We start from the raw sequence: 72089 nt of genomic DNA on the forward strand, positions 1-72089 counted from the left end.
AAAATGATAAACGATACGATTGCCTGTACCGCGGCTCTACAAAAAAACGGTCTCCTGGCCTGGTCTGACGCATATTACTAAGTCTTTGAAAGCCGTGTACACTTATGAACAAGGAACGACTTATGGAGAATTTTTTTAGCTTTCCAAATTTATATGTTAAATGCGTGGCCACTTTCCGGAACACGGTCGGAAAAATGATAAACCATAAGTTTGCCTGTACCGCGGCTCTACAAAAAAAACGGTCCCCTGGCCTGGTCTGACGCATATTACTATGTCCTCGAAAGCCGAGTACACTTTTAAACTATAAACGACTTATGGAGAATTTTCCTGGCTTCCCGAATATATAGGTTATATGCGTCGCCACCTTCCGGAACTTAATCGGAAAAATGATAAACGATACGATTGCCTGTACCGCGGATCTACGAAAAAACGGTCCCCTGGCCTGGTCTGATGCATATTAATATATCACCGAAAGCCGAGTACACTTTTAAACTATGAACGACTTATGGAAATTTCCCCCGGCTTCCCGAATATATAGGTTATATGCGTCGCCACCTTCCGGAACACGGTCGGAAAAATGATAAACGATACGATTGCCTGTACCGCGGCTCTACAAAAAAACAGTCCGCTGGCCTGGTCTGACGCATATTACTAAGTTTTTGAAAGCCGTGTACACTTATGAACAATGAACAACTTATGGAGAATTTTTTTAGCTTTCCAAATTTATATGTTAAATGCATGGCCACCTTCCGGAACACGGTCGGAAAAATGATAAATGGCACGGTTGCCTGTACAAGAGGATCTACCAAAAGACGGTCCCCTGGCCTGGTTTGAGGCATATTACTATGTCCCCGACAGCCTTGTACACTTCTAAACTATGAACGACTTATGGAGAATTTTCTTAGCTTTCTGAATATTTATGTTTAATGTGTCGCCACCTTCCGGAACACGGGCGGAAAAATGATAAACGATACGTTTGCCTGTACCGCGGCTCTACAAAAAAACGTTGCCCTGCCCTGGTCTGACGCATATTAATATATCACCGAAAGCCGAGTACACTTTTAAACTATAAACGACATATGGAGAATTTTCCTGGCTTTCCGAATATATAGGTTATATAAGTGGCCACCTTCCGGAACACGGTCGGAAAAATGATAAACGATACGTTTTCCTGTACCGCGGATCTACGAAAAAAAGGTCCCCTGGCCTGGTCTGACGCATATTACTAAGTCTTTGAAAGCCGTGTACACTTATGAACAATAAACGACTTATGGAGAATTTTTTTAGCTTTCCGAATATATATGGTTGGTGTGTTGCCACTTTCCGGAACACGGTCGGAAAAATGATAAATGGCACGGTTGCCTGTACAAGAGGATCTACCAAAAGACGGTCCCCTGGCCTGGTTTGAGGCATATTACTATGTCCCCGAAAGCCGTGTACACTTCTAAACTATGAACGACTTATGGAGAATTTTCTTAGCTTTCTGAATATTTATGTTTAATGTGTCGCCACCTTCCGGAACACGGGCGGAAAAATGATAAACGATACGTTTGCCTGTACCGCGGCTCTACAAAAAAACGTTCCCCTGCCCTGGTCTGACGCATATTAATATATCACCGAAAGCCGAGTACACTTTTAAACTATAAACGTCTTATGGAGATTTTTCCTGGCTTTCTGAATATATAGGTTATATGCGTGGCCACCTTCCGGAACACGGTCGGAAAAATGATAAACGATACGTTTTCCTGTACCGCGGATCTACGAAAAAAAGGTCCCCTGGCCTGGTCTGACGCATATTACTAAGTCTTTGAAAGCCGTGTACACTTATGAACAATAAACGACTTATGGAGAATTTTTTTAGCTTTCCGAATATATATGGTTGGTGTGTTGCCACTTTCCGGAACACGGTCGGAAAAATGATAAATGGCACGGTTGCCTGTACAAGAGGATCTACCAAAAGACGGTCCCCTGGCCTGGTTTGAGGCATATTACTATGTCCCCGAAAGCCGTGTACACTTCTAAACTATGAACGACTTATGGAGAATTTTCTTAGCTTTCTGAATATTTATGTTTAATGTGTCGCCACCTTCCGGAACACGGGCGGAAAAATGATAAACGATACGTTTGCCTGTACCGCGGCTCTACAAAAAAACGTTCCCCTGCCCTGGTCTGACGCATATTAATATATCACCGAAAGCCGAGTACACTTTTAAACTATAAACGACTTATGGAGAATTTTCCTGGCTTTCTGAATATATAGGTTATATGCGTGGCCACCTTCCGGAACACGGTCGGAAAAATGATAAACGATACGTTTTCCTGTACCGCGGATCTACGAAAAAACGGTCCCCTGGCCTGGTCTGACGCATATTACTAAGTCTTTGAAAGCCGTGTACACTTATGAACAATGAACGACTTATGGAGAATTTTTTTAGCTTTCCGAATATATATGGTTGGTGTGTTTGCCACCTTCCGGAACACGGTCGGAAAAATGATAAACGATACGATTGCCTGTACCACGGATCTACGAAAAAACGGTCCCCTGGCCTGGTCTGACGCATATTACTATGTCCTCGAAAGCCGAGTACACTTTTAAACTATAAACGACTTATGGAGAATTTTCCTGGCTTTCCGAATATATAGGTTATATGCGTGGCCACTTTCCGGAACACGGTCGGAAAAATGATAAACGAGACGTTTTCCTGTACCGCGGATCTACGAAAAAACGGTCCCCTGGGCTGGTCAGAGGTATAATACTATATACCCGAAAACCGTGTAGACTTCTGAACTATGAATTACTTATGGAGAATTTTCTTAGCTTCCCAAATATATATGGTTGGTGTGTTGCCACCTTCCGGAACACGGGCGGAAAAATGATAAACGATACGTTTGCCTGTACCGCGGCTCTACAAAAAAACGTTCCCCTGCCCTGGTCTGACGCATATTAATATATCACCGAAAGCCGAGTACACTTTTAAACTATAAACGACTTATGGAGATTTCTCCTGGCTTCCCGAATATATAGGTTATATGCGTCGCCACCTTCCGGAACACGGTCGGAAAAATGATAAACGATACGATTGCCTGTACCGTGGCTCTACAAAAAAACGGTCCCCTGGCCTGGTCTGACGCATATTACTAAGTCTTTGAAAGCCATGTACACTTATGAACAATGAACGACTTATGGAGAATTTTTTTAGCTTTCCAAATTTATATGTTAAATGCGTGGCCACTTTCCGGAACACGGTCGGAAAAATGATAAACCATACGTTTGCCTGTACCGCAGCTCTACGAAAAAACGGTCCCCTGGCCTGGTCTGACGCATATTACTAAGTCTTTGAAAGCCATGTACACTTATGAACAATGAACGACTTATGGAGAATTTTCTTAGCTTTCTGAATATTTATGTTTAATGTGTCGCCACCTTCCGGAACACGGGCGGAAAAATGATAAACGATACGTTTGCCTGTACCGCGGCTCTACAAAAAAACGTTCCCCTGCCCTGGTCTGACGCATATTAATATATCACCGAAAGCCGAGTACACTTTTAAACTATAAACGACATATGGAGAATTTTCCTGGCTTTCCGAATATATAGGTTATATGCGTGGCCACCTTCCGGAACACGGTCGGAAAAATGATAAATGGCACGGTTGCCTGTACAAGAGGATCTACCAAAAGACGGTCCCCTGGCCTGGTTTGAGGCATATTACTATGTCCCCGAAAGCCGTGTACACTTCTAAACTATGAACGACTTATGGAGAATTTTCTTAGCTTTCTGAATATTTATGTTTAATGTGTCGCCACCTTCCGGAACACGGGCGGAAAAATGATAAACGATACGTTTGCCTGTACCGCGGCTCTACAAAAAAACGTTCCCCTGCCCTGGTCTGACGCATATTAATATATCACCGAAAGCCGAGTACACTTTTAAACTATAAACGACTTATGGAGAATTTTCCTGGCTTTCTGAATATATAGGTTATATGCGTGGCCACCTTCCGGAACACGATCGGAAAAATGATAAACGATACGTTTTCCTGTACCGCGGATCTACGAAAAAACGGTCCCCTGGCCTGGTCTGACGCATATTACTAAGTCTTTGAAAGCCGTGTACACTTATGAACAATTAACGACTTATGGAGAATTTTTTTAGCTTTCCGAATATATATGGTTGGTGTGTTGCCACCTTCCGGAACACGGTCGGAAAAATGATAAATGGCACGGTTGCCTGTACAAGAGGATCTACCAAAAGACGGTCCCCTGGCCTGGTTTGAGGCATATTAATATATCACCGAAAGCCGAGTACACTTTTAAACTATAAACGACTTATGGAGAATTTTCCTGGCTTTCTGAATATATAGGTTATATGCGTGGCCACCTTCCGGAACACGGTCGGAAAAATGATAAACGATACGTTTTCCTGTACCGCGGATCTACGAAAAAACGGTCCCCTGGCCTGGTCTGACGCATATTACTAAGTCTTTGAAAGCCGTGTATACTTATGAACAATGAACGACTTATGGAGAATTTTTTTAGCTTTCCGAATATATATGGTTGGTGTGTTTGCCACCTTCCGGAACACGGTCGGAAAAATGATAAACGATACGATTGCCTGTACCACGGATCTACGAAAAAACGGTCCCCTGGCCTGGTCTGACGCATATTACTATGTCCTCGAAAGCCGAGTACACTTTTAAACTATAAACGACTTATGGAGAATTTTCCTGGCTTTCCGAATATATAGGTTATATGCGTGGCCACCTTCCGGAACACGGTCGGAAAAATGATAAACGAGACGTTTTCCTGTACCGCGGATCTACGAAAAAACGGTCCCCTGGGCTGGTCAGAGGTATAATACTATATACCCGAAAACCGTGTAGACTTCTGAACTATGAATTACTTATGGAGAATTTTCTTAGCTTCCCAAATATATATGGTTGGTGTGTTGCCACCTTCCGGAACACGGGCGGAAAAATGATAAACGATACGTTTGCCTGTACCGCGGCTCTACAAAAAAACGTTCCCCTGCCCTGGTCTGACGCATATTAATATATCACCGAAAGCCGAGTACACTTTTAAACTATAAACGACTTATGGAGATTTCTCCTGGCTTCCCGAATATATAGGTTATATGCGTCGCCACCTTCCGGAACACGGTCGGAAAAATGATAAACGATACGATTGCCTGTACCGTGGCTCTACAAAAAAACGGTCCCCTGGCCTGGTCTGACGCATATTACTAAGTCTTTGAAAGCCATGTACACTTATGAACAATGAACGACTTATGGAGAATTTTTTTAGCTTTCCAAATTTATATGTTAAATGCGTGGCCACTTTCCGGAACACGGTCGGAAAAATGATAAATGGCACGGTTGCCTGTACAAGAGGATCTACCAAAAGACGGTCCCCTGGCCTGGTTTGAGGCATATTACTATGTCCCCGACAGCCTTGTACACTTCTAAACTATGAACGACTTATGGAGAATTTTCTTAGCTTTCTGAATATTTATGTTTAATGTGTCGCCACCTTCCGGAACACGGGCGGAAAAATGATAAACGATACGTTTGCCTGTACCGCGGCTCTACAAAAAAACGTTCCCCTGCCCTGGTCTGACGCATATTAATATATCACCGAAAGCCGAGTACACTTTTAAACTATAAACGACATATGGAGAATTTTCCTGGCTTTCCGAATATATAGGTTATATGCGTGGCCACCTTCCGGAACACGGTCGGAAAAATGATAAACGATACGTTTTCCTGTACCGCAAATCTACGAAAAAAAGGTCCCCTGGCCTGGTCTGACGCATATTACTAAGTCTTTGAAAGCCGTGTACACTTATGAACAATGAACGACTTATGGAGAATTTTTTTAGCTTTCCGAATATATATGGTTGGTGTGTTGCCACCTTCCGGAACACGGTCGGAAAAATGATAAATGGCACGGTTGCCTGTACAAGAGGATCTACCAAAAGACGGTCCCCTGGCCTGGTTTGAGGCATATTACTATGTCCCCGAAAGCCGTGTACACTTCTAAACTATGAACGACTTATGGAGAATTTTCTTAGCTTTCTGAATATTTATGTTTAATGTGTCGCCACCTTCCGGAACACGGGCGGAAAAATGATAAACGATACGTTTGCCTGTACCGCGGCTCTACAAAAAAAACGTTCCCCTGCCCTGGTCTGACGCATATTAATATATCACCGAAAGCCGAGTACACTTTTAAACTATAAACGACTTATGGAGAATTTTCCTGGCTTTCTGAATATATAGGTTATATGCGTGGCCACCTTCCGGAACACGGTCGGAAAAATGATAAACGATACGTTTTCCTGTACCGCGGATCTACGAAAAAACGGTCCCCTGGCCTGGTCTGACGCATATTACTAAGTCTTTGAAAGCCGTGTACACTTATGAACAATGAACGACTTATGGAGAATTTTTTTAGCTTTCCGAATATATATGGTTGGTGTGTTGCCACCTTCCGGAACACGGTCGGAAAAATGATAAACGATACGATTGCCTGTACCACGGATCTACGAAAAAACGGTCCCCTGGCCTGGTCTGACGCATATTACTATGTCCTCGAAAGCCGAGTACACTTTTAAACTATAAACGACTTATGGAGAATTTTCCTGGCTTTCCGAATATATAGGTTATATGCGTGGCCACCTTCCGGAACACGGTCGGAAAAATGATAAACGAGACGTTTTCCTGTACCGCGGATCTACGAAAAAACGGTCCCCTGGGCTGGTCAGAGGTATAATACTATATACCCGAAAGCCGTGTACACTTCTAAACTATGAACGACTTATGGAGAATTTTCTTAGCTTTCTGAATATTTATGGTTGGTGTGTTGCCACCTTCCGGAACACGGGCGGAAAAATGATAAACGATACGTTTGCCTGTACCGCGGCTCTACAAAAAAAACGTTCCCCTGCCCTGGTCTGACGCATATTAATATATCACCGAAAGCCGAGTACACTTTTAAACTATAAACGACTTATGGAGATTTCTCCTGGCTTCCCGAATATATAGGTTATATGCGTCGCCACCTTCCGGAACACGGTCGGAAAAATGATAAACGATACGATTGCCTGTACCGTGGCTCTACAAAAAAACGGTCCCCTGGCCTGGTCTGACGCATATTACTAAGTCTTTGAAAGCCATGTACACTTATGAACAATGAACGACTTATGGAGAATTTTTTTAGCTTTCCAAATTTATATGTTAAATGCGTGGCCACTTTCCGGAACACGGTCGGAAAAATGATAAACCATACGTTTGCCTGTACCGCAGCTCTACGAAAAAACGGTCCCCTGGCCTGGTCTGACGCATATTACTAAGTCTTTGAAAGCCGTGTACACTTCTGAACTTTGAACGACTTATGGAGAATTTTCTGAGCTTTCCGAATATATATGGTTGGTGTGTTGCCACCTTCCGGAACACGGTCGGAAAAATGATAAATGGCACGGTTGCCTGTACAAGAGGATCTACCAAAAGACGGTCCCCTGGCCTGGTTTGAGGCATATTAATATATCACCGAAAGCCGAGTACACTTTTAAACTATAAACGACATATGGAGAATTTTCCTGGCTTTCCGAATATATAGGTTATATGCGTGGCCACCTTCCGGAACACGGTCGGAAAAATGATAAACGATACGTTTTCCTGTACCGCAAATCTACGAAAAAAAGGTCCCCTGGCCTGGTCTGACGCATATTACTAAGTCTTTGAAAGCCGTGTACACTTATGAACAATGAACGACTTATGGAGAATTTTTTTAGCTTTCCGAATATATATGGTTGGTGTGTTGCCACCTTCCGGAACACGGTCGGAAAAATGATAAATGGCACGGTTGCCTGTACAAGAGGATCTACCAAAAGACGGTCCCCTGGCCTGGTTTGAGGCATATTACTATGTCCCCGAAAGCCGTGTACACTTCTAAACTATGAACGACTTATGGAGAATTTTCTTAGCTTTCTGAATATTTATGTTTAATGTGTCGCCACCTTCCGGAACACGGGCGGAAAAATGATAAACGATACGTTTGCCTGTACCGCGGCTCTACAAAAAAAACGTTCCCCTGCCCTGGTCTGACGCATATTAATATATCACCGAAAGCCGAGTACACTTTTAAACTATAAACGACTTATGGAGATTTTTCCTGGCTTCCCGAATATATAGGTTATATGCGTCGCCACCTTCCGGAACTTAATCGGAAAAATGATAATCGATACGATTGCCTGTACCGCGGATCTACGAAAAAACGGTCCCCTGGCCTGGTCTGACGCATATTACTATGTCCTCGAAAGCCGAGTACACTTTTAAACTATAAACGACTTATGGAGAATTTTCCTGGCTTTCCGAATATATAGGTTATATGCGTGGCCACCTTCCGGAACACGGTCGGAAAAATGATAAATGGCACGGTTGCCTGTACAAGAGGATCTACCAAAAGACGGTCCCCTGGCCTGGTTTGAGGCATATTACTATGTCCCCGACAGCCATGTACACTTCTAAACTATGAACGACTTATGGAGAATTTTCTTAGCTTTCCGAATATATATGGTTGGTGTGTTGCCACCTTCCGAAACACGGTCGGAAAAATGATAAACGATACGATTGCCTGTACCACGGATCTACGAAAAAACGGTCCCCTGGCCTGGTCTGACGCATATTACTATGTCCTCGAAAGCCGAGTACACTTTTGAACTAAGAACGACTTATGGAGAATTTTCCTGGCTTTCCAAATATATAGGTTATATGCGTGGCCACCTTCCGGAACACGGTCGGAAAAATGATAAACGATACGATTGCCTGTACTGCGGCTCTACAAAAAAACAGTCCGCTGGCCTGGTCTGACGCATATTACTAAGTTTTTGAAAGCCGAGTACACTTTTAAACTATAAACGACTTATGGAGAATTTTCCTGGCTTTCTGAATATATAGGTTATATGCGTGGCCACCTGCCGGGACACGGTCGGAAAAATGATAAACCATACGTTTGCCTGTACCGCAGCTCTACGAAAAAACGGTCCCCTGGCCTGGTCTGACGCATATTACTAAGTCTTTGAAAGCCGTGTACACTTCTGAACTTTGAACGACTTATGGAGAATTTTCTGAGCTTTCCGAATATATATGGTTGGTGTGTTGCCACCTTCCGGAACACGGTCGGAAAAATGATAAATGGCACGGTTGCCTGTACAAGAGGATCTACCAAAAGACGGTCCCCTGGCCTGGTTTGAGGCATATTACTATGTCCCCGACAGCCTTGTACACTTCTAAACTATGAACGACTTATGGAGAATTTTCTTAGCTTTCTGAATATTTATGTTTAATGTGTCGCCACCTTCCGGAACACGGGCGGAAAAATGATAAACGATACGTTTGCCTGTACCGCGGCTCTACAAAAAAACGTTGCCCTGCCCTGGTCTGACGCATATTAATATATCACCGAAAGCCGAGTACACTTTTAAACTATAAACGACATATGGAGAATTTTCCTGGCTTTCCGAATATATAGGTTATATGCGTGGCCACCTTCCGGAACACGGTCGGAAAAATGATAAACGATACGTTTTCCTGTACCGCGGATCTACGAAAAAAAGGTCCCCTGGCCTGGTCTGACGCATATTACTAAGTCTTTGAAAGCCGTGTACACTTATGAACAATGAACGACTTATGGAGAATTTTTTTAGCTTTCCGAATATATATGGTTGGTGTGTTGCCACCTTCCGGAACACGGTCGGAAAAATGATAAATGGCACGGTTGCCTGTACAAGAGGATCTACCAAAAGACGGTCCCCTGGCCTGGTTTGAGGCATATTAATATATCACCGAAAGCCGAGTACACTTTTAAACTATAAACGACATATGGAGAATTTTCCTGGCTTTCCGAATATATAGGTTATATGCGTGGCCACCTTCCGGAACACGGTCGGAAAAATGATAAACGATACGTTTTCCTGTACCGCGGCTCTACAAAAAAACGTACCCCTGCCCTGGTCTGACGCATATTAATATATCACCGAAAGCCGAGTACACTTTTAAACTATAAACGACTTATGGAGAATTTTCCTGGCTTTCTGAATATATAGGTTATATGCGTGGCCACCTTCCGGAACACGGTCGGAAAAATGATAAACGATACGTTTTCCTGTACCGCGAATCTACGAAAAAACGGTCCCCTGGCCTGGTCTGACGCATATTACTAAGTCTTTGAAAGCCGTGTACACTTATGAACAATGAACGACTTATGGAGAATTTTTTTAGCTTTCCGAATATATATGGTTGGTGTGTTGCCACCTTCCGGAACACGGTCGGAAAAATGATAAACGATACGATTGCCTGAACCACGGATCTACGAAAAAACGGTCCCCTGGCCTGGTCTGACGCATATTACTATGTCCTCGAAAGCCGAGTACACTTTTAAACTATAAACGACTTATGGAGAATTTTCCTGGCTTTCCGAATATATAGGTTATATGCGTGGCCACCTACCGGAACACGGTACGAAAAATGATAAACGAGACGTTTTCCTGTACCGCGGATCTACGAAAAAACGGTCCCCTGGGCTGGTCAGAGGTATAATACTATATACCCGAAAACCGTGTAGACTTCTGAACTATGAATTACTTATGGAGAATTTTCTTAGCTTCCCAAATATATATGGTTGGTGTGTTGCCACCTTCCGGAACACGGGCGGAAAAATGATAAACGATACGTTTGCCTGTACCGCGGCTCTACAAAAAAACGTTCCCCTGCCCTGGTCTGACGCATATTAATATATCACCGAAAGCCGAGTACACTTTTAAACTATAAACGACTTATGGAGATTTCTCCTGGCTTCCCGAATATATAGGTTATATGCGTCGCCACCTTCCGGAACACTGTCGGAAAAATGATAAACGATACGATTGCCTGTACCGTGGCTCTACAAAAAAACGGTCCCCTGGCCTGGTCTGACGCATATTACTAAGTCTTTGAAAGCCATGTACACTTATGAACAATGAACGACTTATGGAGAATTTTTTTAGCTTTCCAAATTTATATGTTAAATGCGTGGCCACTTTCCGGAACACGGTCGGAAAAATGATAAACCATACGTTTGCCTGTACCGCAGCTCTACGAAAAAACGGTCCCCTGGCCTGGGCTGACGCATATTACTAAGTCTTTGAAAGCCGTGTACACTTCTGAACTTTGAACGACTTATGGAGAATTTTCTGAGCTTTCCGAATATATATGGTTGGTGTGTTGCCACCTTCCGGAACACGGTCGGAAAAATGATAAATGGCACGGTTGCCTGTACAAGAGGATCTACCAAAAGACGGTCCCCTGGCCTGGTTTGAGGCATATTACTATGTCCCCGACAGCCTTGTACACTTCTAAACTATGAACGACTTATGGAGAATTTTCTTAGCTTTCTGAATATTTATGTTTAATGTGTCGCCACCTTCCGGAACACGGGCGGAAAAATGATAAACGATACGTTTGCCTGTACCGCGGCTCTACAAAAAAACGTTGCCCTGCCCTGGTCTGACGCATATTAATATATCACCGAAAGCCGAGTACACTTTTAAACTATAAACGACATATGGAGAATTTTCCTGGCTTTCCGAATATATAGGTTATATGCGTGGCCACCTTCCGGAACACGGTCGGAAAAATGATAAACGATACGTTTTCCTGTACCGCGGATCTACGAAAAAAAGGTCCCCTGGCCTGGTCTGACGCATATTACTAAGTCTTTGAAAGCCGTGTACACTTATGAACAATGAACGACTTATGGAGAATTTTTTTAGCTTTCCGAATATATATGGTTGGTGTGTTGCCACTTTCCGGAACACGGTCGGAAAAATGATAAATGGCACGGTTGCCTGTACAAGAGGATCTACCAAAAGACGGTCCCCTGGCCTGGTTTGAGGCATATTACTATGTCCCCGAAAGCCGTGTACACTTCTAAACTATGAACGACTTATGGAGAATTTTCTTAGCTTTCTGAATATTTATGTTTAATGTGTCGCCACCTTCCGGAACACGGGCGGAAAAATGATAAACGATACGTTTGCCTGTACCGCGGCTCTACAAAAAAACGTTCCCCTGCCCTGGTCTGACGCATATTAATATATCACCGAAAGCCGAGTACACTTTTAAACTATAAACGTCTTATGGAGAATTTTCCTGGCTTTCTGAATATATAGGTTATATGCGTGGCCACCTTCCGGAACACGGTCGGAAAAATGATAAACGATACGTTTTCCTGTACCGCGGATCTACGAAAAAACGGTCCCCTGGCCTGGTCTGACGCATATTACTAAGTCTTTGAAAGCCGTGTACACTTATGAACAATGAACGACTTATGGAGAATTTTTTTAGCTTTCCGAATATATATGGTTGGTGTGTTGCCACCTTCCGGAACACGGTCGGATAAATGATAAATGGCACGGTTGCCTGTACAAGAGGATCTACCAAAAGACGGTCCCCTGGCCTGGTTTGAGGCATATTACTATGTCCCCGAAAGCCGTGTACACTTCTAAACTATGAACGACTTATGGAGAATTTTCTTAGCTTTCTGAATATTTATGTTTAATGTGTCGCCACCTTCCGGAACACGGGCGGAAAAATGATAAACGATACGTTTGCCTGTACCGCGGCTCTACAAAAAAACGTTCCCCTGCCCTGGTCTGACGCATATTAATATATCACCGAAAGCCGAGTACACTTTTAAACTATAAACGACTTATGGAGAATTTTCCTGGCTTTCTGAATATATAGGTTATATGCGTGGCCACCTTCCGGAACACGGTCGGAAAAATGATAAACGATACGTTTTCCTGTACCGCGGATCTACGAAAAAACGGTCCCCTGGCCTGGTCTGACGCATATTACTAAGTCTTTGAAAGCCGTGTACACTTATGAACAATGAACGACTTATGGAGAATTTTTTTAGCTTTCCGAATATATATGGTTGGTGTGTTTGCCACCTTCCGGAACACGGTCGGAAAAATGATAAACGATACGATTGCCTGTACCACGGATCTACGAAAAAACGGTCCCCTGGCCTGGTCTGACGCATATTTCTATGTCCTCGAAAGCCGAGTACACTCTTAAACTATAAACGACTTATGGAGAATTTTCCTGGCTTTCCGAATATATAGGTTATATGCGTGGCCACCTTCCGGAACACGGTCGGAAAAATGATAAACGAGACGTTTTCCTGTACCGCGGATCTACGAAAAAACGGTCCCCTGGGCTGGTCAGAGGTATAATACTATACACCCGAAAACCGTGTAGACTTCTGAACTATGAATTACTTATGGAGAATTTTCTTAGCTTCCCAAATATATATGGTTGGTGTGTTGCCACCTTCCGGAACACGGGCGGAAAAATGATAAACGATACGTTTGCCTGTACCGCGGCTCTACAAAAAAACGTTCCCCTGGCCTGGTCTGACGCATATTAATATATCACCGAAAGCCGAGTACACTTTTAAACTATAAACGACTTATGGAGATTTCTCCTGGCTTCCCGAATATATAGGTTATATGCGTCGCCACCTTCCGGAACACGGTCGGAAAAATGATAAACGATACGATTGCCTGTACCGTGGCTCTACAAAAAAACGGTCCCCTGGCCTGGTCTGACGCATATTACTAAGTCTTTGTAAGCCATGTACACTTATGAACAATGAACGACTTATGGAGAATTTTTTTAGCTTTCCAAATTTATATGTTAAATGCGTGGCCACTTTCCGGAACACGGTCGGAAAAATGATAAACCATACGTTTGCCTGTACCGCAGCTCTACGAAAAAACGGTCCCCTGGCCTGGTCTGACGCATATTACTAAGTCTTTGAAAGCCGTGTACACTTCTGAACTTTGAACGACTTATGGAGAATTTTCTGAGCTTTCCGAATATATATGGTTGGTGTGTTGCCACCTTCCGGAACACGGTCGGAAAAATGATAAATGTCACGGTTGCCTGTACAAGAGGATCTACCAAAAGACGGTCCCCTGGCCTGGTTTGAGGCATATTACTATGTCCCCGACAGCCTTGTACACTTCTAAACTATGAACGACTTATGGAGAATTTTCTTAGCTTTCTGAATATTTATGTTTAATGTGTCGCCACCTTCCGGAACACGGGCGGAAAAATGATAAACGATACGTTTGCCTGTACCGCGGCTCTACAAAAAAACGTTGCCCTGCCCTGGTCTGACGCATATTAATATATCACCGAAAGCCGAGTACACTTTTAAACTATAAACGACATATGGAGAATTTTCCTGGCTTTCCGAATATATAGGTTATATGCGTGGCCACCTTCCGGAACACGGTCGGAAAAATGATAAACGATACGTTTTCCTGTACCGCAAATCTACGAAAAAAAGGTCCCCTGGCCTGGTCTGACGCATATTACTAAGTCTTTGAAAGCCGTGTACACTTATGAACAATGAACGACTTATGGAGAATTTTTTTAGCTTTCCGAATATATATGGTTGGTTTGTTGCCACCTTCCGGAACACGGTCGGAAAAATGATAAATGGCACGGTTGCCTGTACAAGAGGATCTACCAAAAGACGGTCCCCTGGCCTGGTTTGAGGCATATTACTATGTCCCCGAAAGCCGTGTACACTTCTAAACTATGAACGACTTATGGAGAATTTTCTTAGCTTTCTGAATATTTATGTTTAATGTGTCGCCACCTTCCGGAACACGGGCGGAAAAATGATAAACGATACGTTTGCCTGTACCGCGGCTCTACAAAAAAACGTTCCCCTGCCCTGGTCTGACGCATATTAATATATCACCGAAAGCCGAGTACACTTTTAAACTATAAACGACTTATGGAGAATTTTCCTGGCTTTCCGAATATATAGGTTATATGCGTGGCCACCTTCCGGAACACGGTCGGAAAAATGATAAATGGCACGGTTGCCTGTACAAGAGGATCTACCAAAAGACGGTCCCCTGGCCTGGTTTGAGGCATATTACTATGTCCCCGACAGCCATGTACACTTCTAAACTATGAACGACTTATGGAGAATTTTCTTAGCTTTCCGAATATATATGGTTGGTGTGTTGCCACCTTCTGGAACACGGTCGGAAAAATGATAAACGATACGATTGCCTGTACCACGGATCTACGAAAAAACGGTCCCCTGGCCTGGTCTGACGCATATTACTATGTCCTCGAAAGCCGAGTACACTTTTAAACTATAAACGACTTATGGAGAATTTTCCTGGCTTTCCGAATATATAGGTTATATGCGTGGCCACCTTCCGGAACACGGTCGGAAAAATGATAAACGAGACGTTTTCCTGTACCGCGGATCTACGAAAAAACGGTCCCCTGGGCTGGTCAGAGGTATAATACTATACACCCGAAAACCGTGTAGACTTCTGAACTATGAATTACTTATGGAGAATTTTCTAAGCTTCCCAAATATATATGGTTGGTGTGTTGCCACATTCCGGAACACGGTCGGAAAAATGATAAACGATACGATTGCCTGTACCGCGGATCTACGAAAAAACGGTCCCCTAGCCTGGTCTGACGCATATTACTATGTCCTCGAAAGCCGTGTACACTTCTGAACTAAGAACGACTTATGGAGAATTTTCCTGGCTTCCCAAATATATAGGTTATATGCGTGGCCACCTTCCGGAACACGGTCGGAAAAATGATGAACCATACGTTTACCTGTACCGCGGATCTACGAAAAAACGTTTCCCTGGCCTGGTCTGACGCATATTAATATATCACCGAAAGCCGAGTACACTTTTAAACTATGAACGACTTATGGAGATTTCTTCTGGCTTCCCGAATATATAGGTTATATGCGTCGCCACCTTCCGGAACACGGTCGGAAAAATGATAAACGATACGTTTGCCAGTACCGCGGCTCTACAAAAAAACGTTCCCCTGCCCTGGTCTGACGCATATTAATATATCACCGAAAGCCGAGTACACTTTTAAACTATAAACGACTTATGGAGATTTCCCCTGGCTTCCCGAATATATAGGTTATATACGTCGCCACCTTCCGGAACACGGTCAGAAAAATGATAAACGATACGATTGCCTGTACCGTGGCTCTACAAAAAAACGCTCCCCTGGCCTGGTCTGACGCATATTACTAAGTCTTTGAAAGCCATGTACACTTATGAACAATGAACGACTTATGGAGAATTTTTTTAGCTTTCCAAATTTATATGTTAAATGCGTGGCCACTTTCCGGAACACGGTCGGAAAAATGATAAACCATACGTTTGCCTGTACCGCAGCTCTACGAAAAAACAGTCCCCTGGCCTGGTCTGACGCATATTACTAAGTCTTTGAAAGCCGTGTACACTTCTGAACTTTGAACGACTTATGGAGAATTTTCTGAGCTTTCCGAATATATATGGTTGGTGTGTTGCCACCTTCCGGAACACGGTCGGAAAAATGATAAACGAGACGTTTTCCTGTACCGCGGATCTACGAAAAAACGGTCCCCTGGGCTGGTCAGAGGTATAATACTATACACCCGAAAACCGTCTAGACTTCTGAACTAAAAACGACTTATGGAGAATTTTCCTGGCTTTCCAAATATATAGGTTATATGCGTGGCCACCTTCCGGAACACGGTCGGAAAAATGATGAACCATACGTTTGCCTGTACCGCGGATCTACGAAAAAACGTTTCCCTGGCCTGGTCTGACGCATATTAATATATCACCGAAAGCCGAGTACACTTTTAAACTATGAACGACTTATGGAGATTTCTTCTGGCTTCCCGAATATATAGGTTATATGCGTCGCCACCTTCCGGAACACGGTCGGAAAAACGATAAACGATACGATTGCCTGTACCGCGGCTCTACAAAAAAACAGTCCGCTGGCCTGGTCTGACGCATATTACTAAGTTTTTGAAAGCCGTGTACACTTATGAACAATGAACAACTTATGGAGAATTTTTTTAGCTTTCCAAATTTATATGTTAAATGCATGGCCACCTTCCGGAACACGGTCGGAAAAATGATAAACCATACGTTTGCCTGTACCGCGGATCTACGAAAAAACGGTCCCCTGGCCTGGTCTGACGCATATTACTAAGTCCCCGAAAGCCGTGTACACTTCTAAACTATGAACGACTTATGGAGAATTTTTTTAGCTTTCTGAATATTTATGTTTAATGTGTCGCCACCTTCCGGAACACGGGCGGAAAAATGATAAACGATACGTTTGCCTGTACCGCGGCTCTACAATAAAACGTTCCCCTGCCCTGGTCTGACGCATATTAATATATCACCGAAAGCCGAGTACACTTTTAAACTATAAACGACTTATGGAGATTTCTCCTGGCTTCCCGAATATATAGGTTATATGCGTCGCCACCTTCCGGAACACGGTCAGAAAAATGATAAACGATACGATTGCCTGTACCGTGGCTCTACAAAAAAACGGTCCCCTGGCCTGGTCTGACGCATATTACTAAGTCTTTGAAAGCCATGTACACTTATGAACAATGAACGACTTATGGAGAATTTTTTTAGCTTTCCAAAATTATATGTTAAATGCGTGGCCACTTTCCGGAACACGGTCGGAAAAATGATAAACCATACGTTTGCCTGTACCGCAGCTCTACGAAAAAACGGTCCCCTGGCCTGGTCTGACGCATATTACTAAGTCTTTGAAAGCCGTGTACACTTCTGAACTTTGAACGACTTATGGAGAATTTTCTGAGCTTTCCGAATATATATGGTTGGTGTGTTGCCACCTTCCGGAACACGGTCGGAAAAATGATAAATTGCACGGTTGCCTGTACAAGAGGATCTACCAAAAGACGGTCCCCTGGCCTGGTTTGAGGCATATTACTATGTCTCCGACAGCCATGTACACTTCTAAACTATGAACGACTTATGGAGAATTTTCTTAGCTTTCTGAATATTTATGTTTAATGTGTCGCCACTTTCCGGAACACGGGCGGAAAAATGATAAACGATACGTTTGCCTGTACCGCGGCTCTACAAAAAAACGTTCCCCTGCCCTGGTCTGACGCATATTAATATATCACCGAAAGCCGAGTACACTTTTAAACTATAAACGACATATGGAGAATTTTCCTGGCTTTCCGAATATATAGGTTATAGGCGTGGCCACCTTCCGGAACACGGTCGGAAAAATGATAAACGATACGTTTTCCTGTACCGCGGATCTACGAAAAAACGGTCCCCTGGCCTGGTCTGACGCATATTACTAAGTCTTTGAAAGCCGTGTACACTTATGAACAATGAACGACTTATGGAGAATTTTTTTAGCTTTCCGAATATATATGGTTGGTGTGTTGCCACCTTCCGGAACACGGTCGGAAAAATGATAAACGGCACGGTTGCCTGTACAAGAGGATCTACCAAAAGACGGTCCCCTGGCCTGGTTTGAGGCATATTACTATGTCCCCGAAAGCCGTGTACACTTCTAAACTATGAACGACTTATGGAGAATTTTCTTAGCTTTCTGAATATTTATGTTTAATGTGTCGCCACCTTCCGGAACACGGGCGGAAAAATGATAAAAGATACGTTTGCCTGTACCGCGGCTCTACAAAAAAACGGTCCCCTGGGCTGGTCAGAGGTATAATACTATATACCCGAAAACCGTGAAGACTTCTGAACTATGAATTACTTATGGAGAATTTTCTTAGCTTCCCAAATATATATGGTTGGTGTGTTGCCACCTTCCGGAACATGGTCGGAAAAATGATAAACGATACGTTTGCCTGTACCGCGGCTCTACAAAAAAACGGTCCCCTGGGCTGGTCAGAGGTATAATACTATATACCCGAAAACCGTGAAGACTTCTGAACTATGAACGACTTATGGAGAATTTTTTTAGCTTCCCAAATTTATATGTTAAATGCGTGGCCACCTTCCGGAACACGGTCGGAAAAATGATAAACCATACGTTTGCCTGTACCGCGGATCTACGAAAAAACGTTCCCCTGGCCTGGTCTGACGCATATTAATATATCACCGAAAGCCGAGTACACTTTTAAACTATAAACGACTTATGGAGATTTCTCCTGGCTTCCCGAATATATAGGTTATATGCGTCGCCACCTTCCGGAACACGGTCGGAAAAATGATAAACCATACGATTGCCTGTACCGCGGCTCCACAAAAAAACGGTCCCCTGGCCTGGTCTGACGCATATTACTAAGTCTTTGAAAGCCGTGTACACTTATGAACAATGAACGACTTATGAAGAATTTTTTTAGCTTCCCAAATTTATATGTTAAATGTGTGGCCACCTTCCGGAACACACTCGGAAAAATGATAAACGATACGATTGCCTGTACCGCGGCTCTACAAAAAAACGGTCCCCTGGCCTGGTCTGACGCATATTACTAAGTCTTTGAAAGCCGTGTACACTTATGAACAATGAACGACTTATGGAGAATTTTTTTAGCTTTCCGAATATATATGGTTGGTGTGTTGCCACCTTCCAGAACACGGTCGGAAAAATGATAAATGGCACGGTTGCCTGTGTAACGTCTCCTCTTCACCTGGTGCTCTTCCCCGTTCCGGTGTCGTTCTGTTTTTATTAACGAGGTCTCGGAGACTCGACCTCGGTGTGTGATATTATTACTAGGGATCAGGGTTACCTTATGTGAAGCAAGTTTTCAACGTAATATATATATATATATATCTGTTATTGATGTATTATTATTATTTACTACAAGTTACAATATTGAAATATACTTATAAATTATACTCCGGGCTACCGATCGGGCCATGGTGTGTCGTGGGTGCCGATGTCCAAATGTGGGTTGAGCTGGTCGTCCGCAGGTCCTCTTCAGGTCGTTGTCAGCCCTCGAGTTCCACTATCGACCACCTCACTGTCGACTCTTCATTCTTGACAATCCAACTATCAACCGCCGAGCCTATTCTATCGACTACCTCACTGTCGACTCTATCATAACTGACTCCCGCCAGGCGTCCAGGTCGGTTATTTACACGATGTGAGCTAAACATCGCGTCAGCATAATATATATTTCATATATATATATTCACATTTGTCATTACTAACACTCAGCATATTAGCCGTGCTCAACGTAGGGAGTAATGTACGATGTATATGATCGTTACATGTACCCCTTGTCCATTTAAATCTGGACCCCAGATTTGGGAAGTCAAGCAACGGTAGCTGTGTTAGTGGTAGTGTTGTATTTTCTGATTTCATGTTCATTGTTCATCCAGTAGCAAAGAATAACGGTACTCCAACCTCCTCCGACTGTATTTTCTTGCTTGGACTGTGAAACATGAATTTTTTAGGTATACAAACACCAAGCCACCAAGGCAATGGTCATGCGTATATAATAATATTAATAATATATGCTCATTGTATATTATTGCTTGATAACTTCTGGATAGTGAAGTGGATTGTCGTTGGCTCTTCCGTCCTTGAATATCGACACCCACGGCTGTCTTCACTTACCCCTTTCAGTTGCCTCGAGTTAGTTAAAATTTAAGTATGCAGTATAAAGACATTTTTTTTTTTTTTTTTTATATATATATATATGTATATAAGAAATAGTGTTTAATTTCATACAAATTACATTGAAGATGGTACATGAAATATATTATAAGGTTACAAAAACATTGCAAGTAGGTACTATTAACATTTTTTTTTTTTTTTATCACTATTATAATAAATGTTCATAATACATTATAACATGTTTGAATTCAAAAATAGCATACAAAACAATGTACAAATATTTGTTTTGTTCAACTTAATATATAATTTAAATTACAATAATAAAAAAAATTTTTTTTTTTTTTTTCTGATATAATAATATACATTTAAATATTATACTCAAGTTATGTCTAGTGTTTTAACTAGTACAAAACCTAATTACATAATTTAGTACATAATTTTTATTAATCAAAACTGTACTAGTTAACTATAAATAAACTCAACAGTAGAGCACCAATTTTTGGCTAAACTTGGATTGGTTGCTAATTCAATAACGCAGTATTTTTACATTAAAAATGTATTTTTTTCAAATTTTCTTGGGAAAAAGGTTTAAATTCACATTTTACACCAAGTTAAGAATTATTAATTCGATTAATAGGTATTCTATTGTATTAAAATAATAATAAAAATGATAGTATAAATATCGTAGGTATAGACGATAACTCCATAATCAAGGTGTATCAATACACCTTGCTATAATATAATTTATAAACCTAATCAATTATTACCTGTAATAAATAATAATAATAATAATAAACATACCATAATTGAATAAATTGTTAAAAAAACATTGACACGTTATTTTAATTATTATGGTACACTAGTCATATCATATATTATAAATATTAAATATATTGTTTAAATTTCAAAATCCTTGTTTAGAAATAGTGTTACCTATATAGTTATGACTGAATAATGACGATTAAGCAAATGGTTAACAAAAAAAAATATTGTACATGAATTGTAATGGATGATAAAATAGTATGAACGATTAATATTTAATATGATAAATATTACACAAATTATGCACTAATATAGTATTAGATGTAATATTAAAAATTTACCAAGTAATTTTCAGTCGCTGAGCCATTATTCACCATAGTATTGTCTATTCAATTGGTACATTAATTATATTATATTATCTCCGTGTAGCCCTCTACCTCTGGTTCTGTTAACCATTTCCCTTGGCCCTCTCTCTCCTCTACAATATAATTTTATTTTAGTAATAATTGTATGTATTACCAAATATCCTACGAGAGCCCCTATTAAATACAATCCATAAATGTATAAATCCTGATAGTTATTGGTTACGACGTTTTCTAATTCTTTGTCTATATCATCTACAATTTCGTCTAATTTTTGGGCGGGTTGGTGTAAATTTTTTAATTCTGGCATTTGAAAGTTAATCTTTTTTAAATTTGTTTTTGAATTCTGTATTTTGTCTATTTTCAAACCTAATTCAGAAACATTTAATAAGGATATGTCTGGATTTATATTAACTGATATATTTATATTTTTGATTTCCTCTCCTGATGACTTAAGTATCACTGTTGGTGTATATAACGAGCATGAATATGGTAACCTAATAGTCCCTGTCCCTTTTAAAATATGAAACGTTGTTGACGTAGAACAAACTAAGGTGGTTTGTATTTCCGTAGCTACCCAATATAAAAATGTGTTTTTTGTTTTTAGTTTTTCAAAGTAAGCATTATTATGATAGATATGGTGCACAGTACATTGTTTCGGAAGTACAGTATTATTCGTCAATTTGAGAAGCTGTATTTCGCACAACGGGTATGATCCCAAATAAACCGGCATATCTAAAGCACAATATTTTATAGTAACCCCTAGAGTGCATTTATTGTATTCAATATCAGAATACGATATAAAATGTTGGTTATCAGATGAAATTGCTAGATATGGATTATTGGGCTGGATAAATATAAATTGTAAATTTGTTAGTTCTATTGGCATAGGCCATATCTGAAATAAAGTATAAATCTCTGGAGTACATATAGGAAAATTTATAATAAAAATTAATTGAAAATTTGAAAATTTAGTAGTCACTTTTATAAGTTTCATAAAACCTTCCAGTGATGAATTAGTGTCAATATTTATTGGTAAGACTTGATTTACAGGTAATTCTCGCTGTATATTTTCCAAAATTGTTTTCAACTGAATGCTATTAAGAACTAGTGGGTGTAGTGTATTTTGATGTGCTAGTAGTAAAGCATCTAATAATTCTTCTATTTCAAGGGAAAAACTTGTCAAAATGAAATTAAAATTTGTTAAGTAATTAATTAATTGCTGATTTACTTGAAGTTCTATTAGATCATTTTTCCTAACATTAATTTTATCTACCAAATCGTTATATTCCCGTTGTAGTTTTATGAAATTTTGTGAAATTGTTGATGATACATTCGATATCTGATTTAATGATGATTGAACTAATTTTACTTGCGACTTCATAGTAACTAGAGTATTTTTATTATTTTTTTTATTCGTATTTAATTCTTGTTGTATTTGTTGAAAATCGTTGTCTCCCACTACTCCGAAAGCCCAGTTTTCAAATTCTCCTATTGCATTTATTAAACCCCTCTTTATTCTTACACCATCCTGTAAAGACATAAGTGTTGTATATCGTTTCAATAGTTCCGTCTTAGTTATTTTTAACGTTGAATTAAAGTTACTGCATATATTTGAAACATTATGTTTGTTGACGGAACATAATCTATCATTGTAGTTCATTAAATTATTAATTTCATCAAATTTCTCAACAAAAACGGAAATGTTTACATGTGTTAGTAAGTTAAATTCACTCGAATATACTCTCATTTTATAAATTGGTTCATAATAAATACCCGATCCATGTCCTTGGTAGTTGTCGATAATTGTCTCTTCTGTTTGCAACGTATCTGGTATTATCACGCTTAATGCTAGAACAACTGTAACTATTGCGAACATTTTACAATTTATTAAATTATAAAAATTAAAACGAAATGATTAATTATAATATAGTATAAAGATTGCCGATTAAATATTATTAATATTAAATATTACATTACAATTCTAAAAAACGATAGTTATGACCCATTGTTCATTGACTGTCGTAGTCACGCTCTAGGTGTGTTATAATATCATTCGCTAATGTATACGCTATATATATATCCTTATTTTTAATATTAATAATATTATAATATATGCCCATGAATGAAATTGTGCTGAATTAATATTTATGTTGTTCACTCATTGACCTATATTTATTCAGCTAAAATGCCAAACTGTTAAAAATTACGTTATATACCTACACTATAATATTATATTAAAATCTATCGTTAGGAAATGAAGTGATGAACACACACATTTTTTTTTTTTTTTTTACAAACAACTTAGCTTCGTTAATATTGCTTAACAATATTAAGAAATTAAGTAGTTGTGAAATATATTATGGTGGTCTCTCGACAGTAATATTATTTACAACGTGGTAAATAATATATTGTGAGAGACCATATTGTCTTCTTATATTTTTAAATATACCTAATTAAATTGTCCAGGAATAAAAATACTCCTTAAACATGTTTTGATTTCTATTTACATTTTACATATTATAAATAACTATAATAAAATGTTCAAGTAATTATTATTTCTAATTATAATAGTACACGTTTTCTATTTGCGATCGATCTCTATACTTTTTTATTTGTTGAATATGTTTTTTCTCAGCTTGTTTTTTTCCGTTTTTATCTATTTCGATTAAATAAGTAACTGGGTTGATTTTCTTTAATATTGTGTGGGGACCTTCATATCTATCTGAAAATTTATTTTGTCTTACATTAATCTTAACTAAAACTTTTTCTCCCACATAAAAATCTTGTTCTCTTTTCCCTCGGTCCGCGTAACTTTTTTGTTTATCAAACGCTTTTTGTAAAATATCAGGTAATTTTTCACGGATTGAATTTAATTTTTGTAGCTCTATAATGGTGGAATGATTTAAATTTGATGGAATAATTGCGATATCTAAAATTGAACTAGGCTCGTAGCCGTGTACTAATCAAAATGGAGTGTATCCCGTTGAGTGGTGTATAGCCGTGTTATATGCATGCAATACTATAGGTAAAACATCAGTCCACTTTTCACCTTCTGCAACGTATGGTGCTATCATATCTATTATCACCTGATTTTGTCTTTATATTTTAATATTTTTAATTACATTTAATATTGTGTGGGGACCCTAGCTCATATCTATCCGAAAATGTATTTTTTCTTGTATTAATCTTTACTGTCGTGAGGTAGATTTTGGTCGACTTTTTGAAATGCCGTATAAGGTTTTATATTTCTATCTTGGCAAAGAATACTTGGATTGTTTGAATTTAATAAAATGTGTTTTACTTCGAGAACTTTGGTTAATGGACAATTAGCGCGTTTCAAGTCGTTTTCATTGTTTATTACCTCGGTTTCGGGTAACTTGATTGCTTCTAACATTTTCCTTTCCCTTAGCAAAGCACGAGAAGTATGAAGAGAACGAAAATCATGCGTAAAAGTAACTTGTGTCATTTCTAGGTCGGGATTATCATATTTTTTGTCATAACATCCTGGTGTCCAATGATCATTTTCAAAAAAAACTACTAGAAATTTCCTACCTGGTTTATAAAACCCTAAACCTGCAGTTTTTTTAGAATTTTCGTAATTTGGGCATATGATTATTAAATTGAAATTATAAAAATCAGCTACTGCTGCTACGTCCTCACCGTCTAACCAAATTGGTTTTTCGTGTAAATTTAAATCAAGTAAATGGGAAATGGTTTCTGCAGTTACATAAATATTTTCGTGCGCCAGCATTACTGTCAACGCATATATTGCACAAAATCCGTCTCCCGGGACCTCAATCAACTTACTACTACATCTAACAATTTCACGTAACGTTGGCTGAATTAATATTAAATTTCTCATTTTTTCAATTTTGTTGTCATTATCCGTATCCCTATTTAATGTAGTTTCATCAACTATTTTTTCAATTTTCAATTTAATATTATCTGACGTTCTACGTTTTTGATCGAATTCCAAAACAACTAAACCTTTATCACCTGTTAAAACTATCTGTTTATTAACAAAATTTATTTTGGCTTGATATAATTCTAAAAAGTCTGTACCTATTAAACTAGGTCCAACTAAGTTCCTAACTACCATGCATTTAATAAGGAATTTAATATTTTCGAACACAACAACTGTATTAATAATACCAAGTAGTTCTAAATCGGAACCGTTTGCCGTAATTAGCTTTACGCAATCGATTGCCTTTGGAGTGATTCCTACTGGTAAATTGTCAGCATTAATTATAGACGCAGTGCCCCCTGTGTCTATTACAAAATTATGTTCTATGTTTTCAATTTTGCCTACTACCTCAAGTCTTTGACCTGGTTCGAATGCTGCCGGAAGCGAGGTCGGATTACACGTCGTTATACATTTTCGTATCGTATTGTCATTATTTTTTTGCTTTTCAACAGTTACTGAATTTTTACTTGCGAATTTGTGATGAATATTATGGTCACTCATGACTGCTACTTTTTTTTCATTGAATAAACTATCTATATTATAATCGTCTATGTCAGTGTTTTTATTAATATCAATTTCATTGTGTTTATCGTTAATTTTTAAGTTTTTTAATTGTTTTGGAATTGGAAATAAGGTTTCGTCATTTTTATATTTTTTCGCTATTATTGTTTCCAACAATGTTGTACTAGAAATGGTATCGTTAGAATTTTTTTGCTGGCATAGAGGGAGTCTAACTACTCTCTCTTGCCTTAATAGTTTTTTTGATTATTATGAAAATATGTTTTATTCAAATTACGTGTATCATTATCAGGCACCTGACTGATAGTGTGCTGATTCATCACGTTATTTACGTCTACATTATTTTGATTGATACCAATTGTAGCATGCGATGGATTTTGATAATTTTGGCCTACGTTTTGTTCGTTAAAATTTGCACCTTGATTACTATTATACACATTATTTTTATAATATTGCTGACTTTTTTGGTTAGGCCTATTTTTATACCTATCATCCCACTTTGGTTGTGTATAACCATTATTACTATTAAAATGATTTGGAGGGTTATATGTATTTTTTCGATGGAAGTGTTTATTAGGATCTATATATTGATTCGGTCTAATTTCATTATTTGTGTTGTAATTATTATTTGGATAAAAAGTATTGTTTGGGTGGTAATTTTGATTATTAACATAATTGTTTGGAATAAATGAATTATTTGAACTATAGTTTTGATTACTAAAATTGTTGTTTGGATAAAATGAATTATTTAAATTCTGTTTTTGATTACTATAACTATTACTGTTATTATTGCATGGGTCGTAATTGCACATATTATTATTGAATGCATTGTTTGGATTATTTTGAAGATTGTAATATGGGCTAGGACTATTCACATGCATATTATTATTAAATTTCTTTTTCTGATTAAAATTTCTATTACCATTGTTAATATTATTTAATTTAGATTTTAAAAATTCATTTTCTTTCCTAAGAGTGTCAATATCTACGGAACTTATATTTTGAAAATCTGTGTGCATCAATTTCGAATTTTCTATTTTCTTTAAATTAATTTCCAAGTTGTCTAAAGTGTCATTATTCATAATAGTTACAGTGTTATAATATTCTGGTGTTAGTGCCTCTAATATTATATCAATTTTCTCGGTTTCAGGAATGGTGCAATTTGTTTGACTGATTAAGTATAAAATATCTGCTAAGAACTCCGATATTGTTTCTGTCGATTTTAATTTTTTATTTCGTAATTTGTTTCTTAACATACGATTCCTAGCCGGCGATGCAAATTTTTCCTTAAATATTTGTTCTATTTCATCAAAAGTCGGATATAAGTTATTAATTGTTAATGTCTTGTATAATTTATAAGCGGAATTTTTTAAATATAATGGCAAGTAAGTTAGTTTTATTTGCGGAGACCACTCATTAGCAGTAGCTACCACGTTAAAGTACTCGAAAAATTCTAAAACGCATTCATCGCCCGAACCGTTGAAAATATTAGGTACAAATTGTTGAGGTCTTGCCATTTTATTTTAGGTAAAATAAATAAAGGTATCTTTCCAAATTTCGAATTTTCAAAAAAATCTCCTAAATAATTCTCATCGATTTGTCGTAATATGCCGATCAATTCTGTTGCATTTATTTCTGAATCAAAGTGTTCATTTAAAAATAAAATATTTAATTTTGTTACTTTAGAAATCTGATTATTAGTATTTCGTTTAATATAAAATTTGACATCCATTAAGAATTATTAGGCCAATAACTTCACATAAGATTTACATGACACCCAACAATAATATCACAACACAAGGGGTGTACCTTAGAATCGAAATTTTTCTCGAGAAAAAACAAAATATAATTTCTAAAAAAAAATCGGAACTCCAGGGACGGGCGCCTCCACCAACTGTAACGTCTCCTCTTCACCTGGGCTCTTACCCGTTCCGGTGTCGTTCTGTTTATATTAACGAGGTCTCGGAGACTCGACCTCGGTGTGTGATATTATTACTTGGGATCAGGGTTACCTTATGTGAAGCAAGTACTCAACGTAATATATATATATATATATCTGTTATTGATGTATTATTATTATGTACTACAAGTTACAATATTGAAATATACTTATAAATTATACTCCGGGCTACCGATCGGGCCATGGTGTGTCGTGGGTGCCGATGTCCAAATGTGGATTGAGCTGGTCGTCCGCAGGTCCTCTTCAGGTCGTTGTCAGCCCTCGAGTTCCACTATCGACCACCTCACTGTCGACTCTTTATTCTTGACAATCCAACTATCAACCGCCGAGCCTATTCTATCGACTACCTCACTGTCGACTCTATCATAACTGACTCCCGCCAGGCGTCCAGGTCGGTTATTTACACGATGTGAGCTAAACATCGCGTCAGCATAATATATATTTCATATATATATATTCACATTTGTCATTACTAACACTCAGCATATTAGCCGTGCTCAACGTAGGGAGTAATGTACGATGTCGATGATCGTTACACCTCTACAAGAGGATCTACCAAAAGACGGTCCCCTGGCCTGGTTTGAGGCATATTACTATGTCCCCGAAAGCCGTGTACACTTCTAAACTATGAACGACTTATGGAGAATTTTCTTAGCCTTCTGAATATTTATGTTTAATGTGTCGCCACCTTCCGGAACAAGGGCGGAAAAATGATAAACGATACGTTTGCCTGTACCGCGGCTCTACAAAAAAACGTTCCCCTGCCCTGGTCTGACGCATATTAATATATCACCGAAAGCCGAGTACACTTTTAAACTATGAACGACTTATGGAGATTTTTCCTGGCTTCCCGAATATATAGGTTATATGCGTCGCCACCTTCCGGAACTTAATCGGAAAAATGATAAACGATACGATTGCCTGTACCGCGGCTCTACAAAAAAACGTTCCCCTGGCCTGGTCTGACGCATATTACTAATTCTTTGAAAGCCGTGTACACTTATGAACAATGAACGACTTATGGAGAATTTTTTTAGCTTTCCGAATATATATGGTTGGTGTGTTACACCTTCCGGAACACGGTCGGAAAAATGATAAATGGCACGGTTGCCTGTACAAGAGGATCTACCAAAAGACGGTCCCCTGGCCTGGTTTGAGGCATATTACTATGTCCCCGAAAGCCGTGTACACTTCTAAACTATGAACGACTTATGGAGAATTTTCTTAGCTTTCTGAATATTTATGTTTAATGTGTCGCCACCTTCCGGAACACGGGCGGAAAAATGATAAACGATACGTTTGCCTGTACCGCGGCTCTACAAAAAAACGTTCCCCTGCCCTGGTCTGACGCATATTAATATATCACCGAAGGCCGAGTACACTTTTAAACTATAAACGACTTATGGAGATTTTTCCTAGCTTCCCGAATATATAGGTTATATGCGTCGCCACCTTCCGGAACTTAATCGGAAAAATGATAAACGATACTATTGCCTGTACCGTGGCTCTACAAAAAAACGGTCCCCTGGCCTGGTCTGACGCATATTACTAAGTTTTTGAAAGCCGTGTACACTTATGAACAATGAACGTCTTATGGAGAAGTTTTTTAGCTTCCCAAATTTATATGTTAAATGCGTGGCCACCTTCTGGAACACAGTCGGAAAAATGATAAACGATACGATTGCCTGTACCGCGGATCTACGAAAAAACGGTCCCCTGGCCTGGTCTGACGCATATTACTAAGTCCTCGAAAGCCGTGTACACTTCTGAACTAAGAACGACTTATGGTGAATTTTCCTGGCTTTCCGAATATATAGGTTATATGCGTGGCCACCTTCCGGAACACGGTCGGAAAAATGATAAACGATACGTTTTCCTGTACCACGGATCTACGAAAAAACGGTCCCCTGGCCTGGTCTGACGCATATTAATATATCACCGAAAACCGTGTACACTTCTGAACTTTGAACGACTTATGGAGAATTTTCTTAGCTTTCCGAATATATATGGTTGGTGTTTTGCCACCTTCCGGAACACTGTCGGAAAAATGATAAATGGCACGGTTGCCTGTACAAGAGGATCTACCAAAAGACGGTCCCCTGGCCTGGTTTGAGGCATATTACTATGTCCCCGAAAGCCGTGTACGATTCTAAACTATGAACGACTTATGGGAATTTTCTTAGCTTTCTGAATATTTATGTTTAATGTGTCGCCACCTTCCGGAACACGGGCGGAAAAATGATAAACGATACGTTTGCCTGTACCGCGGCTCTACAAAAAAACGGTCCCCTGGGCTGGTCAGAGGTATAATACTATATACCCGAAAACCGTGAAGACTTCTGAACTATGAATTACTTATGGAGAATTTTCTTAGCTTCCCAAATATATATGGTTGGTGTGTTGCCAACTTCCGGAACACGGTCGGAAAAATGATATACGATACGATTGCCTGTACCGCGGATCTACGAAAAAACGGTCCCCTGGCCTGGTCTGACGCATATTACTAAGTCCTCGAAAGCCGTGTACACTTCTGAACTAAGAACGACTTATGGTGAATTTTCCTGGCTTTCCGAATATATAGGTTATATGCGTGGCCACCTTCCGGAACACGGTCGGAAAAATGATAAACGATACGTTTTCCTGTACCGCGGATCTACGAAAAAACGGTCCCCTGGCCTGGTCTGACGCATATTACTAAGTCTTTGAAAGCCGTGTACACTTATGAACAATGAACGACTTATAAAGAATTTTTTTAGCTTTCCAAATTTATATGTTAAATGCGTGGCCACCTTCCGGAACACGGTCGGAAAAATGATAAACCATACGTTTGCCTGTACCGCGGATCTACGAAAAAACGTTCCCCTGGCCTGGTCTGACGCATATTAATATATCACCGAAAGCCGAGTACACTTTTAAACTATGAACGACTTATGGAGATTTCTCCTGGCTTCCCGAATATATAGGTTATATGCGTCGCCACCTTCCGGAACACGGTCGGAAAAATGATAAACGATACGATTGCCTGTACCGCGGCTCTACAAAAAAACGGTCCCCTGGCCTGGTCTGACGCATATTACTAAGTCTTTGAAAGCCGTGTACACTTATGAACAATGAACGACTTATGGATAATTTTTTTAGCTTTCCAAATTTATATGTTAAATGCGTGGCCACCTTCCGGAACACGGTCGGAAAAATGATAAACCATACGTTTGCCTGTACCGCGGATCTACCAAAAGACGGTCCCCTGGCCTGGTTTGAGGCATATTACTATGTCCCCGAAAGCCGTGTACACTTCTAAACTATGAACGACTTATGGAGAATTTTCTTAGCCTTCTGAATATTTATGTTTAATGTGTCGCCACCTTCCGGAACACGGGCGGAAAAATGATAAACGATACGTTTGCCTGTACCGCGGATCTACAAAAAAACGTTCCCCTGCCCTGGTCTGACGCATATTAATATATCACCGAAAGCCGAGTACACTTTTAAACTATGAACGACTTATGGAGATTTTTCCTGGCTTCCTGAATATATAGGTTATATGCGTCGCCACCTTCCGGAACTTAATCGGAAAAATGATAAACGATACGATTGCCTGTACCGCGGCTCTACAAAAAAACGGTCCCCTGGCCTGGTCTGACGCATATTACTAATTCTTTGAAAGCCGTGTACACTTATGAACAATGAACGACTTATGGAGAATTTTTTTAGCTTTCCGAATATATATGGTTGGTGTGTTACACCTTCCGGAACACGGTCGGAAAAATGATAAATGGCACGGTTGCCTGTACAAGAGGATCTACCAAAAGACGGTCCCCTGGCCTGGTTTGAGGCATATTACTATGTCCCCGAAAGCCGTGTACACTTCTAAACTATGAACGACTTATGGAGAATTTTCTTAGCTTTCTGAATATTTATGTTTATTGTGTCGCCACCTTCCGGAACACGGGCGGAAAAATGATAAACGATACGTTTGCCTGTACCGCGGCTCTACAAAAAAACGTTCCCCTGCCCTGGTCTGACGCATATTAATATATCACCGAAAGCCGAGTACACTTTTAAACTATATACGACTTATGGAGATTTTTCCTAGCTTCCCGAATATATAGGTTATATGCGTCGCCACCTTCCGGAACTTAATCGGAAAAATGATAAACGATACTATTGCCTGTACCGCGGATCTACGAAAAAACGGTCCCCTGGCCTGGTCTGACGCATATTACTAAGTCCTCGAAAGCCGTGTACACTTCTGAACTAAGAACGACTTATGGAGAATTTTCCTGGCTTTCCGAATATATAGGTTATATGCGTGGCCACCTTCCGGAACACGGTCGGAAAAATGATAAACGATACGTTTTCCTGTACCGCGGATCTACGAAAAAACGGTCCCCTGGCCTGGTCTGACGCATATTAATATATCACCGAAAACCGTGTACACTTCTGAACTTTGAACGACTTATGGAGAATTTTCTTAGCTTTCCGAATATATATGGTTGGTGTTTTGCCACCTTCCGGAACACGGTCGGAAAAATGATAAATGGCACGGTTGCCTGTACAAGAGGATCTACCAAAAGACGGTCCCCTGGCCTGGTTTGAGGCATATTACTATGTCACCAAAAGCCGTGTACACTTCTAAACTATGAACGACTTATGGGAATTTTCTTAGCTTTCTGAATATTTATGTTTAATGTGTCGCCACCTTCCGGAACACGGGCGGAAAAATGATAAACGATACGTTTGACTGTACCGCGGCTCTACAAAAAAACGGTCCCCTGGGCTGGTCAGAGGTATAATACTATATACCCGAAAACCGTGAAGACTTCTGAACTATGAATTACTTATGGAGAATTTTCTTAGCTTCCCAAATATATATGGTTGGTGTGTTGCCAACTTCCGGAACACGGTCGGAAAAATGATATACGATACGATTGCCTGTACCGCGGATCTACGAAAAAACGGTCCCCTGGCCTGGTCTGACGCATATTACTAAGTCCTCGAAAGCCGTGTACACTTCTGAACTAAGAACGACTTATGGTGAATTTTCCTGGCTTTCCGAATATATAGGTTATATGCGTGGCCACCTTCCGGAACACGGTCGGAAAAATGATAAACGATACGTTTTCCTGTACCGCGGATCTACGAAAAAACGGTCCCCTGGCCTGGTCTGACGCATATTAATATATCACCGAAAACCGTGTACACTTCTGAACTTTGAACGACTTATGGAGAATTTTCTTAGCTTTCCGAATATATATGGTTGGTGTTTTGCCACCTTCCGGAACACGGTCGGAAAAATGATAAATGGCACGGTTGCCTGTACAAGAGGATCTACCAAAAGACGGTCCCCTGGCCTGGTTTGAGGCATATTACTATGTCACCAAAAGCCGTGTACACTTCTAAACTATGAACGACTTATGGGAATTTTCTTAGCTTTCTGAATATTTATGTTTAATGTGTCGCCACCTTCCGGAACACGGGCGGAAAAATGATAAACGATACGTTTGCCTGTACCGCGGCTCTACAAAAAAACGGTCCCCTGGGCTGGTCAGAGGTATAATACTATATACCCGAAAACCGTGAAGACTTCTGAACTATGAATTACTTATGGAGAATTTTCTTAGCTTCCCAAATATATATGGTTGGTGTGTTGCCAACTTCCGGAACACGGTCGGAAAAATGATATACGATACGATTGCCTGTACCGCGGATCTACGAAAAAACGGTCCCCTGGCCTGGTCTGACGCATATTACTAAGTCCTCGAAAGCCGTGTACACTTCTGAACTAAGAACGACTTATGGTGAATTTTCCTGGCTTTCCGAATATATAGGTTATATGCGTGGCCACCTTCCGGAACACGGTCGGAAAAATGATAAACGATACGTTTTCCTGTACCGCGGATCTACGAAAAAACGGTCCCCTGGCCTGGTCTGACGCATATTACTAAGTCTTTGAAAGCCGTGTACACTTATGAACAATGAACGACTTATAAAGAATTTTTTTAGCTTTCCAAATTTATATGTTAAATGCGTGGCCACCTTCCGGAACACGGTCGGAAAAATGATAAACCATACGTTTGCCTGTACCGCGGATCTACGAAAAAACGTTCCCCTGGCCTGGTCTGACGCATATTAATATATCACCGAAAGCCGAGTACACTTTTAAACTATGAACGACTTATGGAGATTTCTCCTGGCTTCCCGAATATATAGGTTATATGCGTCGCCACCTTCCGGAACACGGTCGGAAAAATGATAAACGATACGATTGCCTGTACCGCGGCTCTACAAAAAAACGGTCCCCTGGCCTGGTCTGACGCATATTACTAAGTCTTTGAAAGCCGTGTACACTTATGAACAATGAACGACTTATGGATAATTTTTTTAGCTTTCCAAATTTATATGTTAAATGCGTGGCCACCTTCCGGAACACGGTCGGAAAAATGATAAACCATACGTTTGCCTGTACCGCGGATCTACCAAAAGACGGTCCCCTGGCCTGGTTTGAGGCATATTACTATGTCCCCGAAAGCCGTGTACACTTCTAAACTATGAACGACTTATGGAGAATTTTCTTAGCCTTCTGAATATTTATGTTTAATGTGTCGCCACCTTCCGGAACACGGGCGGAAAAATGATAAACGATACGTTTGCCTGTACCGCGGATCTACAAAAAAACGTTCCCCTGCCCTGGTCTGACGCATATTAATATATCACCGAAAGCCGAGTACACTTTTAAACTATGAACGACTTATGGAGATTTTTCCTGGCTTCCTGAATATATAGGTTATATGCGTCGCCACCTTCCGGAACTTAATCGGAAAAATGATAAACGATACGATTGCCTGTACCGCGGCTCTACAAAAAAACGGTCCCCTGGCCTGGTCTGACGCATATTACTAATTCTTTGAAAGCCGTGTACACTTATGAACAATGAACGACTTATGGAGAATTTTTTTAGCTTTCCGAATATATATGGTTGGTGTGTTACACCTTCCGGAACACGGTCGGAAAAATGATAAATGGCACGGTTGCCTGTACAAGAGGATCTACCAAAAGACGGTCCCCTGGCCTGGTTTGAGGCATATTACTATGTCCCCGAAAGCCGTGTACACTTCTAAACTATGAACGACTTATGGAGAATTTTCTTAGCTTTCTGAATATTTATGTTTATTGTGTCGCCACCTTCCGGAACACGGGCGGAAAAATGATAAACGATACGTTTGCCTGTACCGCGGCTCTACAAAAAAACGTTCCCCTGCCCTGGTCTGACGCATATTAATATATCACCGAAAGCCGAGTACACTTTTAAACTATAAACGACTTATGGAGATTTTTCCTAGCTTCCCGAATATATAGGTTATATGCGTCGCCACCTTCCGGAACTTAATCGGAAAAATGATAAACGATACTATTGCCTGTACCGCGGATCTACGAAAAAACGGTCCCCTGGCCTGGTCTGACGCATATTACTAAGTCCTCGAAAGCCGTGTACACTTCTAAACTAAGAACGACTTATGGAGAATTTTCCTGGCTTTCCGAATATATAGGTTATATGCGTGGCCACCTTCCGGAACACGGTCGGAAAAATGATAAACGATACGTTTTCCTGTACCGCGGATCTACGAAAAAACGGTCCCCTGGCCTGGTCTGACGCATATTAATATATCACCGAAAACCGTGTACACTTCTGAACTTTGAACGACTTATGGAGAATTTTCTTAGCTTTCCGAATATATATGGTTGGTGTTTTGCCACCTTCCGGAACACGGTCGGAAAAATGATAAATGGCACGGTTGCCTGTACAAGAGGATCTACCAAAAGACGGTCCCCTGGCCTGGTTTGAGGCATATTACTATGTCACCAAAAGCCGTGTACACTTCTAAACTATGAACGACTTATGGGAATTTTCTTAGCTTTCTGAATATTTATGTTTAATGTGTCGCCACCTTCCGGAACACGGGCGGAAAAATGATAAACGATACGTTTGACTGTACCGCGGCTCTACAAAAAAACGGTCCCCTGGGCTGGTCAGAGGTATAATACTATATACCCGAAAACCGTGAAGACTTCTGAACTATGAATTACTTATGGAGAATTTTCTTAGCTTCCCAAATATATATGGTTGGTGTGTTGCCAACTTCCGGAACACGGTCGGAAAAATGATATACGATACGATTGCCTGTACCGCGGATCTACGAAAAAACGGTCCCCTGGCCTGGTCTGACGCATATTACTAAGTCCTCGAAAGCCGTGTACACTTCTGAACTAAGAACGACTTATGGTGAATTTTCCTGGCTTTCCGAATATATAGGTTATATGCGTGGCCACCTTCCGGAACACGGTCGGAAAAATGATAAACGATACGTTTTCCTGTACCGCGGATCTACGAAAAAACGGTCCCCTGGCCTGGTCTGACGCATATTAATATATCACCGAAAACCGTGTACACTTCTGAACTTTGAACGACTTATGGAGAATTTTCTTAGCTTTCCGAATATATATGGTTGGTGTTTTGCCACCTTCCGGAACACGGTCGGAAAAATGATAAATGGCACGGTTGCCTGTACAAGAGGATCTACCAAAAGACGGTCCCCTGGCCTGGTTTGAGGCATATTACTATGTCACCAAAAGCCGTGTACACTTCTAAACTATGAACGACTTATGGGAATTTTCTTAGCTTTCTGAATATTTATGTTTAATGTGTCGCCACCTTCCGGAACACGGGCGGAAAAATGATAAACGATACGTTTGCCTGTACCGCGGCTCTACAAAAAAACGGTCCCCTGGGCTGGTCAGAGGTATAATACTATATACCCGAAAACCGTGAAGACTTCTGAACTATGAATTACTTATGGAGAATTTTCTTAGCTTCCCAAATATATATGGTTGGTGTGTTGCCAACTTCCGGAACACGGTCGGAAAAATGATATACGATACGATTGCCTGTACCGCGGATCTACGAAAAAACGGTCCCCTGGCCTGGTCTGACGCATATTACTAAGTCCTCGAAAGCCGTGTACACTTCTGAACTAAGAACGACTTATGGTGAATTTTCCTGGCTTTCCGAATATATAGGTTATATGCGTGGCCACCTTCCGGAACACGGTCGGAAAAATGATAAACGATACGTTTTCCTGTACCGCGGATCTACGAAAAAACGGTCCCCTGGCCTGGTCTGACGCATATTACTAAGTCTTTGAAAGCCGTGTACACTTATGAACAATGAACGACTTATAAAGAATTTTTTTAGCTTTCCAAATTTATATGTTAAATGCGTGGCCACCTTCCGGAACACGGTCGGAAAAATGATAAACCATACGTTTGCCTGTACCGCGGATCTACGAAAAAACGTTCCCCTGGCCTGGTCTGACGCATATTAATATATCACCGAAAGCCGAGTACACTTTTAAACTATGAACGACTTATGGAGATTTCTCCTGGCTTCCCGAATATATAGGTTATATGCGTCGCCACCTTCCGGAACACGGTCGGAAAAATGATAAACGATACGATTGCCTGTACCGCGGCTCTACAAAAAAACGGTCCCCTGGCCTGGTCTGACGCATATTACTAAGTCTTTGAAAGCCGTGTACACTTATGAACAATGAACGACTTATGGATAATTTTTTTAGCTTTCCAAATTTATATGTTAAATGCGTGGCCACCTTCCGGAACACGGTCGGAAAAATGATAAACCATACGTTTGCCTGTACCGCGGATCTACCAAAAGACGGTCCCCTGGCCTGGTTTGAGGCATATTACTATGTCCCCGAAAGCCGTGTACACTTCTAAACTATGAACGACTTATGGAGAATTTTCTTAGCCTTCTGAATATTTATGTTTAATGTGTCGCCACCTTCCGGAACACGGGCGGAAAAATGATAAACGATACGTTTGCCTGTACCGCGGATCTACAAAAAAACGTTCCCCTGCCCTGGTCTGACGCATATTAATATATCACCGAAAGCCGAGTACACTTTTAAACTATGAACGACTTATGGAGATTTTTCCTGGCTTCCTGAATATATAGGTTATATGCGTCGCCACCTTCCGGAACTTAATCGGAAAAATGATAAACGATACGATTGCCTGTACCGCGGCTCTACAAAAAAACGGTCCCCTGGCCTGGTCTGACGCATATTACTAATTCTTTGAAAGCCGTGTACACTTATGAACAATGAACGACTTATGGAGAATTTTTTTAGCTTTCCGAATATATATGGTTGGTGTGTTACACCTTCCGGAACACGGTCGGAAAAATGATAAATGGCACGGTTGCCTGTACAAGAGGATCTACCAAAAGACGGTCCCCTGGCCTGGTTTGAGGCATATTACTATGTCCCCGAAAGCCGTGTACACTTCTAAACTATGAACGACTTATGGAGAATTTTCTTAGCTTTCTGAATATTTATGTTTATTGTGTCGCCACCTTCCGGAACACGGGCGGAAAAATGATAAACGATACGTTTGCCTGTACCGCGGCTCTACAAAAAAACGTTCCCCTGCCCTGGTCTGACGCATATTAATATATCACCGAAAGCCGAGTACACTTTTAAACTATAAACGACTTATGGAGATTTTTCCTAGCTTCCCGAATATATAGGTTATATGCGTCGCCACCTTCCGGAACTTAATCGGAAAAATGATAAACGATACTATTGCCTGTACCGCGGCTCTACAAAAAAACGGTCCCCTGGCCTGGTCTGACGCATATTACTAAGTCCTCGAAAGCCGTGTACACTTCTGAACTAAGAACGACTTATGGTGAATTTTCCTGGCTTTCCGAATATATAGGTTATATGCGTGGCCACCTTCCGGAACACGGTCGGAAAAATGATAAACGATACGTTTTCCTGTACCGCGGATCTACGAAAAAACGGTCCCCTGGCCTGGTCTGACGCATATTAATATATCACCGAAAACCGTGTACACTTCTGAACTTTGAACGACTTATGGAGAATTTTCTTAGCTTTCCGAATATATATGGTTGGTGTTTTGCCACCTTCCGGAACACGGTCGGAAAAATGATAAATGGCACGGTTGCCTGTACAAGAGGATCTACCAAAAGACGGTCCCCTGGCCTGGTTTGAGGCATATTACTATGTCACCAAAAGCCGTGTACACTTCTAAACTATGAACGACTTATGGGAATTTTCTTAGCTTTCTGAATATTTATGTTTAATGTGTCGCCACCTTCCGGAACACGGGCGGAAAAATGATAAACGATACGTTTGCCTGTACCGCGGCTCTACAAAAACACGGTCCCCTGGGCTGGTCAGAGGTATAATACTATATACCCGAAAACCGTGAAGACTTCTGAACTATGAATTACTTATGGAGAATTTTCTTAGCTTCCCAAATATATATGGTTGGTGTGTTGCCAACTTCCGGAACACGGTCGGAAAAATGATATACGATACGATTGCCTGTACCGCGGATCTACGAAAAAACGGTCCCCTGGCCTGGTCTGACGCATATTACTAAGTCCTCGAAAGCCGTGTACACTTCTGAACTAAGAACGACTTATGGTGAATTTTCCTGGCTTTCCGAATATATAGGTTATATGCGTGGCCACCTTCCGGAACACGGTCGGAAAAATGATAAACGATACGTTTTCCTGTACCGCGGATCTACGAAAAAACGGTCCCCTGGCCTGGTCTGACGCATATTACTAAGTCTTTGAAAGCCGTGTACACTTATGAACAATGAACGACTTATAAAGAATTTTTTTAGCTTTCCAAATTTATATGTTAAATGCGTGGCCACCTTCCGGAACACGGTCGGAAAAATGATAAACCATACGTTTGCCTGTACCGCGGATCTACGAAAAAACGTTCCCCTGGCCTGGTCTGACGCATATTAATATATCACCGAAAGCCGAGTACACTTTTAAACTATGAACGACTTATGGAGATTTCTCCTGGCTTCCCGAATATATAGGTTATATGCGTCGCCACCTTCCGGAACACGGTCGGAAAAATGATAAACGATACGATTGCCTGTACCGCGGCTCTACAAAAAAACGGTCCCCTGGCCTGGTCTGACGCATATTACTAAGTCTTTGAAAGCCGTGTACACTTATGAACAATGAACGACTTATGGATAATTTTTTTAGCTTTCCAAATTTATATGTTAAATGCGTGGCCACCTTCCGGAACACGGTCGGAAAAATGATAAACCATACGTTTGCCTGTACCGCGGATCTACCAAAAGACGGTCCCCTGGCCTGGTTTGAGGCATATTACTATGTCCCCGAAAGCCGTGTACACTTCTAAACTATGAACGACTTATGGAGAATTTTCTTAGCCTTCTGAATATTTATGTTTAATGTGTCGCCACCTTCCGGAACACGGGCGGAAAAATGATAAACGATACGTTTGCCTGTACCGCGGATCTACAAAAAAACGTTCCCCTGCCCTGGTCTGACGCATATTAATATATCACCGAAAGCCGAGTACACTTTTAAACTATGAACGACTTATGGAGATTTTTCCTGGCTTCCTGAATATATAGGTTAAATGCGTCGCCACCTTCCGGAACTTAATCGGAAAAATGATAAACGATACGATTGCCTGTACCGCGGCTCTACAAAAAAACGGTCCCCTGGCCTGGTCTGACGCATATTACTAATTCTTTGAAAGCCGTGTACACTTATGAACAATGAACGACTTATGGAGAATTTTTTTAGCTTTCCGAATATATATGGTTGGTGTGTTACACCTTCCGGAACACGGTCGGAAAAATGATAAATGGCACGGTTGCCTGTACAAGAGGATCTACCAAAAGACGGTCCCCTGGCCTGGTTTGAGGCATATTACTATGTCCCCGAAAGCCGTGTACACTTCTAAACTATGAACGACTTATGGAGAATTTTCTTAGCTTTCTGAATATTTATGTTTATTGTGTCGCCACCTTCCGGAACACGGGCGGAAAAATGATAAACGATACGTTTGCCTGTACCGCGGCTCTACAAAAAAACGTTCCCCTGCCCTGGTCTGACGCATATTAATATATCACCGAAAGCCGAGTACACTTTTAAACTATAAACGACTTATGGAGATTTTTCCTAGCTTCCCGAATATATAGGTTATATGCGTCGCCACCTTCCGGAACTTAATCGGAAAAATGATAAACGATACTATTGCCTGTACCGCGGCTCTACAAAAAAAACGGTCCCCTGGCCTGGTCTGACGCATATTACTAAGTCTTTGAAAGCCGTGTACACTTATGAACAATGAACGTCTTATGGAGAATTTTTTTAGCTTCCCAAATTTATATGTTAAATGCGTGGCCATCTTCCGGAACACAGTCGGAAAAATGATAAACGATACGATTGCCTGTACCGCGGATCTACGAAAAAACGGTCCCCTGGCCTGGTCTGACGCATATTACTAAGTCCTCGAAAGCCGTGTACACTTCTGAACTAAGAACGACTTATGGAGAATTTTCCTGGCTTTCCGAATATATAGGTTATATGCGTGGCCACCTTCCGGAACACGGTCGGAAAAATGATAAACGATACGTTTTCCTGTACCGCGGATCTACGAAAAAACGGTCCCCTGGCCTGGTCTGACGCATATTAATATATCACCGAAAACCGTGTACACTTCTGAACTTTGAACGACTTATGGAGAATTTTCTTAGCTTTCCGAATATATATGGTTGGTGTTTTGCCACCTTCCGGAACACGGTCGGAAAAATGATAAATGGCACGGTTGCCTGTACAAGAGGATCTACCAAAAGACGGTCCCCTGGCCTGGTTTGAGGCATATTACTATGTCACCAAAAGCCGTGTACACTTCTAAACTATGAACGACTTATGGGAATTTTCTTAGCTTTCTGAATATTTATGTTTAATGTGTCGCCACCTTCCGGAACACGGGCGGAAAAATGATAAACGATACGTTTGACTGTACCGCGGCTCTACAAAAAAACGGTCCCCTGGGCTGGTCAGAGGTATAATACTATATACCCGAAAACCGTGAAGACTTCTGAACTATGAATTACTTATGGAGAATTTTCTTAGCTTCCCAAATATATATGGTTGGTGTGTTGCCAACTTCCGGAACACGGTCGGAAAAATGATATACGATACGATTGCCTGTACCGCGGATCTACGAAAAAACGGTCCCCTGGCCTGGTCTGACGCATATTACTAAGTCCTCGAAAGCCGTGTACACTTCTGAACTAAGAACGACTTATGGTGAATTTTCCTGGCTTTCCGAATATATAGGTTATATGCGTGGCCACCTTCCGGAACACGGTCGGAAAAATGATAAACGATACGTTTTCCTGTACCGCGGATCTACGAAAAAACGGTCCCCTGGCCTGGTCTGACGCATATTAATATATCACCGAAAACCGTGTACACTTCTGAACTTTGAACGACTTATGGAGAATTTTCTTAGCTTTCCGAATATATATGGTTGGTGTTTTGCCACCTTCCGGAACACGGTCGGAAAAATGATAAATGGCACGGTTGCCTGTACAAGAGGATCTACCAAAAGACAGCCCCTGGCCTGGTTTGAGGCATATTACTATGTCACCAAAAGCCGTGTACACTTCTAAACTATGAACGACTTATGGGAATTTTCTTAGCTTTCTGAATATTTATGTTTAATGTGTCGCCACCTTCCGGAACACGGGCGGAAAAATGATAAACGATACGTTTGCCTGTACCGCGGCTCTACAAAAAAACGGTCCCCTGGGCTGGTCAGAGGTATAATACTATATACCCGAAAACCGTGAAGACTTCTGAACTATGAATTACTTATGGAGAATTTTCTTAGCTTCCCAAATATATATGGTTGGTGTGTTGCCAACTTCCGGAACACGGTCGGAAAAATGATATACGATACGATTGCCTGTACCGCGGATCTACGAAAAAACGGTCCCCTGGCCTGGTCTGACGCATATTACTAAGTCCTCGAAAGCCGTGTACACTTATGAACAATGAACGACTTATGGAGAATTTTTTTAGCTTTCCGAATATATATGGTTGGTGTGTTACACCTTCCGGAACACGGTCGGAAAAATGATAAATGGCACGGTTGCCTGTACAAGAGGATCTACCAAAAGACGGTCCCCTGGCCCGGTTTGAGGCATATTACTATGTCCCCGAAAGCCGTGTACACTTCTAAACTATGAACGACTTATGGAGAATTTTCTTAGCTTTCTGAATATTTATGTTTAATGTGTCGCCACCTTCCGGAACACGGGCGGAAAAATGATAAACGATACGTTTGCCTGTACCGCGGCTCTACAAAAAAACATTCCCCTGCCCTGGTCTGACGCATATTAATATATCACCGAAAGCTGAGTACACTTTTAAACTATGAACGACTTATGGAGATTTTTCCTGGCTTCCCGAATATATAGGTTATATGCGTCGCCACCTTCCGGAACTTAATCGGAAAAATGATAAACGATACTATTGCCTGTACCGCGGATCTACGAAAAAACGGTCCCCTGGCCTGGTCTGACGCATATTACTAAGTCCTCGAAAGCCGTGTACACTTCTGAACTAAGAACGACTTATGGAGAATTTTCCTGGCTTTCCGAATATATAGGTTATATGCGTGGCCCCCTTCCGGAACACGGTCGGAAAAATGATAAACGATACGTTTTCCTGTACCGCGGATCTACGAAAAAACGGTCCCCTGGCTTGGTTTGAGGCATATTACTATGTCCCCGAAAGCCGTGTACACTTCTAAACTATGAACGACTTATGGAGAATTTTCTAAGCTTTCTGAATATTTATGTTTAATGTGTCGCCACCTTCCGGAACACGGGCGGAAAAATGATAAACGATACGTTTGCCTGTACCGCGGCTCTACAAAAAAACGTTCCCCTGCCCTGGTCTGACGCATATTAATATATCACCGAAAGCTGAGTACACTTTTAAACTTTGAACGACTTATGGAAATTTTTCCTGGCTTCCCGAATATATAGGTTATATGGGTCGGCACCTTCCGGAACTTAATCGGAAAAATGATAAACGATACAATTGCCTGTACCGCGGCTCTACAAAAAAACGGTCCCCTGGGCTGGTCAGAGGTATAATACTATATACCCGAAAACCGTGTACACTTATGAACAATGAACGACTTATGGAGAATTTTCTAAGCTTTCCGAATATATAGGTTATATGCGTGGCCACCTTCCGGAACACGGTCGGAAAAATGATAAACGATACGTTTTCCTGTACCGCGGATCTACGAAAAAACGGTGTCCTGGCCTGGTCTGACGCATATTACTAAGTCTTTGAAAGCCGTGTACACTTATGAACAATGAACGACTTATGGAGAATTTTTTTAGCTTTCCAAATTTATATGTTAAATGCGTGGCCACCTTCCGGAACACGGTCGGAAAAATGATAAACGATACGATTGCCTGTACCGCGGCTCTACAAAAAAACGGTCCCCTGGCCTGGTCTGACGCATATTAATAAGTCTTTGAAAGCCGTGTACACATATGAACAATGAACGACTTATGGAGAATTTTTTTAGCTTCCCAAATTTATATGTTAAATGCGTGGCCACCTTCCGGAACACAGTCGGAAAAATGATAAACGATACGATTGCCTGTACCTCGGCTCTACAAAAAAACGGTCCCCTGGCCTGGTCTGACGCATATTACTAAGTCTTTGAAAGCCGTGTACACTTATGAACAATGAACGACTTATGGAGAATTTTTTTAGCTTTCCGAATATATAGGTTATATGCATGGCCCCCTTCCGGAACACGGTCGGAAAAATGATAAACGATACGTTTTCCTGTACCGCGGATCTACGAAAAAACGGTCCCCTGGCCTGGTTTGAGGCATATTACTATGTCCCCGAAAGCCGTGTACACTTCTAAACTATGAACGACTTATGGAGAATTTTCTAAGCTTTCTGAATATTTATGTTTAATGTGTCGCCACCTTCCGGAACACAGGCGGAAAAATGATAAACGATACGTTTGCCTGTACCGCGGATCTACGAAAAAACGGTCCCCTGGCCTGGTCTGACGCATAAAAATGATAAACGATACAATTGCCTGTACCGCGGCTCTACAAAAAAACGGTCCCCTGGGCTGGTCAGAGGTATAATACTATATACCCGAAAACCGTGTACACTTATGAACAATGAACGACTTATGGAGAATTTTCTAAGCTTTCCGAATATATAGGTTATATGCGTGGCCACCTTCCGGAACACGGTCGGAAAAATGATAAACGATACGTTTTCCTGTACCGCGGATCTACGAAAAAACGGTCCCCTGGCCTGGTCTGACGCATAAAAATGATAAACGATACAATTGCCTGTACCGCGGCTCTACAAAAAAACGGTCCCCTGGGCTGGTCAGAGGTATAATACTATATACCCGAAAACCGTGTACACTTATGAACAATGAACGACTTATGGAGAATTTTCTAAGCTTTCCGAATATATAGGTTATATGCGTGGCCACCTTCCGGAACACGGTCGGAAAAATGATAAACGATACGTTTTCCTGTACCGCGGATCTACGAAAAAACGGTGTCCTGGCCTGGTCTGACGCATATTACTAAGTCTTTGAAAGCCGTGTACACTTATGAACAATGAACGACTTATGGAGAATTTTTTTAGCTTTCCAAATTTATATGTTAAATGCGTGGCCACCTTCCGGAACACGGTCGGAAAAATGATAAACGATACGATTGCCTGTACCGCGGCTCTACAAAAAAACGGTCCCCTGGCCTGGTCTGACGCATATTAATAAGTCTTTGAAAGCCGTGTACACATATGAACAATGAACGACTTATGGAGAATTTTTTTAGCTTCCCAAATTTATATGTTAAATGCGTGGCCACCTTCCGGAACACAGTCGGAAAAATGATAAACGATACGATTGCCTGTACCTCGGCTCTACAAAAAAACGGTCCCCTGGCCTGGTCTGACGCATATTACTAAGTCTTTGAAAGCCGTGTACACTTATGAACAATGAACGACTTATGGAGAATTTTTTTAGCTTCCCAAATTTATATGTTAAATGCGTGTCCACCTTCCGGAACACAGTCGGAAAAATGATAAAAGATACGATTGCCTGTACCGCGGCTCTACAAAAAAACGTTCCCCTGGCCTGGTCTGACGCATATTACTAAGTCCTCGAAAGCCGTGTACACTTCTGAACTAAGAACGACTTATGGAGAATTTTCCTGGCTTTCCGAATATATAGGTTATATGCATGGCCCCCTTCCGGAACACGGTCGGAAAAATGATAAACGATACGTTTTCCTGTACCGCGGATCTACGAAAAAACGGTCCCCTGGCCTGGTTTGAGGCATATTACTATGTCCCCGAAAGCCGTGTACACTTCTAAACTATGAACGACTTATGGAGAATTTTCTAAGCTTTCTGAATATTTATGTTTAATGTGTCGCCACCTTCCGGAACACAGGCGGAAAAATGATAAACGATACGTTTGCCTGTACCGTAGCTCTACAAAAAAACGTTCCCCTGCCCTGGTCTGACGCATATTAATATATCACCGAAAGCTGAGTACACTTTTAAACTTTGAACGACTTATGGAAATTTTTCCTGGCTTCCCGAATATATAGGTTATATGGGTCGGCACCTTCCGGAACTTAATCGGAAAAATGATAAACGATACAATTGCCTGTACCGCGGCTCTACAAAAAAACGGTCCCCTGGGCTGGTCAGAGGTATAATACTATATACCCGAAAACCGTGTACACTTATGAACAATGAACGACTTATGGAGAATTTTCTAAGCTTTCCGAATATATAGGTTATATGCGTGGCCACCTTCCGGAACACGGTCGGAAAAATGATAAACGATACGTTTTCCTGTACCGCGGATCTACGAAAAAACGGTCCCCTGGCCTGGTCTGACGCATAAAAATGATAAACCATACGTTTGCCTGTACCGCGGATCTACGAAAAAACGTTCCCCTGGCCTGGTCTGACGCATATTAATATATCACCGAAAGCCGAGTACACTTTTAAACTATGAACGACTTATGGAGATTTCTCCTGGCTTCCCGAATATATAGGTGATATGCGTCGCCACCTTCCGGAACACGGTCGGAAAAATGATAAACGATACGATTGCCTGTACCGCGGCTCTACAAAAAAACGGTCCCCTGGCCTGGTCTGACGCATATTAATAAGTCTTTGAAAGCCGTGTACACATATGAACAATGAACGACTTATGGAGAATTTTTTTAGCTTCCCAAATTTATATGTTAAATGCGTGGCCACCTTCCGGAACACAGTCGGAAAAATGTTAAACGATACGATTGCCTGTACCTCGGCTCTACAAAAAAACGGTCCCCTGGCCTGGTCTGACGCATATTACTAAGTCCCCGAAAGCCGTGTACACTTCTGAACTAAGAACGACTTATGGAGAATTTTCCTGGCTTTCCGAATATATAGGTTATATGCATGGCCCCCTTCCGGAACACGGTCGGAAAAATGATAAACGATACGTTTTCCTGTACCGCGGATCTACGAAAAAACGGTCCCCTGGCCTGGTTTGAGGCATATTACTATGTCCCCGAAAGCCGTGTACACTTCTAAACTATGAACGACTTATGGAGAATTTTCTAAGCTTTCTGAATATTTATGTTTAATGTGTCGCCACCTTCCGGAACACAGGCGGAAAAATGATAAACGATACGTTTGCCTGTACCGCGGCTCTACAAAAAAACGTTCCCCTGCCCTGGTCTGACGCATATTAATATATCACCGAAAGCTGAGTACACTTTTAAACTTTGAACGACTTATGGAAATTTTTCCTGGCTTCCCGAATATATAGGTTATATGGGTCGGCACCTTCCGGAACTTAATCGGAAAAATGATATACGATACAATTGCCTGTACCGCGGCTCTACAAAAAAACGGTCCCCTGGGCTGGTCAGAGGTATAATACTATATACCCGAAAACCGTGTAGACTTCTGAACTATGAATTACTTATGGAGAATTTTCTTAGCTTCCCGAATATATATGGTTGGTGTGTTGCCACCTTCCGGAATACGGTCGGAAAAAAGATAAACGATACGATTGCCTGTACCGCGGATCTACGAAAAAACGGTCCCCTGGCCTGGTCTGACGCATATTACTAAGTCTTTGAAAGCCGTGTACACTTATAAACAATGAACGACTTATGGAGAATTTTTTTAGCTTTCCAAATTTATATGTTAAATGCGTGGCCACCTTCCGGAACACGGTCGGATAAATGATAAACCATACGTTTGCCTGTACCGCGGATCTACGAAAAAACGTTCCCCTGGCCTGGTCTGACGCATATTAATATATCACCGAAAGCCGAGTACACTTTTAAACTATGAACGACTTATGGAGATTTCTCCTGGCTTCCCGAATATATAGGTTATATGCGTCGTCACCTTCCGGAACACGGTCGGAAAAATGATAAACGATACGATTGCCTGTACCGCGGCTCTACAAAAAAACGGTCCCCTGGCCTGGTCTGACGCATATTAATAAGTCTTTGAAAGCCGTGTACACATATGAACAATGAACGACTTATGGAGAATTTTTTTAGCTTCCCAAATTTATATGTTAAATGCGTGGCCACCTTCCGGAACACAGTCGGAAAAATGATAAACGATACGATTGCCTGTACCTCGGCTCTACAAAAAAACGGTCCCCTGGCCTGGTCTGACGCATATTACTAAGTCTTGGAAAGCCGTGTACACTTATGAACAATGAACGACTTATGGAGAATTTTTTTAGCTTCCCAAATTTATATGTTAAATGCGTGTCCACCTTCCGGAACACAGTCGGAAAAATGATAAACGATACGATTGCCTGTACCGCGGCTCTACAAAAAAACGTTCCCCTGGCCTGGTCTGACGCATATTACTAAGTCCTCGAAAGCCGTGTACACTTCTGAACTAAGAACGACATATGGAGAATTTTCCTGGCTTTCCGAATATATAGGTTATATGCATGGCCCCCTTCCGGAACACGGTCGGAAAAATGATAAACGATACGTTTTCCTGTACCGCGGATCTACGAAAAAAACGGTCCCCTGGCCTGGTTTGAGGCATATTACTATGTCCCCGAAAGCCGTGTACACTTCTAAACTATGAACGACTTATGGAGAATTTTCTAAGCTTTCTGAATATTTATGTTTAATGTGTCGCCACCTTCCGGAACACAGGCGGAAAAATGATAAACGATACAATTGCCTGTACCGCGGCTCTACAAAAAAACGTTCCCCTGCCCTGGTCTGACGCATATTAATATATCACCGAAAGCTGAGTACACTTTTAAACTTTGAACGACTTATGGAAATTTTTCCTGGCTTCCCGAATATATAGGTTATATGGGTCGGCACCTTCCGGAACTTAATCGGAAAAATGATAAACGATACAATTGCCTGTACCGCGGCTCTACAAAAAAACGGTCCCCTGGGCTGGTCAGAGGTATAATACTATATACCCGAAAACCGTGTAGACTTCTGAACTATGAATTACTTATGGAGAATTTTCTTAGCTTCCCGAATATATATGGTTGGTGTGTTGCCACCTTCCGGAATACGGTCGGAAAAATGATAAACGATACGATTGCCTGTACCGCGGATCTACGAAAAAACGGTCCCCTGGCCTGGTCTGACGCATATTACTAAGTCTTTGAAAGCCGTGTACACTTATAAACAATGAACGACTTATGGAGAATTTTTTTAGCTTTCCAAATTTATATGTTAAATGCGTGGCCACCTTCCGGAACACGGTCGGATAAATGATAAACCATACGTTTGCCTGTACCGCGGATCTACGAAAAAACGTTCCCCTGGCCTGGTCTGACGCATATTAATATATCACCGAAAGCCGAGTACACTTTTAAACTATGAACGACTTATAGAGATTTCTCCTGGCTTCCCGAATATATAGGTTATATGCGTCGCCAACTTCCGGAACACGGTCGGAAAAATGATAAACGATACGATTGCCTGTACCGCGGCTCTACAAAAAAACGGTCCCCTGGCCTGGTCTGACGCATATTACTAAGTCTTTGAAAGCCGTGTACACTTATGAACAATGAACAACTTATGGAGAATTTTTTTAGCTTTCCAAATTTATATGTTAAATGCGTGGCCAGCTTCCGGAACACGGTCGGAAAAATGATAAACCATACGTTTGCCTGTACCGCAGATCTACGAAAAAACGTTCCCCTGGCCTGGTCTGACGCATAATAATATAATATCACCGAAAGCCGAGTACACTTTTAAACTATGAACGACTTATGGAGATTTCCCCTGGCTTCCCGAATATATAGGTTATATGCGTCGCCACCTTCCGGAACACGGGCGGAAAAATGATATACAATACGTTTGCCTGTACCGCGGCTCTACAAAAAAACGTTCCCCTGCCCTGGTCTGACGCATATTAATATATCACCGAAAGCCGAGTACATTTTTAAACTTTGAACGACTTATGGAGATTTTCCTGGCTTCCCGAATATATAGGTTATATGCGTCGCCACCTTCCGGAACTTAATCGGAAAAATGATAAACGATACGATTTCCTGTACCGCGGCTCTACGAAAAAACGAAAGCCGTGTACACTTCTGAACTATGAACGACTTATGGAGAATTTTCCTAGTTTTCCGAATATATAGGCTTAATGCGTAGCCACCATCCGAAACACGGTCGGAAAAATTATAAACGATACGATTGCCTGTACCGCGGATCTACGAAAAAACGGTCCCCTGGCCTGGTCTGACGCATATTACTAAGTCCTCAAAAGCCGAGTACACTTTTAAACTATGAACGACTTATGGAAAATTTTTTTAGCTTTCCAAATTTATATGTTAAATGCGTGGCCACCTTCCAGAACACGGTCGGAAAAATGATAAACCATAAGTTTGCCTGTACCGCAGATCTACGAAAAAACGTTCCCCTGGCCTGGTCTGACGCATAATAATATAATATCACCGAAAGCCGAGTACACTTTTAAACTATGAACGACTTATGGAGATTTCCCCTGGCTTCCCGAATATATAGGTTATATGCGTCGCCACCTTCCGGAACACCGTCGGAAAAATGATTAACGGCACGGTTGCCTGTACAAGAGGATCTACCAAAAGACGGTCCCCTGGCCTGGTTTGAGGCATATTACTATGTCCCCGAAAGCCGTGTACACTTCTAAACTATGAAAGACTTATGGAGAATTTTCTAAGCTTTCTGAATATTTATGTTTAATGTGTCGCCACCTTCCGGAACACGGGCGGAAAAATGATATACGATACGTTTGCCTGTACCGCGGCTCTACAAAAAAACGTTCCCCTGGCCTGTTCTGACGCATATTACTAAGACTTTGAAAGCCGTGTACACTTATGAACAATGAACAACTTATGGAGAATATTTTTTAAATTCTTAATCGGAAAAATGATAAATGGCACGGTTGCCTGTACAAGAGGATCTACCAAAAGACGGTCCCCTGGGCTGGTCAGAGGTATAATACTATATAACCGAAAACCGTGTAGACTTCTGAACAATGAATTACTTATGGAGAATTTTCTTAGCTTCCCGAATATTTATTGTTGGTGTGTTGCCACCTTCCGGAACACGGTCGGAAAAATGATAAACGATACGATTGCCTGTACCGCGGATCTACGAAAAAACGGTCCCCTAACCTGGTCTGACGCATATTACTAAGTCCTCGAAAGCCGTGTACACTTCTAAACTAAGAACGACTTATGGAGAATTTTCCTGGCTTTCTGAATATATAGGTTATATGCGTGGCCACCTTCCGGAACACGGTCGGAAAAATGATAAATGGCATGGTTGCCTGTACCGCGGATCTACAAAAAAACGGTCCCCTGGCCTGGTCTGACGCATATTACTAAGTCCTCAAAAGCCGTGTACACTTCTGAACTTTGAACGACTTATGGAGAATTTTCTTAGCTTTCCGAATATATATTGTTGGTGTGTTGCCACCTTCCGGAACACGGTCGGAAAAATGATAAATGGCACGGTTGCCTGTACTGCGGATCTACGAAAAAACGGTCCCCTGGCCTGGTCTGACGCATATTACTAAGTCCTCGAAAGCCGTGTACACTTCTGAACTTTGAACGACTTATGGAGAATTTTCTAAGCTTTCTGAATATTTATGTTTAATGTGTCGCCACCTTCCGGAACACGGTCGGAAAAATGATAAATGGCATGGTTGCCTGTACCGCGGATCTACAAAAAAACGGTCCCCTGGCCTGGTCTGACGCATATTACTAAGTCCTCAAAAGCCGTGTACACTTCTGAACTTTAAACGACTTATGGAGAATTTTCTTAGCTTTCCAAATATATATTGTTGGTGTGTTGCCACCTTCCGGAACACGGTCGGAAAAATGATAAACGATACGTTTGCCTGTACCGCGGATCTACGAAAAAACGGTCCCCTGGCCTGGTCAGACGCATATTACTAAGTCTTTGAAAGCCGTGTACACTTATGAACAATGAACGACTTATGGAGAATTTTTTTAGCTTTCCAAATTTATATGTTAAATGCGTGGCCACCTTCCGGAACACAGTCGGAAAAATGATAAACGATACGATTGCCTGTACCGCGGCTCTACACAAAAAACGTTCCCCTGGCCTGGTCTGACGCATATTAATATATCACCGAAAGCCGAGTACACTTTTAAACTATGAACGACTTATGGAGATTTCCCCTGGCTTCCCGAATATATAGGTTATATGCGTCGCCACCTTCCGGAACACGGTCGGAAAAAATGATAAACGATACGTTTGCCTGTACCGCGGATCTACGAAAAAACGGTCCCCTGGCCTGGTCTGACGCATATTACTAAGTCCTCGAAAGCCGTGTACACTTCTGAACTTTGAACGACTTATGGAGAATTTTCTTAGCTTTCCGAATATATATGGTTGGTGTGTTGCCACCTTCCGGAACACAGTCGGAAAAATTATAAACGATACGATTGCCTGTACCGCGGATCTACGAAAAAACGGTCCCCTGGCCTGGTCTGACGCATATTACTAAGTCCTCAAAAGCCGAGTACACTTTTAAACTATGAACGACTTATGGAGATTTCCCCTGGCTTCCCGAATATATAGGTTATATGCGTCGCCACTTTCCGGAACACGGTCGGAAAAATGATAAACGATACGTTTTCCTTTACCGCGGATCTACGAAAAAACGGTCCCCTGGCCTGGTCAGACGCATATTACTAAGTCTTTGAAAACCGTGTACACTTATGAACAATGAACGACTTATGGAGAATGTTTTTAGCTTTCCAAATTTATATGTTAAATGCGTGGCCACCTTCCGGAACACAGTCGGAAAAATGATAAACGATACGATTGCCTGTACCGCGGCTCTACACAAAAAACGTTCCCCTGGCCTGGTCTGACGCATATTACTAAGTCCTCGAAAGCCGTGTACACTTCTGAACTAAGAACGACTTATGGAGAATTTTTCTGGCTTTCTGAATATATAGGTGTTATGCGTGGCCACCTTCCAGAACACGGTCGGAAAAATGATAAACGATACGTTTTCCTGTACCGCGGATCTACAAAAAAACGTTCCCCTGGCCTGGTCTGACGCATATTAATCTATCACCGAAAGCAGAGTACACTTTTAAACTATGAACGACTTATGGAGATTTCTCCTGGCTTCCCGAATATATAGGTTATATGCGTCGCCACCTTCCGGAACACGGTCGGAAAAATGATAAACCATACGTTTGCGTGTACCGCGGATCTACGAAAAAACGGTCCCCTGGCCTGGTCTGACGCATATTACTAAGTCCTCAAAAGCCGTGTACACTTCTGAACTTTGAACGACTTATGGAAAATTTTCTTAGCTTTCCGAATATATATTGTTGGTGTGTTGCCACCTTCCGGAACACGGTCGGAAAAATGATAAATGGCACGGTTGCCTCTACTGCGGATCTACGAAAAAACGGTCCCCTGGCCTGGTCTGACGCATATTACTAAGTCCTCAAAAGCCGTGTACACTTCTGAACTTTGAACGACTTATGGAAAATTTTCTTAGCTTTCCGAATATATATTGTTGGTGTGTTGCCACCTTCCGGAACACGGTCGGAAAAATGATAAATGGCACGGTTGCCTCTACTGCGGATCTACGAAAAAAACGGTCCCCTGGCCTGGTCTGACGCATATTACTAAGTCCTCGAAAGCCGTGTACACTTCTGAACTTTGAACGACTTATGGAGATTTTTCCTGGCTTTCCGAATATATAGGTTATATGCGTCGCCACTTTCCGGAACACCATCGGAAAAATGATAAATGGCACGGTTGCCTGTACAAGAGGATCTACCAAAAGACGGTCCCCTGGCCTGGTTTGAGGCATATTACTATGTCCCCGAAAGCCGTGTACACTTCTAAACTATGAACGACTTATGGAGAATTTTCTAAGCTTTCTGAATATTTATGTTTAATGTGTCGCCACCTTCCGGAACACGGGCGGAAAAATGATTTACGATACGTTTGCCTGTACCGCGGCTCTACAAAAAAACGTTCCCCTGCCCTGGTCTGACGCATATTAACATATCACCGAAAGCCGAGTACACTTTTAAACTTTGAATGACTTATGGAGATTTTTCCTGGCTTCCCGAATATATAGGTTATATGCGTCGCCACCTTCCGGAACTTAATCGGAAAAATGATAAACGATACGATTGCCTGTACCGCGGCTCTACAAAAAAACGGTCCCCTGGGCTGCTCAGAGGTATAATACTATATACCCGAAAACCGTGTAGACTTCTGAACTATGAATTACTTATGGAGAATTTTCTTAGCTTCCCGAATATATATGGTTGGTGTGTTGCCATCTTCCGGAACACGGTCGGAAAAATGATAAACGATACGATTGCCTGTACCGCGGATTTACGAAAAAACGGTCCCCTGGCCTGGTCTGACGCATATTAATCTATCACCGAAAGCAGAGTACACTTTTAAACTATGAACGACTTATGGAGATTTTTCCTGGCTTCCCGAATATATAGGTTATATGCGTCGCCACCTTCCGGAACACGGTCGGAAAAATGATAAACCATACGTTTGCGTGTACCGCGGATCTACGAAAAAAACGGTCCCCTGGCCTGGTCTGACGCATATTACTAAGTCCTCAAAAGCCGTGTACACTTCTGAACTTTGAACGACTTATGGAAAATTTTCTTAGCTTTCGGAATATATATTGTTGGTGTGTTGCCACCTTCCGGAACACGGTCGGAAAAATGATAAATGGCACGGTTGCCTCTACTGCGGATCTACGAAAAAACGGTCCCCTGGCCTGGTCTGACGCATATTACTAAGTCCTCGAAAGCCGTGTACACTTCTGAACTTTGAACGACTTATGGAGAATTTTCTTAGCTTTCCGAATATATATGGTTGGTGTGTTGCCACCTTCCGGAACACAGTCGGAAAAATGATAAACGATACGATTGCCTGTACCGCGGCTCTACAAAAAAACGGTCCCCTGGGCTGGTCAGAGGTATAATACTAAATCACCGAAAGCTGAGTACACTTTTAAACTATGAACGACTTATGGAGATTTCCCCTGGCTTCCCGAATATATAGGTTATATGCGTCGCCACTTTCCGGAACACCGTCGGAAAAATGATAAATGGCACGGTTGCCTGTACAAGAGGATCTACCAAAAGACGGTCCCCTGGCCTGGTCTGACGCATATTACTAAGTCTTTGAAAACCGTGTACACTTATGAACAATGAACGACTTATGGAGAATTTTTTTAGCTTTCCAAATTTATATGTTAAATGCGTGGCCACCTTCCGGAACACGGTCGGAAAAATGATAAACGATACGTTTGCCTGTACCGCGGATCTACGAAAAAACGGTCCCCTGGCCTGGTCAGACGCATATTACTAAGTCTTTGAAAGCCGTGTACACTTATGAACAATGAACGACTTATGGAGAATTTTTTTAGCTTTCCAAATTTATATGTTAAATGCGTGGCCACCTTCCGGAACACAGTCGGAAAAATGATAAACGATACGATTGCCTGTACCGCGGCTCTACACAAAAAACGTTCCCCTGGCCTGGTCTGACGCATATTAATATATCACCGAAAGCCGAGTACACTTTTAAACTATGAACGACTTATGGAGATTTCCCCTGGCTTCCCGAATATATAGGTTATATGCGTCGCCACCTTCCGGAACACGGTCGGAAAAATGATAAACGATACGATTGCCTCTACCGCGGCTCTACAAAAAAAACGGACCCTGGCCTGGTCTGACGCATATTACTAAGTCTTTGAAAGCCGTGTACACTTATGAACAATGAACGACTTATGGAGAATGTTTTTAGCTTTCCAAATTTATATGTTAAATGCGTGGCCACCTTCCGGAACACAGTCGGAAAAATGATAAACGATACGATTGCCTGTACCACGGCTCTACACAAAAAACGTTCCCCTGGCCTGGTCTGACGCATATTACTAAGTCCTCGAAAGCCGTGTACACTTCTGAACTTTGAACGACTTATGGAGAATTTTCTTAGCTTTCCGAATATATATGGTTGGTGTGTTGCCACCTTCCGGAACACAGTCGGAAAAATGATAAACGATACGATTGCCTGTACCGCGGCTCTACAAAAAAACGGTCCCCTGGGCTGGTCAGAGGTATAATACTAAATCACCGAAAGCTGAGTACACTTTTAAACTATGAACGACTTATGGAGATTTTTCCTGGCTTTCCGAATATTTAGGTTATATGCGTCGCCACTTTCCGGAACACCGTCGGAAAAATGATAAATGGCACGGTTGCCTGTACAAGAGGATCTACTAAAAGACGGTCCACTGGCCTGGTTTGAGGCATATTACTATGTCCCCGAAAGCCGTGTACACTTCTAAACTATGAACGACTTATGGAGAATTTTCTAAGCTTTCTGAATATTTATGTTTAATGTGTCGCCACCTTCCGGAACACGGGCGGAAAAATGATATACGATACGTTTGCCTGTACCGCGGCTCTACAAAAAAACGTTCCCCTGCCCTGGTCTGACGCATATTAATATATCACCGAAAGCCGAGTACACTTTTAAACTTTGAATGACTTATGGAGATTTTTCCTGGCTTCCCGAATATATAGGTTATATGCGTCGCCACCTTCCGGAACTTAATCGGAAAAATGATAAACGATACGATTGCCTGTACCGCGGCTCTACAAAAAAACGGTCCCCTGGGCTGGTCAGAGGTATAATACTATATACCCGAAAACCGTGTAGACTTCTGAACTATGAATTACTTATGGGGAATTTTCTTAGCTTCCCGAATATATATGGTTGGTGTGTTGCCATCTTCCGGAACACGGTCGGAAAAATGATAAACGATACGATTGCCTGTACCGCGGATCTACGAAAAAACGGTCCCCTGGCCTGGTCTGACGCATATTACTAAGTCCTCGAAAGCCGTGTACACTTCTGAACTAAGAACGACTTATGGAGAATTTTCCTGGCTTTCTGAATATATAGGTTATATGCGTGGCCACCTTCCAAAACACGGTCGGAAAAATGATAAACGATACGTTTTCCTTTACCGCGGATCTACGAAAAAACGGTCCCCTGGCCTGGTCTGACGCATATTACTAAGTCTTTGAAAACCGTGTACACTTATGAACAATGAACGACTTATGGAGAATTTTTTTAGCTTTCCAAATTTATATGTTAAATGCGTGGCCACCTTCCGGAACATGGTCGGAAAAATGATAAACGATACGATTGCCTGTACCACGGCTCTACACAAAAAACGTTCCCCTGGCCTGGTCTGACGCATATTAATATATCACCGAAAGCCGAGTACACTTTTAAACTATGAACGACTTATGGAGATTTCCCCTGGCTTCCCGAATATATAGGTTATATGCGTCGCCACCTTCCGGAACACGGTCGGAAAAATGAGAAACGATACGATTGACTCTACCGCGGCTCTACAAAAAACGTTCCCCTGGCCTGGTCTGACGCATATTACTAAGTCCTCGAAAGCCGTGTACACTTCTGAACTAAGAACGACTTATGGAGAATTTTCCTGGCTTTCCGAATATATAGGTGTTATGCGTGGCCATCTTCCAGAACACGGTCGGAAAAATGATAAACGATACGTTTTCCTGTACCGCGGATCTACAAAAAAACGTTCCCCTGGCCTGGTCTGACGCATATTAATCTATCACCGAAAGCAGAGTACACTTTTAAACTATGAACGACTTATGGAGATTTCTCCTGGCTTCCCGAATATATAGGTTATATGCGTCGCCACCTTCCGGAACTTAATCGGAAAAATGATAAACGATACGATTGCCTGTACCGCGGCTCTACAAAAAAACGGTCCCCTGGGCTGGTCAGAGGTATAATACTATATACCCGAAAACCGTGTAGACTTCTGAACTATGAATTACTTATGGAGAATTTTCTTAGCTTCCCGAATATATATGGTTGGTGTGTTGCCATCTTCCGGAACACGGTCGGAAAAATGATAAACGATACGATTGCCTGTACCGCGGATCTACGAAAAAACGGTCCCCTGGCCTGGTCTGACGCATATTACTAAGTCCTCGAAAGCCGTGTACACTTCTGAACTAAGAACGACTTATGGAGAATTTTCCTGGCTTTCTGAATATATAGGTTATATGCGTGGCCACCTTCCAAAACACGGTCGGAAATATGATAAACGATACGTTTTCCTGTACCGCGGATCTACAAAAAAACGTTCCCCTGGCCTGGTCTGACGCATATTAATCTATCACCGAAAGCAGAGTACACTTTTAAACTATGAACGACTTATGGAGATTTCTCCTGGCTTCCCGAATATATAGGTTATATGCGTCGCCACCTTCCGGAACACGGTCGGAAAAATGATAAACCATACGTTTGCGTGTACCGCGGATCTACGAAAAAACGGTCCCCTGGCCTGGTCTGACGCATATTACTAAGTCCTCAAAAGCCGTGTACACTTCTGAACTTTGAACGACTTATGGAGAATTTTCTTAGCTTTCTGAATATATATTGTTGGTGTGTTGCCACCTTCCGGAACACGGTCGGAAAAATGATAAATGGCACGGTTGCCTGTACTGCGGATCTACGAAAAAACGGTCCCCTGGCCTGGTCTGACGCATATTACTAAGTCCTCGAAAGCCGTGTACACTTCTGAACTTTGAACGACTTATGGAGAATTTTCTTAGCTTTCCGATTATATATGGTTGGTGTGTTGCCACCTTCCGGAACACAGTCGGAAAAATGATAAACGATACGATTGCCTGTACCGCGGCTCTACAAAAAAACGGTCCCCTGGGCTGGTCAGAGGTATAATACTAAATCACCGAAAGCTGAGTACACTTTTAAACTATGAACGACTTATGGAGAATTTTTTTAGCTTTCCAAATTTATATGTTAAATGCGTGGCCACCTTCCGGAACATGGTCGGAAAAATGATAAACGATACGATTGCCTGTACCACGGCTCTACACAAAAAACGTTCCCCTGGCCTGGTCTGACGCATATTAATATATCACCGAAAGCCGAGTACACTTTTAAACTATGAACGACTTATGGAGATTTCCCCTGGCTTCCCGAATATATAGGTTATATGCGTCGCCACCTTCCGGAACTTAATCGGAAAAATGATAAACGATACGATTGCCTGTACCGCGGCTCTACAAAAAAACGGTCCCCTGGGCTGGTCAGAGGTATAATACTAAGTCCTCGAAAGCCGTGTACACTTCTGAACTTTGAACGACTTATGGAGAATTTTCTTAGCTTTCCGAATATATATGGTTGGTGTGTTGCCACCTTCCGGAACACAGTCGGAAAAATGATAAACGATACGATTGCCTGTACCGCGGCTCTACAAAAAAACGGTCCCCTGGGCTGGTCAGAGGTATAATACTAAATCACCGAAAGCTGAGTACACTTTTAAACTATGAACGACTTATGGAGATTTTTCCTGGCTTTCCGAATATTTAGGTTATATGCGTCGCCACTTTCCGGAACACCGTCGGAAAAATGATAAATGGCACGGTTGCCTGTACAAGAGGATCTACTAAAAGACGGTCCACTGGCCTGGTTTGAGGCATATTACTATGTCCCCGAAAGCCGTGTACACTTCTAAACTATGAACGACTTATGGAGAATTTTCTAAGCTTTCTGAATATTTATGTTTAATGTGTCGCCACCTTCCGGAACACGGGCGGAAAAATGATATACGATACGTTTGCCTGTACCGCGGCTCTACAAAAAAACGTTCCCCTGCCCTGGTCTGACGCATATTAATATATCACCGAAAGCCGAGTACACTTTTAAACTTTGAATGACTTATGGAGATTTTTCCTGGCTTCCCGAATATATAGGTTATATGCGTCGCCACCTTCCGGAACTTAATCGGAAAAATGATAAACGATACGATTGCCTGTACCGCGGCTCTACAAAAAAACGGTCCCCTGGGCTGGTCAGAGGTATAATACTATATACCCGAAAACCGTGTAGACTTCTGAACTATGAATTACTTATGGAGAATTTTCTTAGCTTCCCGAATATATATGGTTGGTGTGTTGCCATCTTCCGGAACACGGTCGGAAAAATGATAAACGATACGATTGCCTGTACCGCGGATCTACGAAAAAACGGTCCCCTGGCCTGGTCTGACGCATATTACTAAGTCCTCGAAAGCCGTGTACACTTCTGAACTAAGAACGACTTATGGAGAATTTTCCTGGCTTTCTGAATATATAGGTTATATGCGTGGCCACCTTCCAAAACACGGTCGGAAAAATGATAAACGATACGTTTTCCTTTACCGCGGATCTACGAAAAAACGGTCCCCTGGCCTGGTCTGACGCATATTACTAAGTCTTTGAAAACCGTGTACACTTATGAACAATGAACGACTTATGGAGAATTTTTTTAGCTTTCCAAATTTATATGTTAAATGCGTGGCCACCTTCCGGAACATGGTCGGAAAAATGATAAACGATACGATTGCCTGTACCACGGCTCTACACAAAAAACGTTCCCCTGGCCTGGTCTGACGCATATTAATATATCACCGAAAGCCGAGTACACTTTTAAACTATGAACGACTTATGGAGATTTCCCCTGGCTTCCCGAATATATAGGTTATATGCGTCGCCACCTTCCGGAACACGGTCGGAAAAATGAGAAACGATACGATTGACTCTACCGCGGCTCTACAAAAAAACGGTCCCCTGGCCTGGTCTGACGCATATTACTAAGTCTTTGAAAGCCGTGTACACTTATGAACAATGAACGACTTATGGAGAATGTTTTTAGCTTTCCAAATTTATATGTTAAATGCGTGGCCACCTTCCGGAACACAGTCGGAAAAATGATAAACGATACGATTGCCTGTACCGCGGCTCTACACAAAAAACGTTCCCCTGGCCTGGTCTGACGCATATTACTAAGTCCTCGAAAGCCGTGTACACTTCTGAACTAAGAACGACTTATGGAGAATTTTCCTGGCTTTCCGAATATATAGGTGTTATGCGTGGCCATCTTCCAGAACACGGTCGGAAAAATGATAAACGATACGTTTTCCTGTACCGCGGATCTACAAAAAAACGTTCCCCTGGCCTGGTCTGACGCATATTAATCTATCACCGAAAGCAGAGTACACTTTTAAACTATGAACGACTTATGGAGATTTCTCCTGGCTTCCCGAATATATAGGTTATATGCGTCGCCACCTTCCAGAACACGGTCGGAAAAATGATAAACCATACGTTTGCGTGTACCGCGGATCTACGAAAAAACGGTCCCCTGGCCTGGTCTGACGCATATTACTAAGTCCTCAAAAGCCGTGTACACTTCTGGACTTTGAACGACTTATGGAGAATTTTCTTAGCTTTCCGAATATATATGGTTGGTGTGTTGCCACCTTCCGGAACACAGTCGGAAAAATGATAAACGATACGATTGCCTGTACCGCGGCTCTACAAAAAAACGGTCCCCTGGGCTGGTCAGAGGTATAATACTAAATCACCGAAAGCTGAGTACACTTTTAAACTATAAACGACTTATGGAGATTTTTCCTGGCTTTCCGAATATATAGGTTATATGCGTCGCCACTCTCTGGAACACCGTCGGAAAAATGATAAATGGCACGGTTGCCTGTACAAGAGGATCTACCAAAAGACGGTCCCCTGGCCTGGTTTGAGGCATATTACTATGTCCCCGAAAGCCGTGTACACTTCTAAACTATGAACGACTTATGGAGAATTTTCTAAGCTTTCTGAATATTTATGTTTAATGTGTCGCCACCTTCCGGAACACGGGCGGAAAAATGATATACGATACGTTTGCCTGTACCGCGGCTCTACAAAAAAACGTTCCCCTGCCCTGGTCTGACGCATATTAATATATCACCGAAAGCCGAGTACACTTTTAAACTTTGAATGACTTATGGAGATTTTTCCTGGCTTCCCGAATATATAGGTTATATGCGTCGCCACCTTCCGGAACTTAATCGGAAAAATGATAAACGATACGATTGCCTGTACCGCGGCTCTACAAAAAAACGGTCCCCTGGGCTGGTCAGAGGTATAATACTATATACCCGAAAACCGTGTAGACTTCTGAACTATGAATTACTTATGGAGAATTTTCTTAGCTTCCCGAATATATATGGTTGGTGTGTAGCCATCTTCCGGAACACGGTCGGAAAAATGATAAACGATACGATTGCCTGTACCGCGGATCTACGAAAAAACGGTCCCCTGGCCTGGTCTGACGCATATTACTAAGTCCTCGAAAGCCGTGTACACTTCTGAACTAAGAACGACTTATGGAGAATTTTCCTGGCTTTCTGAATATATAGGTTATTTGCGTGGCCACCTTCCAAAACACGGTCGGAAATATGATAAACGATACGTTTTCCTGTACCGCGGATCTACAAAAAAACGTTCCCCTGGCCTGGTCTGACGCATATTAATCTATCACCGAAAGCAGAGTACACTTTTAAACTATGAACGACTTATGGAGATTTCTCCTGGCTTCCCGAATATATAGGTTATATGCGTCGCCACCTTCCGGAACACGGTCGGAAAAATGATAAACCATACGTTTGCGTGTACCGCGGATCTACGAAAAAACGGTCCCCTGGCCTGGTCTGACGCATATTACTAAGTCCTCAAAAGCCGTGTACACTTCTGAACTTTGAACGACTTATGGAGAATTTTCTTAGCTTTCTGAATATATATTGTTGGTGTGTTGCCACCTTCCGGAACACGGTCGGAAAAATGATAAATGGCACGGTTGCCTGTACTGCGGATCTACGAAAAAACGGTCCCCTGGCCTGGTCTGACGCATATTACTAAGTCCTCGAAAGCCGTGTACACTTCTGAACTTTGAACGACTTATGGAGAATTTTCTTAGCTTTCCGATTATATATGGTTGGTGTGTTGCCACCTTCCGGAACACAGTCGGAAAAATGATAAACGATACGATTGCCTGTACCGCGGCTCTACAAAAAAACGGTCCCCTGGGCTGGTCAGAGGTATAATACTAAATCACCGAAAGCTGAGTACACTTTTAAACTATGAACGACTTATGGAGAATTTTTTTAGCTTTCCAAATTTATATGTTAAATGCGTGGCCACCTTCCGGAACATGGTCGGAAAAATGATAAACGATACGATTGCCTGTACCACGGCTCTACACAAAAAACGTTCCCCTGGCCTGGTCTGACGCATATTAATATATCACCGAAAGCCGAGTACACTTTTAAACTATGAACGACTTATGGAGATTTCCCCTGGCTTCCCGAATATATAGGTTATATGCGTCGCCACCTTCCGGAACTTAATCGGAAAAATGATAAACGATACGATTGCCTGTACCGCGGCTCTACAAAAAAACGGTCCCCTGGGCTGGTCAGAGGTATAATACTATTTACCCGAAAACCGTGTAGACTTCTGAACTATGAATTACTTATGGAGAATTTTCTTAGCTTCCCGAATATATATGGTTGGTGTGTTGCCATCTTCCGGAACACGGTCGGAAAAATGATAAACGATACGATTGCCTGTACCGCGGATCTACGAAAAAACGGTCCCCTGGCCTGGTCTGACGCATATTACTAAGTCCTCGAAAGCCGTGTACACTTCTGAACTAAGAACGACTTATGGAGAATTTTCCTGGCTTTCTGAATATATAGGTTATATGCGTGGCCACCTTCCAAAACACGGTCGGAAATATGATAAACGATACGTTTTCCTGTACCGCGGATCTACAAAAAAACGTTCCCCTGGCCTGGTCTGACGCATATTAATCTATCACCGAAAGCAGAGTACACTTTTAAACTATGAACGACTTATGGAGATTTCTCCTGGCTTCCCGAATATATAGGTTATATGCGTCGCCACCTTCCGGAACACGGTCGGAAAAATGATAAACCATACGTTTGCGTGTACCGCGGATCTACGAAAAAACGGTCCCCTGGCCTGGTCTGACGCATATTACTAAGTCCTCAAAAGCCGTGTACACTTCTGAACTTTGAACGACTTATGGAGAATTTTCTTAGCTTTCTGAATATATATTGTTGGTGTGTTGCCACCTTCCGGAACACGGTCGGAAAAATGATAAATGGCACGGTTGCCTGTACTGCGGATCTACGAAAAAACGGTCCCCTGGCCTGGTCTGACGCATATTACTAAGTCCTCGAAAGCCGTGTACACTTCTGAACTTTGAACGACTTATGGAGAATTTTCTTAGCTTTCCGATTATATATGGTTGGTGTGTTGCCACCTTCCGGAACACAGTCGGAAAAATGATAAACGATACGATTGCCTGTACCGCGGCTCTACAAAAAAAACGGTCCCCTGGGCTGGTCAGAGGTATAATACTAAATCACCGAAAGCCGTGTACACTTATGAACAATGAACGACTTATGGAGAATGTTTTTAGCTTTCCAAATTTATATGTTAAATGCGTGGCCACCTTCCGGAACACAGTCGGAAAAATGATAAACGATACGATTGCCTGTACCGCGGCTCTACACAAAAAACGTTCCCCTGGCCTGGTCTGACGCATATTACTAAGTCCTCGAAAGCCGTGTACACTTCTGAACTTTGAACGACTTATGGAGAATTTTCTTAGCTTTCCGAATATATATGGTTGGTGTGTTGCCACCTTCCGGAACACAGTCGGAAAAATGATAAACGATACGATTGCCTGTACCGCGGCTCTACAATAAAACGGTCCCCTGGGCTGGTCAGAGGTATAATACTAAATCACCAAAAGCTGAGTACACTTTTAAACTATGAACGACTTATGGAGATTTTTCCTGGCTTTCCGAATATTTAGGTTATATGCGTCGCCACTTTCCGGAACACCGTCGGAAAAATGATAAATGGCACGGTTGCCTGTACAAGAGGATCTACTAAAAGACGGTCCCCTAGCCTGGTTTGAGGCATATTACTATGTCCCCGAAAACCGTGTACACTTCTAAACTATGAACGACTTATGGAGAATTTTCTAAGCTTTCTGAATATTTATGTTTAATGTGTCGCCACCTTCCGGAACACGGGCGGAAAAATGATATACGATACGTTTGCCTGTACCGCGGCTCTACAAAAAAACGTTCCCCTGCCCTGGTCTGACGCATATTAATATATCACCGAAAGCCGAGTACACTTTTAAACTTTGAATGACTTATGGAGATTTTTCCTGGCTTCCCGAATATATAGGTTATATGCGTCGCAACCTTCCGGAACACGGTCGGAAAAATGAGAAACGATACGATTGCCTCTACCGCGGCTCTACAAAAAAAACGTTCCCCTGGCCTGGTCTGACGCATATTACTAAGTCCTCGAAAGCCGTGTACACTTCTGAACTAAGAACGACTTATGGAGAATTTTCCTGGCTTTCCGAATATATAGGTGTTATGCGTGGCCATCTTCCAGAACACGGTCGGAAAAATGATAAACGATACGTTTTCCTGTACCGCGGATCTACAAAAAAACGTTCCCCTGGCCTGGTCTGACGCATATTAATCTATCACCGAAAGCAGAGTACACTTTTAAACTATGAACGACTTATGGAGATTTCTCCTGGCTTCCCGAATATATAGGTTATATGCGTCGCCACCTTCCGGAACACGGTCGGAAAAATGATAAACCATACGTTTGCGTGTACCGCGGATCTACGAAAAAACGGTCCCCTGGCCTGGTCTGACGCATATTACTAAGTCCTCAAAAGCCGTGTACACTTCTGGACTTTGAACGACTTATGGAGAATTTTCTTAGCTTTCCGAATATATATGGTTGGTGTGTTGCCACCTTCCGGAACACAGTCGGAAAAATGATAAACGATACGATTGCCTGTACCGCGGCTCTACAAAAAAAACGGTCCCCTGGGCTGGTCAGAGGTATAATACTAAATCACCGAAAGCTGAGTACACTTTTAAACTATGAACGACTTATGGAGATTTTTCCTGGCTTTCCGAATATATAGGTTATATGCGTCGCCACTCTCCGGAACACCGTCGGAAAAATGATAAATGGCACGGTTGCCTGTACAAGAGGATCTACCAAAAGACGGTCCCCTGGCCTGGTTTGAGGCATATTACTATGTCCCCGAAAGCCGTGTACACTTCTAAACTATGAACGACTTATGGAGAATTTTCTAAGCTTTCTGAATATTTATGTTTAATGTGTCGCCACCTTCCGGAACACGGGCGGAAAAATGATATACGATACGTTTGCCTGTACCGCGGCTCTACAAAAAAACGTTCCCCTGCCCTGGTCTGACGCATATTAATATATCACCGAAAGCCGAGTACACTTTTAAACTTTGAATGACTTATGGAGATTTTTCCTGGCTTCCCGAATATATAGGTTATATGCGTCGCCACCTTCCGGAACTTAATCGGAAAAATGATAAACGATACGATTGCCTGTACCGCGGCTCTACAAAAAAACGGTCCCCTGGGCTGGTCAGAGGTATAATACTATATACCCGAAAACCGTGTAGACTTCTGAACTATGAATTACTTATGGAGAATTTTCTTAGCTTCCCGAATATATATGGTTGGTGTGTTGCCATCTTCCGGAACACGGTCGGAAAAATGATAAACGATACGATTGCCTGTACCGCGGATCTACGAAAAAACGGTCCCCTGGCCTGGTCTGACGCATATTACTAAGTCCTCGAAAGCCGTGTACACTTCTGAACTAAGAACGACTTATGGAGAATTTTCCTGGCTTTCTGAATATATAGGTTATATGCGTGGCCACCTTCCAAAACACGGTCGGAAAAATGATAAACGATACGTTTTCCTTTACCGCGGATCTACGAAAAACGGTCCCCTGGCCTGGTCTGACGCATATTACTAAGTCTTTGAAAACCGTGTACACTTATGAACAATGAACGACTTATGGAGAATTTTTTTAGCTTTCCAAATTTATATGTTAAATGCGTGGCCACCTTCCGGAACATGGTCGGAAAAATGATAAACGATACGATTGCCTGTACCGCGCCTTTACACAAAAAACGTTCCCCTGGCCTGGTCTGATGCATATTAATATATCACCGAAAGCCGAGTACACTTTTAAACTATGAACGACTTATGGAGATTTTCCCTGGCTTCCCGAATATATAGGTTATATGCGTCGCCACCTTCCGGAACACGGTCGGAAAAATGATAAACGATACGATTGCCTCTACCGCGGCTCTACAAAAAAACGGTCCCCTGGCCTGGTCTGACGCATATTACTAAGTCTTTGAAAGCCGTGTACACTTATGAACAATGAACGACTTATGGAGAATGTTTTTAGCTTTCCAAATTTATATGTTAAATGCGTGGCCACCTTCCGGAACACAGTCGGAAAAATGATAAACGATACGATTGCCTGTACCGCGGCTCTACACAAAAAACGTTCCCCTGGCCTGGTCTGACGCATATTACTAAGTCCTCGAAAGCCGTGTACACTTCTGAACTAAGAACGACTTATGGAGAATTTTCCTGGCTTTCCGAATATATAGGTGTTATGCGTGGCCACCTTCCAGAACACGGTCGGAAAAATGATAAACGATACGTTTTCCTGTACCGCGGATCTACAAAAAAAACGTTCCCCTGGCCTGGTCTGACGCATATTAATCTATCACCGAAAGCAGAGTACACTTTTAAACTATGAACGACTTATGGAGATTTCTTCTGGCTTCCCGAATATATAGGTTATATGCGTTGCCACCTTCCGGAACACGGTCGGAAAAATGATAAACCATACGTCTGCGTGTACCGCGGATCTACGAAAAAACGGTCCCCTGGCCTGGTCTGACGCATATTACTAAGTCCTCAAAAGCCGTGTACACTTCTGAACTTTGAACGACTTATGGAGAATTTTCTTAGCTTTCCGAATATATATTGTTGGTGTGTTGCCACCTTCCGGAACACGGTCGGAAAAATGATAAATGGCACGGTTGCCTGTACTGTGGATCTACGAAAAAACGGTCTCCTGGCCTGGTCTGACGCATATTACTAAGTCCTCGAAAGCCGTGTACACTTCTGAACTTTGAACGACTTATGGAGAATTTTCTTAGCTTTCCGAATATATATGGTTGGTGTGTTGCCACCTTCCGGAACACAGTCGGAAAAATGATAAACGATACGATTGCCTGTACCGCGGCTCTACAAAAAAACGTTCCCCTGGCCTGGTCTGACGCATATTACTAAGACTTTGAAAGCCGTGTACACTTATGAACAATAAACGACTTATGGAGAATTTTTTCAGCTTTCCAAATTTATATGTTAAAAGCGTGGCCACCTTCCGGAACACGGTCGGAAAAATGATAAACCATACGTTTGCCTGTACCACGGATCTACGAATAAACGGTCCCCTGGCCTGGTCTGACGCATATTACTTAGTCCTCAAAAGCCGTGTACACTTCTGAACTTTGAACGACTTATGGAGAATTTTCTTAGCTTTCCGAATATATATGGTTGGTGTGTTGCCACTTTCCGGAACACGGTCGGAAAAATGATAAATGGCATGGTTGCCTGTACCGCGGATCTACAAAAAAACGGTCCCCTGGCCTGGTCTGACGCATATTACTAAGTCCTCAAAAGCCGTGTACACTTCTGAACTTTGAACGACTTATGGAGAATTTTCTTAGCTTTCCGAATATATATTGTTGGTGTGTTGCCACCTTCCGGAACACGGTCGGAAAAATGATAAATGGCACGGTTGCCTGTACTGCGGATCTACGAAAAAACGGTCCCCTGGCCTGGTCTGACGCATATTACTAAGTCCTCGAAAGCCGTGTACACTTCTGAACTTTGAACGACTTATGGAGAATTTTCTAAGCTTTCTGAATATTTATGTTTAATGTGTCGCCACCTTCCGGAACACGGGCGGAAAAATGATATACGATACGTTTGTTTGTACCGCGGCTCTACAAAAAAACGTTCCCCTGCCCTGGTCTGACGCATATTATATATCACCGAAAGCCGAGTACACTTTTAAACTTTGAACGACTTATGGAGATTTTTCCTGGCTTCCCGAATATGTAGGTTATATGCGTCGCCACCTTCCGGAACTTAATCGGAAAAATGATAAACGATACGATTGAGTGTACCGCGGCTCTACAAAAAAACGGTCCCCTGAGCTGGTCAGAGGTATAATACTATATACCCGAAAACCGTTTAGACTTCTGAACTATGAATTACTTATGGAGAATTTTCTTAGCTTCCCGAATATATATGGTTGGTGTGTTGCCATCTTCCGGAACACGGTCGGAAAAATGATAAACGATACGATTGCCTGTACCGCAGATCTACGAAAAAACGGTCCCCTGGCCTGGTCTGACGCATATTACTAAGTCCTCGAAAGCCGTGTACACTTCTGAACTAAGAACGACTTATGGAGAATTTTCCTGGCTTTCTGAATATATAGGTTATATGCGTGGCCACTTTCCAAAACACGGTCGGAAATATGATAAACGATACGTTTTCCTGTACCGCGGATCTACGAAAAAACGGTCCCCTGGCCTGGTCTGACGCATATTACTAAGTCCTCGAAAGCCGTGTACACTTCTGAACTTTGAACGACTTATGGAGAATTTTCTTAGCTTTCCGAATATATATGGTTGGTGTGTTGCCACCTTCCGGAACACAGTCGGAAAAATGATAAACGATACGATTGCCTGTACCGCGGCTCTACAAAAAAACGGTCCCCTGGGCTGGTCAGAGGTATAATACTAAATCACCGAAAGCTGAGTACACTTTTAAACTATGAACGACTTCTGGAGATTTTTCCTGGCTTTCCGAATATATAGGTTATATGCGTCGCCACTTTCCGGAACACCGTCGGAAAAATGATAAATGGCACGGTTGCCTGTACAAGAGGATCTACCAAAAGACGGTCCCCTGGCCTGGTTTGAGGCATATTACTATGTCCCCGAAAGCCGTGTACACTTCTAAACTATGAACGACTTATGGAGAATTTTCTAAGCTTTCTGAATATTTATGTTTAATGTGTCGCCACCTTCCGGAACACGGGCGGAAAAATGATATACGATACGTTTGCCTGTACCGCGGCTCTACGAAAAAACGGTCCCCTGGCCTGGTCTGACGCATATTAATATATCACCGAAAGCCGAGTACACTTTTAAACTTTGAATGACTTATGGAGATTTTTCTAAGCTTTCTGAATATTTATGTTTAATGTGTCGCCACCTTCCGGAACACGGGCGGAAAAATGATATACGATACGTTTGCCTGTACCGCGGCTCTACAAAAAAACGTTCCCCTGCCCTGGTCTGACGCATATTAATATATCACCGAAAGCCGAGTACACTTTTAAACTTTGAATGACTTATGGAGATTTTTCCTGGCTTCCCGAATATATAGGTTATATGCGTCGCCACCTTCCGGAACTTAATCGGAAAAATGATAAACGATACGATTGCCTGTACCGCGGCTCTACAAAAAAACGGTCCCCTGGGCTGGTCAGAGGTATAATACTATATACCCGAAAACCGTGTAGACTTCTGAACTATGAACGACTTATGGAGAATTTTCTTAGCTTTCCGAATATATATGGTTGGTGTGTTGCCACCTTCCGGAACACGGTCGGAAAAATGATAAATGGCATGGTTGCCTGTACCGCGGATCTACAAAAAAACGGTCCCCTGGCCTGGTCTGACGCATATTACTAAGTCCTCGAAAGCCGTGTACACTTCTGAACTTTGAACGACTTATGGAGAATTTTCTTAGCTTTCCGAATATATATGGTTGGTGTGTTGCCACCTTCCGGAACACAGTCGGAAAAATGATAAACGATACGATTGCCTGTACCGCGGCTCTACAAAAAAACGTTCCCCTGGCCTGGTCTGACGCATATTACTAAGTCCTCGAAAGCCGTGTACACTTCTGAACTTTGAACGACTTATGGAGAATTTTCTAAGCTTTCTGAATATTTATGTTTAATGTGTCGCCACCTTCCGGAACACGGGCGGAAAAATGATATACGATACGTTTGTTTGTACCGCGGCTCTACAAAAAAACGTTCCCCTGCCCTGGTCTGACGCATATTATATATCACCGAAAGCCGAGTACACTTTTAAACTTTGAACGACTTATGGAGATTTTTCCTGGCTTCCCGAATATGTAGGTTATATGCGTCGCCACCTTCCGGAACTTAATCGGAAAAATGATAAACGATACGATTGAGTGTACCGCGGCTCTACAAAAAAAACGGTCACCTGAGCTGGTCAGAGGTATAATACTATATACCCGAAAACCGTTTAGACTTCTGAACTATGAATTACTTATGGAGAATTTTCTTAGCTTCCCGAATATATATGGTTGGTGTGTTGCCATCTTCCGGAACACGGTCGGAAAAATGATAAACGATACGATTGCCTGTACCGCAGATCTACGAAAAAACGGTCCCCTGGCCTGGTCTGACGCATATTACTAAGTCCTCGAAAGCCGTGTACACTTCTGAACTAAGAACGACTTATGGAGAATTTTCCTGGCTTTCTGAATATATAGGTTATATGCGTGGCCACCT

This window comes from Metopolophium dirhodum, chromosome 1 (genome assembly GCF_019925205.1).
Source record: "Metopolophium dirhodum isolate CAU chromosome 1, ASM1992520v1, whole genome shotgun sequence".
Classification (NCBI taxonomy): Eukaryota; Metazoa; Arthropoda; class Insecta; order Hemiptera; family Aphididae; genus Metopolophium; species Metopolophium dirhodum.